The following is a 72,089-nucleotide window of genomic DNA, read 5'->3' on the forward strand; positions in this document are numbered from 1 at the left end:
GGCCTGGCTCTGTCTGCATGCAGTATACATACAATTAGGACATACTACTTCGTCATAACATTGCACCTTGAACTTTAACCCTCTTGCTCATATATCCCCTGTGCAGAGGATTGTTGGTTTTGCATACTGCAAAATGCGACCAGATGTGGTAGGACATCCTGGTATTTTTTGGCATACTGCATTTGCCAATTTGTATTGGAACATACTAAGTCATTTTCTGCCATATGAAATAGTAAGGTAGTAAAGAGATATTCGAACACACAGAACGTGTTAATAAGTGAACTTTAGAGGGGCTCTTTTCCAATGGAAGTAGCTAGCAGCATTAGCTCCAAAAGTCACTAAATCTGATGAGAAAGTCGCCAAGTCTGCAAAAAAGTCTGTCCCTTCAGGCCTCCAAAGCCACACCCCCAAAATGATCATTATGAAAGTGAACATTAGGGGTGGGGAAAAAATTGATACAGCATAGAATCGCGATATTTTGCGTGGCAATATTGTATCGATACACGGACCTTAAGTATCAATCTTTTATTATATAAACTATTAATCTTTTTATTGTCAGGAAGAATGCCAAATAACGCTCCAAATTTACGTAATATTTTGGCGAGGAAAAACTGGCATGGCCGTTTTCAAAGGGGTCCCTTGACATCTGACCTCAGGATATGTGAATGAAAACTCTGAGATGAACAGAGTGAAAACGGTGTCTTATTAGATGAATCAGATGTTGACAAACAGCATAATTTGCAGTTGAAAAAAGATAATAAATCGTAATATATCGCAATATATCTTATCTCAAAAGTCATAATCAAAATCGCAATAAGGTCATATTGTGACTTAGGTATCTTGATAATCTCATATCATGGGGCTTCTGGTGATTCACATCCCTAGTAAGCATATCATAATGAACATAAACAAGAAACGTGGCTATTGTTAGTATTCACAGCTGTCAAGCTAGCAGCTTGTGGAAGACTCCGGTGACGCGTATAAAGACTCCAGTGATGCGCATGAGTGTACGGGCAGAGTGCACGAAGGCAGGCAAGTAGATAATTAGGGAGGCAGCCCGTCCAATCATTTCATTCAGTCTTATTACAGTGCTGCGCCAGCCACAGGTACCGGATTTTTTTCTTTTTTTGTCAGAGCATTTGATTCATTGATTGTTGAGATGTAGAGAACAAATATAACAAAAAAAATGTTTTGAAGAAAATTACCAACCCTTGCTTTAAAAGTCTTCAATACTTTTGTTCTTATGGAAATGAAGTGTTTGTATTTGCAATCATTAATCCTGCATTTCAAGTAATTTATAAGCAGGTTTGTAAAACTGAAACTGGTCATTTTTGACGTTATTCAAGGACATCCTATCCAGGTGCATTCAGTGCTTTTATCTCTATACATTTGTGCTGTAAAGCAGAGTAGCTATAAGAGTTGTGTTCCAGAGAGCGCGGTGAAGTGTTTTCTCATTTGCACTCTCTCCTGGGGTTATTCTCCATAGAGTGCATGACGCCTGTAAATGTGTCATCTGAACAGCAGGAGATAACTGCTGTGCTTTCTTGGTTTTCAAGCCTCTGAAGCCTACCTTTGATTTTCCTCTGCTCTCAGCTTTGCATTGATACCATCTGGCAGGAATAGAGAGCCAGTGAGCTGGGGGGAGAGAGGAGGGGCGGGGAATCGTGGAGTACCTCCGCTGTCTGATTAATCATGCTAATCAGCGATGAGGGGTTAGAAGTCCATTAACCTGTTCGGAAACGCCGCAGTCTGCCACGTTTCTTTGGGGGGGGCGCAGACCAGGCGGAGCGCGAGCCACAGATGGGGGGAGAGCCAAAAAACTGGAGGCAGATTCAGGAGCGAAACGCCAGTGCTGATTACAGGATGAGGAGGGCTGACAAAATATGAATTCATCTCTCCTCCTATGCAGCCCTCCCACCATCCCAAGACTGTTAGGAAATCTGCCTCTGAGGGTCAGCTGTGTCTACAAAAACAGGGAAAACAAGGATAATCCCACGCTTGGCTGACATGTGGGCTAACATCACTAAAATAGCAGCTGAGGTGGTCGGTGTTTCTATTTAAATCATAATGAGCTGTGAGATTACAGAGGCAGCACACTATGATAGTGGTTTCTAGTTTTCCTCTTGTCAGACGCTTGATTCCTCGGTTATAGCCGGAGGCATCGAGCACAACAGCACCAATATTTCCAACATACAGGCATCGTAATTACTTCCAGTACATCTCTGCAAATGAAAATATTGATTTTTTCGTCCTTCCTGTCTTTTGTTTCTTTGTTGTGTCTCTATTGTTTTTTCTTACATCATTCAGAGGTTACAGTGGAGGTCAAGGGAATTTAACTAAAAGGCCGTCCTGTGCTGATGTTCTCATTCAAGCGTAATGAGGAAAAACTACTTTTGTGAAGTCTTGTGAAGGGAAATGTCACAGCTATAAAACTACTGTTGTTCTCTTGTTTCAATTTGATTCTCTTGAACAAGTGAGAGTGCTGTTTTTGTGACCACTACCATTTATCAAAGCTACAGCCTGAAAAGCACATGGAAGCAGCAACTTCTCTTTTTTCCTCCTTAACACAAAAGCAGCAGCGCTGAGTGTACAGTATACAGAGCACAGAGTTTGCCTTCAGACTGCCATGGATTTCTTTCAAACTCATGAGATGGAGTTTTTGTGTGGAGATTCAAAGAGAAAAACAAGACCGGCAGAAGGTAGCTAATGCAACTTCAAATCAGATATCTCTTGAGTCACTAAATGTGGATTAAACCAAAAAAATTGTCTCTTAAAGGAAAAATCCACTTTCAAACACAAAGCCAGTGGTCGGCTATCCTTAAAATATGAGAGAGCTCAATGTTTGTGAGCAATTCGTCCCGCGGCCAGATTACCACGGTTTCTCAAAACATTCAAGCAATAAAACTCATCCAGTGGAGATAATGCAGGGCACACGCTACGCAAGAATCGAGCCGATGTGGAGGGGGGCTTCGGACAATGGTCAGCAAAACCCAGATTTTCTGATGGTGCTAAAGATGATCTTTTCAGATACTCCTGTGGTGTGAGGTATTTTAAGAGTGTTTTTTACATCCCCTGATTGGCTCAGAAGTCCACCAATTACAAATCGTAAATATTAAAGTAGGGCTGTCAATCGCTTAAAATATTTAATCGCGATTAATCGCATGAGTGTCCATGATTAATCGCGTTTAATCGCAAATTAATCCCATTTTTTATCAGTTCTAAATGTACCTTAAAGGGAGATTTGTCAAGTAATTAATTCTCTTATTAACATGAATGTGGGCAAATATGCTGCTTTATGCAAATGTATGTATATATTTATTATTGGAAATCAATTAACAACACTAAATAATGATAAATATTGTCCAGAAACCCTCACAGGTACTGCATTAAGCATAAATAAAATAAGCTCAAATCATAACATGGCAAACCCAAGCCCAACAGGCAACAACAGCTCTTAGTGTGTCAGTGTGCTTATGTAAATTAATTTCTCCAAACTGCATGTGATTATAATAAAGTGGGCATGTCTGTATTGGATTCCTTAGGTTCTTGTTTCATACCATAATACTTCCTGCCCGTTATCTGCCTTGTTTGTTTACATTAAAGTCACGTTTGATTGCGAGCTATTTTGCGAGATTTGCTTTTTTTTTTTAGTCAGGACTCTTGTTGTTCATGAATGGAATCTGTTAGTGTGTGGTGTGTTGCTATTTTGGCTAAATCATTGCTCTCCACACACTATAGGAACAAACCTGTTAAATATAACATAACATGTCGTTATGTGTGGCGTCTCTCACATTTTCAAAATCTTTTAATATGTGATAAATCCTTTAGCGTGGGCCAGCCTTCACCTGGAGATTTCATCCAGTTCATCTCCTTGGCCTCATCAAGCGACTCTGCCCTTGGCTCTGTTGTTTCCACCTTTGGGAGAATTGATTTGTTTGTGTTCACAAATTCAAATCAGGGGAGAAGAAGGTTACATACAGTAAATGCGCTTGCCTCCGGACCAACCGTCTGTTGGGACACAAATTCTAGCATAAGCCAGTCTCTCTCTCTGTCTGTGTCTTTGCTCTGTTAGTGTCTGTGTGTGGGTGCAGCAGCATGCAGGCTGAAAATCTCTCTACAGATGAGGGATCTTTCAGGAGGGATGAGTAATTTTGAAAATAAACCACTACAGCTCAGTTACTGAGCCTGGAACAGACTTTACCCATAATGTCAACTGCAGTTCCAGTAGCCTACTTTGCATTTATCCCACTTTCAAATATACAGTATGCACCGATGATTATTCAGCTGGCGGCTCCAATTTAGTGACTTTATTCTAGACCCTTTAGTGCCAACGTCATGGTTACGTCATAGTGTTAGTTGGAGGCAAAACAAAGGAAAGACTGACATGAATCACCTCAGAGTAGTAGGCTCAAGCTACACAATATGTCATCTTGCTGTGATCGAGACTCTAGCGAGCTACATGTTTAGAGATGGAGAGAAAATGTTGCTAATAGAAAAGCTTTTAGAGAGACGGTGTGAAAATGTTGCTAGAAGTTTAGTCTTCTGCTAACCGTAGTCGTGAGCCTTTGGCTGCGGTTTGCAGAAGCTAAACTATTAACAACATTTTCTCTCCATCTTTAAAACGTTTCGCCAATATTGTAAGACTCTTTGTGATTTGTCCGTCTTCCTTTCTTTGGGTTGCTTTGCAGTCTAGGCAGCTGTTGCCAAGGCTGGAATAGCAACCTTTTCTGCAAGACAGTTATAGGCATCCAAAGATTTATGCGGCCTCAGTTTCTCTTTACTCTGCACGCTTGGTTTCTCTATCAGTAGTGTAAACGTCTGCCCATTGAGTCAGCGTGTAGGAGTCCACCAATCTGCTCCCGTTGGTTAATGTTAACTTTCTCAAGTAACACTCGCGGTCCCGGAGAGAGAGCGACTGTACATATTCAGAGATAGTCATATTTATTTTTTAATCATAGTTGAAAAAACAAGCCAACAAAACCTCTTAGCCAGCGTTAGCCAACATGTTCAGAGAATTATTCTGCCTCTACAAAAATACATCATCAAGTTTACAAACAGAAAAGGGGGTCTATACTGTATGTATGTTGATCGCGATTGTTGGCGTGCTGTATTTACTGTAAAGATAATCTAAGACAGTAAAAATATTCTGTCCATATTAGATGATTCTAGCCTCTTTCAGGACCGTCTCACCAACTGCATGGGAAACAGCCCTGGATGGTTCCACAGAAAACATACAAGACATACATTTGCCAAAACCAGTTCGTCTTCATCCTTTAAGCCAGTCCTTTAGTCCTTTAAGTCCTTCAGTCCTTTAAGCCTCTTGTAAAACCCAAAATATATAGTGTGAAAACACTTCAGATAAAGCATAAATCCCACTTTTGTGTCGCTTGTAGAAGTTTGTTGGGGCCGCTTATAGTTGCATACCCCTAACCACACCTTAACTATACTAGTTTATTTGCAATAACCACAATCTCTCCCTAACCTTAACCCTACAGTACTGTAGCTGCCATGCGCACATGTGGAAGAAAGCAAAAAATTATAACATTACAAAACTTTTGCATTGAACATGATCTTTGCAGAATCATCCCAGCATTTCTTTTCTGGTATACGGGTTGGCCCAATCAGTGCAGTGATTGTCTGAACAGAAGACATGCAGATTGCAGAAAGCATTCAAATTTGTGCAAATAAATCAAAACGAAAATTTACTTCAAGCTCAGTCTGAATGCACTAGAAAAACAGAGATGTCTAGCACCAATTGTGGTCATTTTGCCACATCAGCTGCAATGGAGACAGGTGTCCTATCACAGGATATCGGCGCCATACCATCAGAAGACCATAGACATTACGTGTTAAATGCTAAGTACCCTGTATGTTGAGGTATTTTGAATCGGTATCAAGTGTTTCTGGGTTGTTATAAGTGACATTATACACTAAATGTTGTGATCCAGATGGCTTGCTTCACCATAAACAAGGCTGTAGGCCTACTGCAATGATAACCCAAATAACTTGTGTTGTAATTTTAAGTAACAACAGTATATTGTTTAGGGTTACAGAAACACTTGTGGTTAATGGCCGAGTTAATTCATCCCTGTGGGGAAATGTGTCCTCTTGCATTTAACCCATCCTAACTATTAAAGAGCAATGTGCAGCCACAGTGCAGCACCAAGGGACCAACTCTATTTCTGAGGAAAGTACTTCGGTCAAGGGCAACTTTGGTAGTATTTCCAATACCTAATGTAGCTGTCTTTTAATTTGAAAAGAAACTGAATAGAGAGACATGAAAACTGAAGGTACACGGCTGCCGTTTAAAAGCAGGGCCTTTTTAGATCAGATTTAGTTATACATTTAGATTTCCTTCAGTTCTGAACCTAGTTTCACTGAATACCCAGATTTGACTGTGCTTTGGTTTCTATTTGTATTGAGCGTGCTTTGGTTTTGTAAATTCAGAGTTTTCCCATAGCTGTGCAAGTGAGATGCTATCACCAGGCTCTGTAAGCAAACTTTCCACTTCTGTTCTTTTGATGAGAAACAAAACATCTCCCAGCACAAACAGTATTTATATTGGTGCAGATGAAGAGAGGCTTCCCAGTGACTCATTTGTACATACTGCTATGAATAGAATACCCTGCCTGTGAACCTACCGCAGCACAGATTTGTGTCTCGATGAAACAAAAACCTCACGGCGCAAAAATATATATTAATTAAAGGGCATATGGATCCCTCTTCTGGTCAATGCTGCTGTGTAGACTAATCACTTAGCCCAGCAGAACAAGCTATTTAGAAATACCAAGGCTATTAAACAGAGTTCTTATCTTTCGTCTGCAGATCTGAGGAGTCCCAGATTACTGTATCTGCTCTGTCCAAACAGTGACCTCCCTTGAGGCTGTGCAGGATACTTTGATCTGAAACGGCTTTAATTTTAACAACAGGGTTTATTCTTTTTACCATTTCTCATTATTTTCAATGTTTTAAAAACCTTTTGATATTAAAAATTCTAAAAACATATTTTGAACAGCTCCTCAAATTGTTTACCCTTTCATAATGTCCCTTGTATTAATTCCCTAATCGTGGTCCACAAAGCACAAAGTACACATAACATACCACACAGAGGGAGTGCTTAAAGGCAGCCCAACAGCACTAACATAACAAAAAGCTGTCACAAACCCAACATGGTCAATATATCACTCAACGCACTCTGTTTCTGCTCCAACCCCGATAGGATGCAGGCCAGGAAATCTGGGCTCAGACGAAAGGGGCTGAACATTGGATCTGTTATTTATCACTATAACCGTAAAACATGGAGGCAGACCGGGGAGGAGAGGGAGGGAGTAGTCATGTTAGAAAGGAGCCCGTATCTCCATTGGAGTGATTGATGGGGATGAGGAATCGGTCCTGTCATGGTGCAATTACACCAGTCGGACAGGATGTGTTTGAAGGACATAGCAGGAGAGAGCAGACTAGGAGGATGAAGTGATTCATGCTGAAGGAAAGCACGGCGAAACAAATGATGTTACGGTCTTGACCTTGTAACGGTGACACAATATCATCTCTCTTGTTAATTTTAAACGATCCCCTGCCTGGGAGCGTTTTTCTTTTTTTTTTATGCTGCAGATTTGCTCATTAAAACCCGTCAGAATGGTCATGGCCTCATGTGTCACCGCTGGAAGGGGTTAAGTCTGTTAGCGTGGCCCTTTTTGCTCCTATTTGCTATTTCTTGTCTAAGTCATCAGCTGGTGTGTAGATCTAATTTACAGGAGGTGCAGATCTAATATCTGTGCATTAAAAGGTGGGGAGACCACTAGTCGTGCTACAGAGCAGCGTGTTTGGGCCAAACTAAAAAGTCAAAGTACACGTCAAATACATTTTTCCCAAAGATGGTTTCTATCATTTTAAGTAGTTCTTATCACGCTGATGTAAGTTCAAGTGTTCATTTTTCTGATAACTTTGGTTTTAAATAGTTATTTGATGCTATAAAAAGGGCATGAGACATCCTGATTGACAGCTGTGAGTCTCTCTCGCTGACAAGCTGCAGCCGCAATTGGTTCGGGCGGCTGACCACGATACCGCGGCTCCACCGCCCGATCACTACTGCACACACTCTGGCTCCAAAAGAAGATGGCAGTTCCCGTATCTGGGATGTTTTGGCTTCACTTCTGTACAGTAAAGGAGAAAGTGGAGACGAGTCGTCCATCTTTATATATAGTCTATGGCCCGTCCCTTCAGGCCTCCCTCCAAAGCCACTCCCCCAAATTATCATTATGAACATTAATGTATCATAAACATAAACAATGAACATGGCTATTGTTAAATGGTAAATGGACTTGGACTTATATAGCGCTTTTCTAGTCTTCTGACCACTCAAAGCGCTTTACACTACATGTCAGCATTCACACACACATTCATACACACATTCACACACTGATGGCAGAGGCTGCTAAGGTGCCAACTTTGCCCATCATGATTTAATCTTAATACTCATTCACACACTGATGTCTATGCCTTCGGGAACAATTTGGGTTTAAGTGTCTTGCTCAAGGACACATCGACATGTGACCAGGAGCAGCCGGGGATCGAACCACCGACCTTCCGATTGGTGGACAACCTGCTCTACCTTCTGAGCCACAGCCGCCCTATTGTTAGTACTCACAGCTGTGAAGCTAGCAGCTTGTGGAAGACTCCGATGACGCGAAATGTGTGCACAGGTACAGAGACCAGATTTTTTCCCTTTTTGATGTATTGCATTTGCATTTGATGTATTGATTGCTGTCGGGATGTAAGGAGAATTTCAACAAATATAGCACAAAACGTTTTGAAGAACACGACTACCAACACTAGCTTTAAATATAAGGCATGAAGGACGAAACCTACCAAAAAGAAAATCGCTTTGTCTGCATCTCCCCACAATCTCTTCTCATCTTGGAAAGCTTTTATAATCTGAGGCAATGCTAATGTTTACACTAGTTTTACCTCAGAGATGGAGAGCAGCAAATGTAGCTTTCATGAAAAGTAATGTAAAAAGCTTTCATAATGTGATTAGGTCATATTGAATCTCTTACTTTCATTACTGAGCCAGAAGTTTCTAACTTTCCCCAATACGTTATTGACTCACTGTTGATCTCATCAGCAGTGGCCAAGGGGACGGCTGACCCTGCTGACTGGAAAAGCCCACTCAGCAGTTCTGCATGGATAACAGGGTAGCATGTGACCTCCAGATGAGTTCAGCTCCCAAAGTTATTTGGGGAATTGGTGGAGGATTTACGATATCCTGCCTTGCCTTCAAATCTGCTCAATACCTGGCATTTTTTTTCCTTTCTTGTCCTCCAACTCTTTTTTTTTCATCCATGTGACACACATCCCCTATGAATCCCCTCTCCTCCAGCATCACTTCTCTGGTCTAAATAAGCAGCTCTGGTGTGTGGACTCAATCTAGTCACACTTATCTCTGTCAGCGGAAACATGACGGATGATAAATAAATGAATATTGATCTTAATAAAGATCCACACCCCTGCTTCAATTAGCTCTGAGAGTGTTGTGATATTTCACAGCACATTAACATCCGTCACTAGAGTCACTTCACTGACACTGTGGAGGATTATCTAAATTGGCCGACACGCGAGGGAAACATGAATTTGATCAAGCATTGACTTTATTATATAAGAGATCTATTGGTGTCTTTAGAGAAAACATCAGTAGTTCAGTATCAGACACACTGAGATGCTATGAGCCGCCTGATATGCAAAGCTTTAATCAAATTTAGAGAATCTGGATAAGAGTTGCTGAATCATTTTGTCTTATCTTGAGTGGCACAACCTTCAGTGACCTCTTGTCTGGGAAAGCTCTTTAAATGTGCATCAGTTAGAATATTAAGACAGACAGTGATCTTTCAGATAGCACCAGGGAGCACAGTCTCTTGGACAAATTTAACACTGAAATTTATCATTTCTTAAATTGTGAAAATATCAGTTTTGCACAGTTTCATGTTTAGAATCTGTTGCCATTATTGAAGAAAAGGGATATTTTGAATGATTGTCTTATGGTTGTCCAGTATAATTGTAATCTAACATTAGGAAATATTACTATTACTATGTGAGTAATGGTACAACAGACCTAATTCTAGTAAGTCACATTTTATTGTTTTGTTTTGTTTTAATGTAGGTTTGGTCAACAAAAACAATACAATTTAGTCCAACAAACACAAAAGATAACCTACTGAAAGTAATGTTAGTAATATATATACAGTATATATCAAGTCTCATAACAGCAGGGAGAGTAATTTGCATGAGTAACGCTCTTGACAGCTCCTTGAATAAGACACAGAATAGTGTGTTATTGAACATCTGTGCATATCAAGTAGTAGATTAGTGTAAATGATGATTTATAGCGAGACATCTTATGTAAATGAGGATTAATGTAAAAAATTCTATTCTATAAAAGTTAACTTAATAATATCGCATTAACGCAAATTCGTTTTAACGCCACTAATTTCTTTAGTGTATTCCGGCAACTTGTGGTTTGTAGGTTGTAGCGGGCTCAATTTTAAAGCTTGAGTGAAGATAATGGTATCTTATGAAAATAAAAAAACCTAAGGAGCCCACTGGTACCAACCATGTCATACTATCTTGTCTAGCTTGGCTAAATAACGTTCCAAACTTGGCCATTTTCAAAGGAGTCCCTTGACCTCTGACCTCAAGATATGTGAATGTAAATGGGTTCTATGGGTACCCACGAGTCTCCCCTTTACAGACATGCCCACTTTATGATAATCACATGCAGTTTGGGGCAAGTCATAGTCAAGTCGGCACACTGACAGCTGTTGTTGCCTGTTGGGCTGCAGTTTGTCATGTTATGATTTGAGCATATTTTTTAGGCTGAATGCAGTACCTGTGAGGGTTTCTGGACAATATTTATCATTGTTTTGTGTTGTTAATTGATTTCCAATAATAAATAAATGCATGCATTTGCATAAAGCAAGCATATTTGCCCACTCCCATGTTGATTAGAGTATTAAATACTTGAAAAATCTCCCTTTAAGGTACCTTTTGAACAGATAAATGACTTGAATAGCTTGCGATTAATCACGATTAACTATATTAATCGATTGACTGCCCTAAAAAATTTAAAAGTAAGAATGGAATGGATTTTTGTTTTTAACATACGAGCTAAAACCAAAAAAAGTCAGTTTGGAAATAATGTATTTGCTGTATGTTATCACTGTTGCCTAAAATCCAAGCCAGAACTACCTTGGATTGTGATTTCAGTCGAGCATGGAACGGACCAACATGATGCGTGTATTAATTTTTTCAAGACAGCAGTCTGCCGTTGAAGGACAGTTATTTCTCTGCTGTGTGGCTCAATAGATTTGGGCATTAATATGCAATGCTCTTTTAACTTTTCTTATTAACCTCTGAGCAAGACCAGTGTGTGGATGACACACAACAAAGAAAAGAAACCCCTCCACCACCCTTCAGTGAGAAAATTCAATAGCGAGCTTAGGAAATGAAAGGAGCGGTTTGATAAGAGAAATGACTGGGAATGATTATTTTTTTTCTATCCCTTATTGTGAGCCGTCTCTATGAAAGACCATGAGAGTCTGTCACGAATGATTCTGTTTTCATAGAGTGGTCTAATCCAGGCTCTCCATGCTGTCAGGTCCAATGCCTCTCATTGTGTTCCTTGCCTATCTTATTATCTACAGAATTACAAGTGGCCAGAACCACATCACCTCATTGTTACCACTATAATACATTTTGGCCGTGATCATAGCTTTTCAGAAGCATGACTATGAACTACTTTGAATGAGTTCACCACAAAGTCTGCAGAGGGCTGTAATGACATTTATAACCTTTCCTGTGTCCCCTACAGCTACAGCAGCCACTGATGATGTATTTCCCTTTGGGTTCCCAGTATTGAAGGGGCCTCGGCTAAGTTAGAAACTGTTGGTGTGTACACTTTTGAGTTATACCCTGACATTCTCCATTGAATGGACAGACATTACATTTGTTCTATAATTTTATGACTAGCATTGATTGTGATTAAATTACCTGAAATAGCTAGTATGCCATCAGTCTCGTCTCTCAGTTAAAGGTCCCGTATTGTAAAAAGTGAGATTTCCATGTCTTTTATAAAGCAGGTTTAAGTGTTATATAAATCCTGTGAAAGTATCAAAACGCTCAATCCACATGCAGGGAAATACACAGAGTCCAAGAAACGTCTGTAACTCTACGGATAATTTTTTTTGAGGTAAATCATCTCCCCAGTATGAACACTCTAATAGCCCTTACGTAAATCATGAGGTCCTAAAAGTTGTAAAACGCACTAATAGCTGAATCCAGAGTTATTTCCCTTCGTCCGTTCATGTGAATGAGACCCAGACCGTGACGACAGCGCAAGCCCTGACGACGGTGTGATGTTGGGACCCCGTGACCGAGTCATGTGACCGAGCGGAGGCTACTGCGCATGGATGCATGATGGATGTGGAAGATCGCCGGAAGGTCCGGGTACTTTTCCAGTCGTAAGTCGAGCCATTTTGGCATCATGCGCCACTGAGCAACTTTCATAGGAATGAACGGGGCCCCGCCTCCAACGCTGTATCCAGTTCTCTTTATACATCCCTGAGTGGAACACACAAAAAGGTGCTGTGTCTCAATTTGCGTACTTCAGTACTTACACTTGCTATTTTGAGTGCATAAGTGCGTTCACACTGAGAAGTATTGCAAAATATAGTGCACTCTAAGTACCCGGATGTTGAGTTTGGATAGCTGGACACTTCTCAGCGTCAACGGTCGGCATCTTTGCTACGTAGCGGAAGGGGAGGAGCCACCAACCTTTTTAAAACTCATGAAAATGGTAGGCGAGGAAGCTGCAAGGGTTGCGATTGAAACGGCAAACACCGAACTATACAAACATAGGTTATACATGTGGGGTTTTTTCACTAAGTGCCACTATACTGTAGTCGGAAAGAAGACATTATTGGGTTAATTTATCCCTCTGAATTGAATTACTGTCGATACAGCGTGATGTCCGTGGCTGACTATCACCAGTTGATCTACTGAGCTTCTGGTGAGTGCACAACAGCAGTGTGCAATTTGAGACAACACTACCTTGTCGAAATTCATGCACTACGCAAGTAAGTACATAGTGTGCACAGCGTACTATATGGAAGTAATAATGGAGGTATGCAAATTGAGACACGGCTACGGACTCACATGGACTCACATGCACATACGGCCGACAAAGCACAAAGAAGCTCTGATTACCACACACAATGAGGGAGAGCAAGGTAGACATACTCCTCATATCTAAACATAGCAAACAGTTGTTTACTGCTATACTTTATGTCATATAGCGCACCTTTAAGGACCGGCGTTGCTAGGAGACATCAAGTAAAGTCCATAGTGTGCTTGTTTGTGTATAATTAGCTATTTAAACTATCTGTTTCTTTATAATATTGAACTTGTGAAGGACACTTTGTGCTGTTGTGTTCCACCAGGAAAGTTGATTATCAAGCAATGCTAACTGGCTACCACTTGGAAACTTTTCATTTTGATTCATATAAATACAACCTGCTGAGTATCGGCAGCTCCCACTCGCTCAGTGTTGTGTTCGTCTCACATTATAGAAAAGAGGGGGGTCTAACTAACGTTGTAGTCGGGACTAAGAAATGCCTAATTACGTCAACTGTCAGTTCAACTTTAAATGAATAGCGAGAGGCCGTGTGTAATGATGCTCCTGACAGATGTGGAACACGAGGATTGATGCTTGTTTAATGTTGTAAAAGAGAAAAAGAAAACCCATCTCTGTCGATCATTATTTAGAAAAATCTCAAACACTATCTTTTTCACGTCTTATTGCTCACACGCCCGAGTTTGGAGTCGGTCTCGTCGCCATAACAACCTTGTTATTCAGCCTGATCAGCGCTGAGCGTTCACAATAGGCTCTGCATCAATGGCAGCCAAAACATCACTCTGCAATCAGCCCGATCGCAGCGCAAGCCTCTTATCAGGCTGCATGCACTGACAGGGCCTGAAGCGCAATCAGATCCACCTTATGAATGAACAAACGCAGACGCTGATTGTCACTTTTAATTTGATTGGGCAAACAGTGAATTAATGGGGGCTCGCTGGGAGTTAGACCAGTTTGGAACGGGGCGAGCATGAGAAAAGCTCATGCAAAGTGTATTATGAATGATGCCGTTGCCCCTTAAAGGCAGTCATTAGAGCACTTAATCAAAGAATATGGCTCCTTGGATACCCAGTAAGTCCTGCTGCGTTAGAGCAAAATTTGCTCCCTGGTGCACTTCATGGCAGAGCATGCATTTTTCACAGCATCAGACCTACTTAAAAGGACAATGTCCCCATTTTTTATCCACACGAGGTCATTTGTCATACATGGCTAATTCCTGGAATCTCTCTTCTGCAACAAATTATTTAAATTTAAAGTATTCATTATGCACTGATTTGAGTTGTATCACAGGCTTGTGTGAAAAATCATCATTCCATTTCCAACAAAATGCCACGGAGCTCTATTGTGTGTCTTACAGCGTCTGATAAAAAGAGGAGAGCATGTTGGTATGATTCCTTTCAAAGAAATAAAAAGGGATTTCAAATGGCCTTTTCATCAAAAGGACCAAACGCTCTGTTGTCCTTTAAACTTTCACAGCGCAGAACTCGGATTTTGTCGAGAGCTGCAGCACCTTTGAATTCAAAGGGATGTTGCGTAAACTATTTTCTCTCCTCAGGGTGGAAAACATCTCTTCTCTTTCGATATGTAAACTATCTCTGAGACACATCAGGATTATAGGTGAAGAGAAGTGGAATATATTTCGTCATAGTTGCGAAAACTTTTCAATTGTTCCTACCAATTAACGGCAATCACACAAGTTGTACTTTACACCTAGTTGTCAGGATGTGATACGTATACAGCTGTGAAATAATTCCCTTTAACTGTCAGCTGCGTCTGTAACAGGAAGTCAGTTCATTCTCCATATAAACTAAATGTATAATGATTCAACACATAATAAATATGCAGCACGGCTTGTATTTTAACTACAACTTCTTCCTTGGAGCTACATTTTTCCATAACTTGGTGTATTTTTACACCCATTTTCATTTATATGCACACATGCTATTTCAGTCTTTGACGACACCTTGATCCATCTTGATAATTGTTGAGGCTTCCTGCTTCCTGTTATGGTTGAATTCAGATTCTGTGAATCTTAATTAAAACTTCTTCCCTCTTATGAGAGGAGCTCCATGTTTAGCTGCATATTCATCATGCGGAGTATTGGGGTTGATTGATCGTATCAAAGGAACTTCCTGTGCACTCCTCTCCACAACTTCCTGATTGCTAATACAGCTTGGAGAGTCATGCAAATGCTGGAGCACAGATGAGTTTGTCTTTGTTGCCTAGCAGCTGCCTCTTCTGCTCTTAGAAGAGGAAGATTTGTGGTGAAGATACTGTATGTTTTTCTGGCCCTTTTAGCGTATTCCTGTTCACATTTCAGCCTTAGGAAATATTGCTGTATAATTGAAATGTCTATGGTGAAAATTAGTTAGTTAATTTGCTCCGGGCAGCATTTTCTGTTCATCCAAATGAAATTGACATGTCAAATATGAACATTTCTCCACTCATAAGAAGTTCTAAATTAAAAAACCAAGTGAAGAATTCAAATTGTCCCTTAAACAGCGTCGTCAAACCCCCCATTCACAGACCTTTTTTCCTCTACTGCCTCTTTATCCTTGCTTTTTTTGTATCCTTTGTTCACAGCTCAGTCATTCTGGTAAACAGTATTTTATGAGCAGTTCATTATCATTGTGAAACATGATTGTTACATGATTTCCCCCCCCCCAAAACAATTCCCATCATCCATCCAATGTAGCTTCGCTTCCTACACCTGCACGTGTGGGTGTTAACTTTGTGATTGACATCTCCAATTAGCTCCAAGCGCTGCGTTCGGCTCTTTTGCGAGGTAACAACCATCTGTTGGGTCGCCTTTCATAAACTGACAGTTTCAACACGAGACCAATAATCTCAAATTCATGGCAATTTTCGGTAATTATTCAAATATTTTTTTGTTCTTGCATCAAATGCTGTCCAGTCAGCCGGCACCACTATTTAGTGATACAGTGTCCTTAAATTGAACATATGTGTCTTCAATAAGGGTGTAAGAAAATATCGATACACTTGAGTATCACAATATGTTTTGTGATACTTTATTGACTCTCAAAAACACCATTGATTTTTAATTAATAGTTAAAAAATATATACAGCCTGTATATGCTATATATATATACACTCACCGGCCACTTTATTAGGTATAAGGTGTACCTAATAAAGTGGCCGGTGCTAGTACAGGGTGGTCTTCTGCTGCTGTAGCCCATCTGCTTCAAGGTTGGACGTGTTGTGCGTTCAGAGATGGTATTCTGCATACCTTGGTTGTAACGAGTGGTTATTTGAGTTACTGTTGCCTTTCTATCATCTCCAACCACTCTGCCCATTCTCCCCTGACCTCTGCCATCAACAAGGCATTTCCGTCCACACAACTGCCGCTCACTGGATATTTTCTCTTTTTCGGACCATTCTCTGTAAACCCTAGAGATGGTTGTGCGTGAAAATCCCAGTAGATCAGCAGTTTTTTAAATACTCAGACCAGCCCGTCTGGCACCAACAACCATGCCACGTTCAAAGTCACTTAAATCCCCTTTCTTCCCCATTCTGATGCTCGGTTTGAACTTCAGCAAGTCGTCTTCACCACGTCTAGATGCCTAAATGCATTGAGTTGCTGCCATGTGATTGGCTGATTAGCTATTTGTGTTAACAAGCAATTGAACAGGTGTGCCTAATAAAGTGGCCGGTGAGTGTATATAATAGGGTTGAAAATTGATTAAAAAATTGTATTATAATTAATCAGGATTGTCCAAACATTTTTTATCTGTTCAAAATGTACCTTAAAGGGAGATTTGTCTCTTATCAACATGGATTGGGCAAATATGCAATAGATCACAATATATAGAATTGTAATTCCGGTATCACGAAGCGTATCGTATTTCCAGATTCTTGCCAATACACAGACCTAGTCTGCAACATAGCCTATTTTTTCACAAGATGTTAAATCAAATCAAAAATCAAGTTTCTATTATGTTATGCCACCTCTGAAACTAGAACTCCTATTTCATGCAAAATCCTATATTTTAATATTTAAAAAAAACATGCCAGCTGATTATTATCAAGTCGAGCTGCAATTTGAATGCAGTGACACTATTTTGGGTGGAAACGGGGTGAATGAATCAGCAGGCTCCGGCCTGGCAGGACTCCAAAATGTTGGGATTAATTGCTGCAGTGTGGGTGATTCAGCACCTGCAGGTAACTCATCTACAGTTTTAGCACGCACCTGGATTATGCAAGTATTTGCCATCAGGTACAAAATACTGTGTTAGCCTGGTTTCATGTGTGCTACATTACTGGGAAATTTTACTGACTTGGTTTCTGCCATTTCAACTATTTTCTGAGGAGGATTTGAAGTAGTGGTGTAACAGAGAAAAGAGCTGGTGATCACAAGGTCGCCAGCTTAGATCCTTGCACTGCCTTTGAAAGATGTGAGTACGGCATTGTCTTCAACTTGCACAAAGCAGCGAAAATGTCCTCATTTGGCCTGTTTTTCTTTTTTTAGTGGAACATGGTGAAAATCTGAGCCACATGGTGACTGAAGTGTGATAATTTTATGGCCAGATGCACACACACTGTAACCAACAATTTGCCCACTGAAAAGCAGACACCCTCCAGGCAGGCTCTAATACAGGAGGCCACCTCCACAAACAGCATCATGACGCATTCTGATCTATTCAATATAAAGATGACTAAAGCCAGGCACAAATGTATGTATACTGTGAAAAATAAATCTATCTCATTTCCTCCTGCTCACTGGCATAATGGGCAAAATAGCATCAAGTTTCTGAGATATGTTCAGATGCCCAAATATAACAACTCCCTTGCTTCATGCACGTCTGGTGGTCCAAGCAAGCCGGCCGTGCAACCGACTCTCCACGGTAAGTACCAATCACCGAGATTGTTTTCACCAAAATTGCACTGCACTCTTTGATAGCTACTAACGCAACCCACTTCCGTGCCCCTCCTTCCACATAGTTCACAGGGCGACACCAAAACACCCAATGGGAGCGGGTAAGAAAATAACCTGGGTGCAGTGGATGAAAATGCCACTTAAGCTGCACAAAAGCCCAAACATCCTCTGTGCAATGTCATAAAAATAGAGCCCTCGGTGAGATGTTTTTGAAACATGCTCCCAGGATAAATAAAAGTCTGAGCTGGAGATGGTAAGTTGGAGAAAAAAAATAGGAAGGAAGGCACCTTTCTCACCCACAGGACCAGTGGAAATCACACACATTTGATGAGTTGTAGCAAATGTTTACCTCATGCAATCACATTTACTATATTCAAACAACCATTTTAAAGTACAGCTGAGATTCACTGCAGGAAAATGCATGTACAGTGCACATTGTATTTGAGAAATGCACTTCTGTGGTACTCGCATTATAGGTTGGAAAACAGAAACAGAGGGTCCTGCTCCCTTACTCTCCAATTCAATCTCGGCTTTGTCGTCACTATTTCCATCCTGTGTAATCCTTTCACCGGGTCACTCTCTGCAGGCCACTCAATCACTCCTTCACTCGCCGTGTTCTCCATGACAAATAGATGTGTTCCTGCCAAGCTCTTCTTAAACAAATGAATGTGTTTTCTGCAGCGTACCACCAGACCGGACCTGTTATTTTTTTTGCTGAACCAAGCAAACCAGCTCACGGTTTGTCACTTCAGAGATCTACTGTATATCTCACTTCTCTGGCGATGGGTATTTTTCAGGAAGACAGATTGACACATCAGTTGCTGATTCTCTGCTTGCTGCACTACAAATAAGCTGCTTCTATCTATACATAGTCTGCCCTTGTGCACTTGTTTTAGAAGATGAACCACACCTAATAGAAAAACACCTTTTTTGCATAACAAAAACACCATTATGTTATCGTCGCGTATACGCCAGAGGAGAACAGAAGAGGCTGCAGTGGTGTAAATCACAAACTGGTTATTCTATTGCTATACCCTTCAAAAAAATCAAGTCACCTCATACATGTTACAGGCTGTTCTCATACACCGTTCGTAGCTATAACTACGAAAAGTAATGCACTGTAATTCATACATATACCACTAAATCAATTCATATCTATTCCACGTAATCGTGAACTATAAAGCGCAACAAACGCCTTGTATTGAGGAGATTGGGGTGGATGCGTGGGTCAAAAAACACAGGACGTTCGCCCAGGAGACTGGTGTTCGTACCCCGCGTGAACCCTGAAGTCAACGCTGATTTATTTGTCACGTAACTTCCGGACTTAACCATGATATAATCTTAACTATTGCTGAATATAGCAAATAGAATAAAAACATTGTTTATTATATGTGAAAAAACCATGAAGGTGCAGTTTATAAGAACACCATTTCCTAATTACCTCTATATGAAATAGGTAGCTATGTGTAAAAAGTGTTTACCAGTATTATATTTTATACTATGTTTTTCCACTGCACCTGCATTATCAAACGTTTCTCCTCAAAAGCTGTGAAAAATTCCATAGTGGAAGCTATAAACTAGAATGCATCATTGCTTTTTCATGTATCAAATAGACCTTGAAATTGTATTTCCAGTGGGAGATGTTATTGATAATATAGGGCCTTTGATTGTGTTTATGTGGGAAAGGAGGAGACCGGTTTAATGTAGTAAAAACAATCTCCATCATTGTGTCCTCAAGCTGTTACTGAAAAGCCCATCTGTGTTGCAGCACTACAAACAGTAGGCGATTGGAGGGGGCACGAGGGAGGATGCCATCCCACTTGTTAGTAAAATGACCAAAATGCATCCCCCTTGTTAACCTGCCATCCCTCCTCTCAGTCCCCAAGTAGCAGAGAGAGTGTGGGGGGTTGTTCAGTCTGTCTGACTCATTGATCCTTTATCTGACTGAGGTTTGAGCAAGTTACAATCTATGGCCCTGACCATGACTCTCACATATCCATAGCCTAAGGGCGTGTGTCCATATGGCGTTTTTTTCTCTGGCAGAAGAGCGCTGGCAGAGCGCTAGGGAAAGCTTCATCAGAAAAGCGCTGACAACAATATCTTCAAAACATATCACCACTCTAACCGCTGTTGTATTTTAGACTAGCATCGCTCTTTTGTTTTTTCTTATTATATATTTGGGTTACTATCTATTTGTTTGACACTGATTTTTTCACCAGTGCTTTTCTGAAAAGTTCCAAGATTTTCAACTAGAAGTGCTCAGAGCAGCAGCACAGAAAAGTCGGAGCGCTCTGAAAAAGACGCAGGATGCAGCACTTTTTCTCCAGGCTCCCTACGCTCTCTCCTCATTGGGAATAATTGAAAAAAAAGACGCTGGCACTCAGAACAGAACGCTATATGGACACTCAGCCTGGCTGTGTTGTGTATTGATAAATCCATGGCGCTGTCCTTGGTGCTGATGTGCTGTGTTGATCTAGTAAGGTGTTTGCTGTTGTTCCTACTAGGGCTTAATGCACGTGTTGTTACGTGTGGTTTCCATTTAAGTAGAACAGTTAAGCTGGTTTACTAAATGGATTTCAACTCTAATGAACTATTAAATAGCGAGAGAAAAAATAAAATCCCTTTCATCTTTTGTGGCGAGAGCGCCGCGATGTTATAGTTCTCTAGCCTGTGACGTCACGAGGTCGGTTGGCTCGGCTGAAGTACACAGATACAACGGTAGAGACGGTGAAAGACGCCGACTGAGGAGACACGGGACAGAGGAAAACAAAAGGGACACCATTGTATTGTTCCTGGATGTAAAGATTTTTTAACAGTCCATTTCATAAACTGCCGCTGAAGAGATCCGTGATATTGACAGACCGCTGGCTATAGTGACACTGAAAGAGCCTTAGCGACATTATCTGCTTAATGTTACTTGTGTTCTCTTTCAACTAGTTAACTAAATTACTAACTATCTAACGCGGTTAAACTCCTAAGCCAAAATTCTCTGATTCCAGCTTCTTAAATGTGAATATTTTCTGGTTTCTTTACTCCTCTATGACAGTAAACTGAATATCTTTATGAAAACATGACATTTGAGGACGTCGTCTTGGGCTTTGGGAAACACTGATCGACATTTTTCACCATTTTCTGAAATTTTATAGACCAAAGAACTAATTGACTAAACAAGAAAATAATCAACAGATTAATCAACAAGGAAAATGATCGCTGGTTGCACCCCTAAAATTGATAACATGTTGGAGACTCCTTTTTTAATTCCTGGCAGTCAACACACAGCATCTGCATATAGCTGCCATCCTGCCACCTCTATAAATAAAAGACAAATAAAAACGAGGATCAAAGGCATCATTGTGTGAATGCCCTGATGTACCAGTGATTACAGAGGAGTTACAGGCACTCTTGTGATTGCATTTGTCATTGCAATTGTTGCCAGTTTTATGCATGCTTGCCAATTATCTTATTAGGTCAAAGTCTAATTATCCAATAATGTGATATGAGCAGAACTATGCCAACAACTACAAATGACAACTCATCAAAATAAAATGAAACCAAGCACTGGACACACATTTTACTATACAACAGGACACCTAAAGTATGTCTGTGCTAAATCACTAAAGTGTTTTCATTGTGACAAATATGTCAAGTTAATCTTTACTTTCTGTATTTTAGAGTGTCCACTCCAGGTGTCAAGTCTTAATAGAAACCTCTTGGCGTCAAAAACAGCATGGCAGGTGATAAATTGAGGTGTCAAAGAGCCCGGCATTACCAGGACTAGGTGAGTGTTGTGCTGATGCCTGGCAGCTTCAAGTAAAATAGCCATCGTTGAATAAATGACTTGATCTCTTTTTTTACTGGTGGTAATCTGTCTGGCTCTTGGCGTCTTCCACTCCATCCGATAATGAGGTGCCTCCAACCTCGCCCAGGGGCTTTTTTTGTTGCTGCTCTGCCAAATTTGCACTTCTGAACAACTTTTAATTATACTCTCTGGTATGAAAATGCACCAGTGGTTGTCTAACGGCATTGGCAGGGCGTGTGGCAGTTAACAATAATAGCCACTTGGTGTGGTCCACATTTATTCACTTATTTATGTTAAGGTATAATATTGTTTAAAAATGCACATTTTACATTTCTAAACAGGTTGATGATTGAGGTTTTTGCCGCTAATCTAGCTCTCATTTCCAAAGTATTGGCTGGGTATTAACTGAACATCAGTGGAGTCAATGATAAATAGCATATCAATAGATAAAGAATGACTGATGATAGTCATTAAAAAGGTTCATGACAAGGCGTTGTCATTAGGAGATTTCTCCTATTGATTTTAGAGAGGTCGCTGAATATTAATTGCGCCAAAGAAAAACTGATGATTAAATCATATACCGCCAAGCATAATAAAATTTGAATTACAAGTATGTCAGTGAGATTAAAATGCAGCGCAGCAACTGGTGGAGAACACCCAGTGTGAGGCTCAGAGTATATAGAAATTAATGATATGGATAACCTTTAATGTTCATGAAGACATTACGTGGTGAAATAGGTTTCATATGCCCTTAATTATGTTCCCCCGTAAGCCTACACCCGAAAATGATAGTCTCCTAGCCATCAGCTGCCTTCCAGTCACATGCGTTTTGCTGTTTAGAGAGCCCATATGGTGCGTTATAGATGTTTGAGCGTGAACACTGCCTTCATAAACCCATGGATCATAAAACTTAAGATTCCCCTTAAAATGTGGCTGTGATTTAATTAAGACGAAAAACCGCAGTCCGCTTCAGTACAAAGAACATTGCTGCTGACTCCAGTGGTTCCAGACAGTTTTACCGCGCTTGCACTACATTGCCGTTTGTTGTTAAAGTCTGTAATTGTGTTTAACATTCGGGGGGAATGGCAGGCTGAGTGGTTGCCGTTGAGGCTTACGGTAAAACTGTGTCTTCTGAAATAACGTAGCCGTCTGGGTGTCATTATGCTCTGAATAATGAAAACAAAAGGCAATATAGCTGTTTAAAGTTGATCGTTAATCAATGAGGGAGTGTTTACAGGAGCTTCAGGAGCTATACGGCACAACAAAGGTGCATAGTGATTATAGGTTTTTCAAAAAGATTGTTCTGTAAAGGAAGTACAATGTCTTTTTTATGACGTTATTTCATCAACAATGTGTGATTGAGACATGAAAACGGCTTGTAAAACCTGCACCGACGGGTGTTATTCTTCTCGTTCATTCATTTAAATCCTTTTGTTAAACATATGTGAAGTTTTATTTAAAGCCATAATGTATTCAGAGTTTCCTCCACAGCTGAATGGCTGGGAGGGGTCAGTCGGCCTAAAGCGGCTACTAGCCCATCCAAGACACTTTCATTATCCGGAAGAATTAATGGAGCGTTTTAATGTCGGAAGCTACGGAGCTAAATGTTGTTTCAGAGAATGAAACTTTCTGGAAAAAACTGTAGTCTCACAGAATTAAAATGATCAAATGTATTATGATTATTGAATATGTATATCTGTTTTATACACTGGCATTTCCAGTCTGCTTCTTCTTCTACCTGTATGGACACACACGCACGCACGCACGCACGCACGCACGCACGCACGCACGCACGCACACACACACACACACACACACACACACACACACACACACACACACACACACACACACACACACACACACACACACACACACACACACACACACACACACACACACACACACACACACACACACACACACACACACACACACACACACACGCACACGCACACTATCCTCTTATCAGACTCAGTATGCAGAACTATATCCAACAGTGGGAAGCATCCTCCCTCCTCAGAGATCAAACAGGATGCTTCCATTCCTCTATTCGTGCCTCCTGTCAGAAGGGCAGAGCCTGCCTCGACGCCTCTTTATCTTCCCCCGCAGCCACACAGACAAGGCGATGGGCTGTGTCTGTTGACAAATGCTTCACTTGTTACAGATAACAGAAACATGTAAACAGGAAACGGCCAGTGGGCCAGCCGTACAAATGTTTGAAAACTTAGATTCATTCACTGTGTGATCGGAGCGTAATCCAGTCAACAGGAAACCAAACATTTCACATAACATGGCCGTATTGCATTAGATTTACCAACACCAGTACAGACTTTAGAAATACTGGATGGGACTTTTTTACAATAAGTTACTAGAGCTGGGACTATTCACCCATCTCCGGATTCAATACTATCACGATACTTGGGTGCCGATTCGATATGTATTGCGATTTTTAAGTATTGCGATTTGATATTGCGATTTACAGCAATTTTGTTAAATTTTTTAACACTAAACCATGGGAAAAAGTTGAATCATACACTTCTAGGGCTTTTACTATGGATAATATCTAAATTAATACAGTGAGAATGTTTCTGGTGAATATAATCCAATCAATCTTATTTCTTTATATGTATTTTTCATATACAGTTCCCTTTGTTAACACCTTATTTTGAAAACCGGACGTAGTCACACGTGTATACTTCCGCTAACTTAACTCTCCCGTTAGATCCGTTCTCTTTATACATGCATGGTCAGCTTCATCAGGCCGTTTATGGGTGCTCTACAGTTGTAGCATCAGCCGATTTGACCACGGGAGATGAGAGTGATGGCTGGCTTGACCGCACGTTACTTCAATACAATAACGTTTCCTGTCCATGACAGAGTTAGCATGCAGCTCAGTCGTTTTCTACTTTTTAATTTTGGCTCGCTGCGGATTGTTTTGGTTGACGGATGCAGAACGGATATGACGTCGCGTTACTAAACAATAAAAGCTGTAACTTCTTTCTACCTCCTAATAGACTGAACTGAAGCAAATACCTGTATATTGATTTGATTACACCTTCGAAGTCGGTATAATCGATATTAACTTGTCCCCATGTGTCCGGGATTTCAGTCGTAGGAGTGAAATGTAAATAAGCTCTTTGCCTTTCCAACAGTAAATCCCCTCAGTAGCCTTTACATTTCAAACAGATATGGTGCTTTGTGTCTTGGTCACCAGGTAATACTGTGGCATGGCATTATAGAAAAAGGTGGCTGCAGTTAAATTGTCAGCCATTCATTGTTGCATGAGATGAGAGACAGTAGCACTGCTGCAGTAAAAAGCTTGTGAGCATATTGTGTTGTTTATGGGAGATTGTTTTTGTTGGTATATTGCAGGCGGAAGAATGACGGCAGCCGAGCACATTAACCTTCATTAGCGGCTTTACCAGGGCTGGTGGGTTTAAATGGAGTAATTACCGGTGGTGACATGGTGATGATTAATGGTAATGAATATTAGTAATGTGTGGCATCTGTCACATGTATTTTAAGATCTGAACAACCTTTCCTCTCCGACTCTGTGTTGGTATTTGACCGCCTAACGACGAGTACACCTGTTTGAATTTGCAACCTTGACGCCAAGAAATTACATTTATAGACTCCTAATCTGAAACAGATGATACGTTTTGAGAGAAACCTAAATGCCACCTGAATAAAATGTTTACGATAGTATAGTTTTCAGCCGTAGCTGGCAGCTTTTTCTACAAAAAAAACCATCTGTACACTACCTGCTCACCACCAAACAGCAGACAGACAAAGTTAGCAACTAACATAGTGGAGCATTTAGCAGTTAAAGAGACAAAAGCTGGTTTACTAAAGTGCTTTTGTTGCCTAAATCTAATCACATGCAAGACTGCAGAGGCCAATCCCGCCGTCTGGTGTCAAAGTCTCACAAGCCAGTCATACGGAAAATTTGAAACACACTCAACTTTTGGAGAAACGCAGCCCAACGCCATATTGCGGTGGCCAATCACCAGCGGGTCAGTGAGAGAGTACAGTTAACATCCCTGCCTCTTGCTGTCATGGGAGGGGGGCCGAAAACAGCTTCTGTACAAGAAAGTTTAAAAAACTACGAGGGTAAAAAAGAAAAACAAGCACTTAGCCCAACTGCCCAGGAGTTTGTGTAACAGCTGACAACATGGATGCAATTCTGTGGGGAATTTGTTGCGTATTTCCTTCAAGAAGCTCCAGCACAAGACACAGCCCCTCCGTCTCTTCTTGTCTAACTGCTGTGAAATGAATGAAGCTGCCTTCAAGTACGCCTGGAAATGTCAAGATCATAAAAACGCTCTGACGGAAAACAATAATTGTGAAATATAATGTCTACTTGTGCTACATTGGGGGGGTTAAACTTCCCAACATGACGCCAAGAGACACTCCCACACTGCTGCACAACCAATGGGGCTAATCGCAGCATTGCCTGACTTGAAGTGAATGTGGCCCTGCCCATCGTTCACCCTGAACGCCTCCCTACTACTACTATAGTAGTATATAAAGGTCATTTCTTGGAGAGAGTTGGAATCTGATGATTAGGGATGCACCGATACCGTTTCAGGATCGGATATCGGGCTGATACTGACTCAAATAGCTGGATCGGATATCTGTGACAATGGGGCCGATCTATTCATTTCAACTCTATGTTTATATACTATTTATATTATATACTGGAATTTACCCAGGAAATCCCAGATATCGCTATCGGTATCGGATGATGGATGACGGATGATGATTATACAGTAAGCCAATCATTATGTTTTTTTTTGGTTTTCTTTTTTGCCATCCTGCTGTCTCCGGAGATTTTTATCTTCCGCACCGGAACAGGAATGATGTAAATCTGAAACGCTGCCACCGCTGCAGAGAGAATGGCATTAATGCCACATCGTATTCAGATATGCAAGCAAAATGCTTGTGAATGTATTTTCCCTGTGATGCAATAGCGATGAAACATCACCAGTCGTGGCAGTGGTGGGTGGTTGACAGTTATGTCCACATTGACGTATGGTGCCATTAAGAACAAAAGCTCCACTCTGCCAGAGGAGGCATGACAACAGTATCGCCGCGGATCTGACGGGAGCACACATCTTTCCGGTGTCATCTCTGACCTCTATATCTCTTAGCTCAAGATAGATGCATTTTATGCCTGGCTTCAGGCTCTAATAGTCCATTGATTCATTCGCAATATGGCCCGCAGTCAGCCAGGTCTCTGATTATTTATTTTCCTCTCGAAAACACTCTCCCCCGCTCTCTCTCATCTGTCTTATTAAAATGTAATGGCAAACAAAACCCCAGTCTCCCTCTATCTGATGGAGAAGAGAAAAACAATTTTAAGGGATTCGTGACGGTTTATAACCCATGGCTCCACGTGGAGAAAACACTCAGGGGTCTAAGATGAGATAGACCTCCAAATCAATCACTACCGCCAGAGGATTCCTCACATTGATGCCGGTGCTGATTGACAGACCTCAAATCTTCTCAGTGATTGTCAAACAGAGCCAACCTTGACCACCTGCTTAGGCAGTCTAGCCTTTATATCCCACTGAGGTGAGGTTAGTGTGAAATCCAAGCTTGTCTACAATAAAAACGTGGTGGGGAAAGAAGAAGACTGGTTATTACAGCACACAAGATGTAATTTACCAAGCATTAATTGTGGTGTGGACAAACTTCTGTGACCATTTAAACCCACTTTTTAAATCCCTGTCGGAGTAAACATACCAGCAGCCTTTGAATCTGTCATATGGAATCATTTTCTACCAAGGTTATTTTGGCGTTTTCTTGGAATGTTACTTATATACTCGACTGGCATGTGATCTGAAATTCTTACACATAGATGGTTTTTCCAGACTCTACTTGTGCCGCTGGCAGTGAAGTTTGGCCTCTTTACATTCTAGGGGGAAGATATCTGACCACATTGTTTGGGGCACACCCTGGCAGTCCTGAAATGACAGATGGGCGAACCTGTGTGTCCTTAATGCCCATCTATCGGTGCAGGAGCTCACTGGAGGGAGGAAAAAGTATACTTAATTGAAACCTTTAATTGTGCAGACAGGAAAAGTTGGAATGGATGTGGCAGCATTGACGTGAAAGTCTACCCTTTATATAGAGTCAGGAGAGATGTAATGAGGACAGGAATCTGATCATTTAGCTTCACAGGCACTCGCTGCCGTAGAGGGAAAGCAAAGTAAATATCTGGAAGAATTCAGGCAGGAAAACGGGGTCATTGTCGATTATTACATTTCATTAAATCAAGTGTTTGTTGAGGGGTTTTCCCTTTTAAAAAAAAGTCTTTAGATTCTTAAATGCATGGGTGCTTTGCTAAACATTCCTACATCCCTTTTATAGACCTGTTACTTATTTAACACAGATTGAGCTACAATTAAATGGATATTGCTTGTTAAAGGGACTATTTGTAAGATTCAGAAATGCTGCTTAACAGCGACACCTGTGGCCTTGAAATCAACGAAAGTCAGCGTCGAGCTCGCGCTTGCTCGCTCTACATAGACATGAATGAGCATCGCTCAAAACAGTGAGGCGACAGACGTCAGCTAAAACCACAATATCACTCTATATTTCAGCTGCTTGGCAGTAATGTTAGCTGACCAGACGAAGGTCTCTCCATGAATCAATGCTGATCCTAGTGTTGGCTTTTCCTGCTCAGCGCAGGCTTCAGCAGCGGGGCTCCTCAACGAGTTACGATATCGCCTCCCGATCGCAGCCGAAGACACCGGCACCCGGTCGATAACGAGACGATAACGTAACTCGTTGAGGAGCCCCGTCACTGACCGTCAGGAGCTGCAGCATTTATTTCTGCACAAACGTCCACTGTACATTCACTAGATATTCTCAGAGCTAAACTAACTCTTCTGCAGTGAGGAGTGAGCGCGCGGTCACGTCTAGAGGTGGAGCGAGACAGCGAGGACGCGCGCGCTGTCTGAGTGAAGGAGAGCAGGCAGCGGAGACGAGGCTCCGGCCACACGCGAGCGCGCATATGCGAACACGCATGTGTGCCGATACATTTATACACTTAAAAAGTTACAAACAGTCCCTTTAAGAGTCTAAGTCATGCTAATGTTTAGTAGGTATAATTGTCATCATGTTTACCATCTTTATTGAATAAAATTAATAAAATTAGACAGTGTTATATGATCTTCAGTCTCTAAGTGTGAATTCATGATTCATAATTCGGTGTATTATTGTTACTAGTCCTCCCCTCTGCATTAACACCTGCTCCCACTTTTGTTTTCATATGTGTCAACATAAGTATATCGCAAATGCATTGTTTGTATTTGCACATCTACTATAATTAAGATTGGTTTCAGGATAATTTTATCTAAGCTCCATAACCCTAAATAAATACTGCCAGGCTATTTTTCTACAATACATAACCGTGTTGATGACATTGCTGCTTTGTAAATAACAGGTTCCCTAATTTATTACAACCAGCAGATTTGGAAAACAAATCTGCTGGTTCTGTAGGGGGGGGGTAATAATTCCAGTCTGCACACAAGCAAAATAATAAACAAAAATAGATCACAATTTCTACAAAGAAACATCTGATGTTTTGAAAAGCAGATGGTTGCTATTGGCAACGTCGCAATGGAAACTGCAGAAAAGCCTTTTGAGGGTGGTTTTACTTCTCTTCCAAGAGCGGTTAGGATTATTTTATAATTGTTAAGCAGTGACAGGAGAGGAAGGTTTTTGCATTAAATTACTTTTTTTGTCTTTTAATTTAATAGTGAAATGTTTAGATAAAATCTATAAAGTACATCCTATGAAATGCTTCACTTCCTTCATCTAACTGTCTACCTGTTTAGCATAATGTGCTGATAATCACTACTTAGTAATAACCCTGTCAAATGAACCTGACATAATGCTTTATCGGATGGCACTCTGCAGTGTCCGCGCAAAGGACAGGGTCAAAGTAATAAATGTATTCCAATAGGCCATGCATCCAGGGTTTTTGTGTGTGTGTTTTGTTGTCTACGACCCCTGTGAGAAGAAAGGTTAATTGCCGTCCCTGTGAACCAGTCAGAGATGGTTAAGTTGGCCAAACACGCCCACAGCAGAATCCACCCCCGAGGCTAGGTTGGAATTAGAAGAGAGATGAAAATACAACAATAAAAAGCTGGGGATGAGACGGGATAACATGTATGTAGCACATGAGTCGAATTACTCTTCATTTCAAAGCTGCCCACTTTTCTCCTTCCACACACATGCAGTAAGAAAAGGTCAACAAGTTGTAAGCTCACTGAGATAAACAGCCGTGAAATTATGTGACCATTTTATAGCCTACAGTTTAATATATGAGGGGAAGTTTCCGCTCGTGAGTTGAGGACGTATTTTATATTATTACAGTGTTTTACTATATTACTACATATTACACTATGTTGCTATATTTATATAGCGCTTTTCTAGTCTTCCGACCGTTCAAAGCGCTTTACACTACATGTCAATATTCACCCATTCACACACACATTCTTACACTGATGGATGGATCGAAATACTCACTCACACATCGATGGCACAGCCTTCAGGAGCAATTTGGGGTTGCCCAAGGACACTTCGACGTGCGAACTGGAGGAGCCGGGGATCGATACGCCGATCTTCCGATTAGTGCTCTGCCTCTGAGTAGGGCTGCACGATCATGCCTCGTCTCATCACCACAAAAAACGCTTGAACTTTCTAGCAAACAAACACAACATGTGCCATGCGCATCTTCCCCCTCCTACCTCTCATGAAATGTTATCTCCCTCATATTGCCGGCCTCGGCTCAGCAGAAAATTGCGCACAGCCTGTCGGACACCAGTGGCTTTGTTAGTCTGTTTACAAACAAACATAATATTGTGTTAATCATGTTGTCATATTGCTTATTACTAACGCAATACAAGTTGGATTTAGCACATTGACGCCGTCGGCGTTGTAAATTGTCAGAACGTGTCATAATGACACGTCCATGCCCTCCCTTTCCTGATGCCCCCAGCAGGAGACATCATTTGTTTGCGACTACCATAACATATCACTGTTGAAAATAAACCAGCTTATGATGTGATAACGATATAGTTAAGGTTTGGTTAGGTTTAGGCACATTAACAACTTCAGGTTAAGGTTAGGGATCACATCGTGATATGGGCTAAAACAGCTGCTTTGCTACGACCACTAGAGGGTTTTGTCACTTGAATGTACGTATGTCGTTTTGGGGCTCTTGCTGAAGCAACTGATGCTGTCGTTCTTTTTGGGAGGACACTGTGCAAGCTAGTACAGAAAAAAGCTCACAACAAAAAGGCAACAGCGCCATAGTTAATGAAGTTAGTAAAGTATGGGTTTTATGAGCAGAAATTATACAGTATACAGTATGTGCATATATACCATTCTCAGCCTACCACACAGTCTCCAGTTAGAGGCCCTACTGTTTATCACAGGAACAATAAACTGGCACCCAAAAGCTTTGGTAAGCTTATACATCTGAATGTTAGGTCAAGTCAACATAAGAAGAAAATACATGGACAAAAAAACAAAACAAAAAAAATCCTGAAATATGAAATCACCTGCAGCCTAAAGCTGAAAGCAGCTTTAGGTTTCTGTTATCAGTCTGGTTGCCAGTGGCAGGAATTACTGCTCTCCCTCTGAGGCATGCTGTCTCCAGGACAGTGTTATGGAACATAATAGACACAATACATCCATCACTGTAGACACCTACTCCATATACAAATGGTGCAGTAATGGTGCAATGGTGCAGCCACAGCAAGAGACACCTGTTGCTAAGGCCACTGTCCTGCCTTGCAGAGAGCGTACACAAAACCTTAGTATTTTATAAAACCACATTCACCTGGGCCTTACTGGGACACCATGTTCCCAGTAGATGCTGCACTGCCAGTGGCATTTTTCTCACCCAATCAATTTTCTAAAGTCTCAGGTGGCGAACAACAGGGGTTAATACTCCTCAGGCTTTTCTGAGTATGTGTTTACAAATTTAGAAAAGGAGGTTTTAACACTGTGGATAATTTATTGTGTACAGTAAAAGAAAAAGAGGGCAGTAAATTTAAAGGACAATATGGGAAGCCATTTATCATGGGTACACCTGACTGCTCTGCCAGACCTTCCATTAATGTGAGCCTGAAGCTCAGTACTGTCGAGGATTTTGTTGCATATTAAAATTGTTTAGGTTTTGGAGCCCCGTTGAGGGTTATAATTACTAAAGCATCATCTCCACAGGAGGCAAATGGGAAATAACTGAAGGTTAAATGCGTTTCCACATGTCTGTGCTTCAGCTAAAAAGTAGGGATCAAGACTAAAAATAACCCAAATATGGAGATTATTTAATATTAAGCCATTCAACAATCTCAAATCCTAATCACTTTCCAACCTGGCTGAGTGAATGCCAGTCACCGTAGGTAACAAAAGGCACTCCGGTCCTTTCATATGGAAATATCAGTGCCTTTCTCCACGGATCATTTCTCTCTGCACCTCTGTTTTACATTATCCACAAGCTAATTCCTGGTGCATGGGTTTAGGCAGTCCTTTCCACTGAAAGGACACCACTTACTGTAATGACATCATGTGCAAACATAATCTAAAACGCCGAGCACAGCACATCCCTAATATAAACAATCTGGATGGAATAAAACCTATTAAATTGTTATCAGCTGCAACAAAAGCCATGTTGTTCCCAGTGTTTACATTCATTAAAATGTTCCATATCAAGGAACTTACTGTCACACATCAAATTCATCCCCTGAAAAATCAAAGCTTTTGCTTACAGAACTAATTCGTTTGCGGTGGCGGATTATAACTTTGGATGGCTAAACTTTTCAGCAATGAATGCTAACAGCATACACGCATTAAAGCCTCTGGAACCTTGGCTTGAAATAGTAAAAAATAAATGTACAATATCAAAGTTGAGTGTCTCATTAAGCATCCACCAAAATCTGAGTGGAAATAAATGTTCGTAACTTTTAGAAAACCTGGTTCAAAAACAGCTCATTTGGCTGCTCAAACCATTTCTCAGGATTGTGGGGGTGTGATCAGACCACGCTTGATTGACAGCTCCCTTTCAGATCAAGAACCATTTTATTTTCCTTTCAATCACTAAAACATTTTGCTGCCATGGAATAAGCTACCAAATCTATCAAATGGTTAGCATTAGCTTTGCTATGCTACACTTTTGAACTACTTCTACCATCAACTGTGATTAATACAGATTTGGGTGATGTACTCCAATCTTTTAACACAGTAGCTTTCAAACCAAGTCCGGCTAATTTGACTTCAGTGCACTGTTTTTACCATCGGCGAGACGAATGGAAGTGTTGTGAAGTCAGCTTGGCGGGATGGACACATCAATCTCTCTTCTAAATATAATTGGGCAGACATGTATTATGTAATTAATGTCCTTCCTTAGCCACACCTCACTGCAGCCCAGTAACAGGGAAGGGAGAGAGACTTAGTCTTAAGAGTTACATAACTATGTAAAAGCCTATTTTCTACTAGTTTTTAGATGTTTTCTACATGCACATTAGATCCCAAATTATATAATTAAGAACCAATCATGGATTTGCCTTCCCATGGGCTTTAAACAATGTAGAAAATAGTGTTCCTTCATTTGAATTATCTAGATGTCCAGCTACAGTCATTCATGATGTCAGTGCTGTCGTAGTGACCCACATGACAGTTGGTAGATATGAAGTCACAGGCAAAGCTTACATTTGTGGAATTAAAGCTGAAATAGGCGAGATTGGAGCAACTATGATTAAAAAAAGTTATTTTTATAAAACGGTCGCTATATCGTGACAGTAGTAGGTAACCTGAAAAAAATCATGTGCCTCTGTGTCCTCCGGTGCTCTTAACGGCATCTGCAAGATTTTACAGACTGGAGGAAAACAAGCAGTAAGAGCTGAACTGAGGTCCGCTGTCCAGCTGCCGTCTATGAGAGCCGGCTGTCAATCAATCGCAAACTCCGACCAAACGGTCAAACTAGGCAGCGCTGATCAAAGATGAATCAATATTATGTTACGTTAATGCCTATCTCCCTCCTCAAATGTTTTCAGAATCATCTTGTAGTGCACGGTTTAGCTGTAAAATGAGAAAGTTTGTGACGCCGCCGCCATTGTGAAATCTGGTGAGGGAACGCCAAGTTCCGGTCACATGAATAGGGACGGTCTCTCAATGAAATGACCTGTGATTGGTCAAAGTCTCCCGTCACGGGCTAGATTTTCTAAAGCCTGAAAACAGAGCCATGAGGAGGAGCAGAAGTCTAGTTTTCTCTCAGAACACTTGAATTACAATATGCTGAATGGTTATTATAGAATTGTTGCCCAATGATGCCAAAAATATACTGCCTACTGCCCCTTTAAGTCAAGCTATTCTTATTTATATATACCAAAATCTGCTAAGATACAAGATAGGTGGACATTAGTACCTTCCTCAAATGTCTGCTCTGTCATAAGGCATCATGTCCCTTTTCATCGCTAATATGAAGTTTCTCAGGTAATACTAGAAAGTCAATACATGGCAGCAAACTGTAGTGAAAGTGCAGCTATGAGAGGAGCCAGTCTATCAGTTATCAATTCCTTTGTTTAAATTGTAAAATAGACTTACTTTAGTCATTTTGTGTTATTTTGTAAAACTCATGCAGCTGTAACAACATCAGGTGAACAGAGTGGCTCTGACCTGGACAGCATGTAGATCTCACTGGGAGGTAACTTTAAAATAACGAGTTTCTGCATTTTTCAAAGCACCATATTTCTTCTGCTATCCTTAACTGTACTTCATAAAAAACTCTGTGTGTCCTTACAGTACTAGTCCGTCTTCTCCTGCTTGCAGCAGCTGTTGCAAACCAACAATTCACACCCACATACTGTATTAATTACAAAAAAAAGTCAATTAATAAAGTTATTGCATTTAAATAACTTTTTAAAGCAACATGGAATAATGCTGACATATGATATAAAGTGAAATAAACAATATTGCGATACACTACATCATTACTGGGAAGAGATAAATGGGAGTCCTAGTTCAGCGGTGACACTATTTGTATCAACAAATGTTAATGAAATACATTCGTATTTGGTTGTGTAAATATGCTCCCAGCATTTTCAAAGAACCAGTGTGTGTGCAAACATGACAGACAGGCTCTGAGCACACAAACCAACTGTACGGAGCATATTACCTTATTATAATGACTATATAGCTAACACAGGCCTAATGTTTGTTATATTGCATGAGTATATACCAAAATAGTATGACTTCATGAATACTAATGCATGTGGAGGCTTAAGTGTTGGGAGATTTACAGCACAGGAGGAACATGCAATGGTGGAGATTTTACAAGTCTTTTTATGGACCGCCTATAACATCTAGATTGCCAGAATTACTGCAGAGATTTATCACATCCATTATGACATGTAGGGATGGAGACATTTTTTACCATATGATGAGAAATGGGTCAAAGGCACAAAAAGTGTTTCGGTAAATTCACCAAAATCACATTCAGTACATGAGAAATTCCCTGTGCACCGAAGAAGAATTCAGCATTCTTGGCAATAGCCCTGACGTGCACCACTGTTAAAACGAGTCCCTTTAGGTCCAACCATTGTCCTGCAAACACACTTTCATGGAGGATAATGTGTTTTAGTCAATGCACTTTGACAATGATGTAAAATGACAAAAAGACACATTCCTTCCTTTCACATTGGTCTCACTTGACAGTGAAGATTTACAGGCAGAGCAGCAACTTGATGGAAAGAAACTAGCAGTTTTCTATCCATATTATTAGTCTTTCTGGAGTTATGCGTTACCACTTTATATCCAAAAGAAAATGTATAATATATGTACAATATTTTCTGTGACTCATTTTAATTAGTTATGTCAATTCAGGTTTAGAAAAATACTTCTGAAAAAGTGTTATGCCTGCAGTGTGGCTTTAATGATGGTCGGTCGGTCTATGATTTTGCCTCAGACTTTAAGCCTAAATAATTCAACAACTATCACATGGATTGCCATGAAATGTTGGACAGAGATTCATGGTCCCCAGCGGATGAATCCAACTGACTTTGGTGAACCCCTGACTTTTCCTCTCGTGCCACCATGAGGTTGACATTTGTGGTTTTCACTGAAATGTCTCCACAACTATTGGATGGATTGAATTGGAATTTGGTACAGACGTTCATGTCCTAGGGGCCTATGATTTGAGGGGAAACCTGTAAACCTGTTTGTCATCCAAAAGACTAAGGAATTCGACAATCACAGCTAAATTTTGAGCACTTTATTTCACAATAGGATGGAATTATTTTGGGTTATAGCTGTATTGAAGCACTTTCATAAATAAAAAAAATGGTGCAATGTTGTGTTACAACAAATTCATTGATATCCATTTATTTATTTGGAATATCTTATTACGAATTGTTGGCATTTAATTAATCCACCACATCATTACACACTTTTTCTGATGACAAAATGTGCTTGAATCTTAAAACATAGTATTCAGTAAAATTAAAACGGAAAACACGGAATTTGGGAAAAAATAAAACAGAATCTAGAAAAAAATAAAAAACAGATTTGATAAGGCACTAATGTCCCCCTCAGGAATCGTGATAATTTTAGTGAACTGACTCTTCTACAAGCGCCATAATCAAGTCAAACTTTTTGTTTGTCCAATGCTTTGATTTTTGACCAAGTACCTGAATTAATAATGTGCCCATCAGCCTCAGTTGTACATTGTTAGCATGTTAAAAATGTTAGAACACGCTAAACTAAGAGGGGTGAACATGGTAAAACATTAAACCTGCTCAATGTCAGCATGTCAGCATATTGATGCCTAACTTCTAGCATGGCTGAGACTTGTTTAGTAGCGCTACATATCAAACCCAAATTGGGTTTTTAAAAACTGTTTTGCGGACCCCAAATTCCAGTTAACACTCTTCATAAAACATTTAAAACCTTTCAAACGCAAATGCTCTGTTTGTTTGTGCCATTTATCACTAAAGAGACTTCTTAAATATCTTAGTTGCTCCTCTCTCCGCGGCATAAAGTAGCAACTTATATGAGCTTTTGGCATCAGTGGGAAGTATATTCAGATTCTCCCTTTGGTATCCTGTCACCTGAGTGTTGTGAAAATATCACAAACTAACAATGAGAGAGGAACCGAAGTGATACCCAAAGAACATACGAGGCATTGCTTCACTACAACTTTGAATTATAGCCTCTCCCTACACTTCTATCAGCTCCTGTTTGACAACCACTTTGAAGTGGCACTTTTTTTAAAAGTCTCCGGTTTGCAGCACATACCAGTCGAGACTTAATTGCAAGCACCCGAAGGAAACCGCAACACATGTCTGAGTCGTTTTTTATGTGCGAGCTAGCATTTCCTGTGAACCAAATAGGATGAAAAAGAATGTGTCTGGTACATTGGTTTACTAATGAATCTTTAATGGGAATTATATTTGCTGTGAATAACTGTGCTGGGTGGTTTCCACACATTGGGAGTGAACAAAAGAAAAGGCTGTTCCAGACACATCACCGGGTCCCTCTCATCTAATGCACAGTGATTCATCACACTGAGTAATATATGATACTCACTCATTTACATATTTGATGCTAATGTGGTGTTTGTTTACGGTAATGAGCACTTGTAATTGGATTTTAATTCATTATACAAGAAATGGGCCATTGGTGGAAAAGACTTTTGCTATATTTATTTGAAGGCATCAATCTTAATGTCAGCGGATTTCTTGTGGTGAAAGGTGTCTCTTGTTTGCTGCGAGGCCCCGAACTAATCCGATTTCAGCAAATGCAATACCTCTTTAAAGAGCTGTTTAGGGTTGTCAGTGATTCAGTTCAATCAAATTAAATTGTTCTGCTCTCACTTTAAGTATCTCCCACTTTGTGTTGCAATTCATGCATCATTTGTATGTACAATGAATCCTCCCTGTGCCACACACAGCTTCCAGCGGCCGTTAGATGAATATCTCTCTCCCCTCCCCTCCACAGCACCGCTGGAGAGTTTCAGCAACATCAATGGAAGACGAACCAGAAGAGCCGCATTGTGCCATGTAAATTAAAATCATTGTCTGCAGCTCCTTTAGTCACAAAAGAAAATTGCATTTAGACGTACTGGAACAATCTAGACCGAGATAACCAAAATTAGTTGCCAGCGATGGTGAGAAGACCGGGTACAGTCTCAGATGAACAAGTGGATTCTCATTTGATTTCAATTATGTGATCCACATTTTTAATTGTTAACATCTCAGAATTAAAGCAAAAAAGTCTGACAGTGCAGCCGCTAACTTCACTCGTTCTACCTTCATTTAGTCAGAATGGAATTTTTAAAAGGAATAGTTTGACTTTTTGGAAGTACACTTATTCAACTTTTTGTCGAAAGTTGGATGAAAAGATCTACACCACGCTGGTTGGCTTAGCTCAGCATAAAGACTGAAATCAGGGAGAAACAGCTAGTGCGGCTCTAAATGGTAATGAAATCCACCTACAGGCACCTCTAAAGGCCCAGCCTCTGCCACTGTGACAGGTAGATTACAAAATCTACCAGTCACTCCATAGATTACCATTGGTTTTTTGGGTGGTGCCAATTTCCAACCCTGCCAGACACACCAAACTGACATCAAATAACTAGTGGCAAAGAAGGCCAATGATTGTGTTGCCTCACATCACCTTTGTCTTGGATACTTGATACTTGTGATTTTGAGGTCTGATTCATGACTTAAAAGCAGAACACAATACTCAGACAGCAACACTAGATCCTCTATTCTGGCGCCATCAAAGTCACCTCCCGATGCTTTTTCATCATCTTTCCTCATCCTTTTATTTCAGTTTCATTATGTGTAAGTATCAGAAACAAATCTCTTTTTTTCTGGCCTTAAAAGAAATCCCAGTGCAGGCTGAATTTTCTCCAGGTGACATATGTCAAGGCTAAAATATAGCTGTATAGCCTTCTCCTTTAAAACACCTCGAAAAATCTTGTTTTCGATGTGGGAATCAGCTTGTTTGGAAAATCTCTCGTGGTTCAGATTATATCTCCTGAAGGCTTGCACACAAAAAGAGGCGATGCTTTTACCCCCCTATTTTCCAGAGAACACAATGGTCTGAACTCCCATCCTCTTAACAAGAGTGAGCTGAGGCTCCGAGTGCAATATCAAACCGGCGGCTCGCGCTCGCAGCACACGTTGCCATGGCAATAATGGCAGAATCTATAGTCTTCCCTTTGCCATGTTGGTAACTCGGTTATTCTAGCGTGAGAGATAGATCTTGTCAGCGATACGGCCGAGCTGCAGAGACCACAATGAAACAGGGAATTAAATTCTAATGATAAATGTGTTCGTTCACTACGTTCAGCGTGATTGAAAGATACAGAGAGAGTGAGGAGGTGTAAATGGAGGGGGCTTAGAATAACAAATTTCAAACTCCATAAATCTCCTTCATTTCTTCTTCCACTGTCATTGCAAGCACAAAACCCACACATCTTTACCTCAAACATTTACGGTAGCGATTGAAAGTATTGAAAATTGTGTGAAAATATTGAAATGACCTTCTATATTGTGAACAAAATCATTCATCCTGTTAGAAGTCCTTGTGTTGTACTACACAATAGCTTTCTTTGAGCACAGACCATGAAAATAAACAGCACTGAGGGTACCATATGTTTACAATCTCTAGTTTTTAATCAAACCCAACTACCTTGTGACATGTTGTTATGAGTATACACAGTGTTTCCCATACTTTGATTTATCTGTGGCGGCCCGCCACAACACCAACATTGACCTCCACATATTGATTTTCTATTTGGTTATTCGTTCGTTGGGGAGGTAATCTCTTTTTCAATTTTTTTTTTATCCTCTCAGGATTACAAACATGCATAAAACACACCAAACCTTTTGGAAAATGCTTTAAATCAACAAATAACTACAAACAAAAATACTGTAAAATAACAGGATCCTTATGCATTTACCAGAAACCCTGATTGGACATCCACATAAAAGGTTTTGAATTGTTCCTTTAACAGTTAAACTGCATGTTCTCCTGGGCACCATGCTGTATGGGCTGCAGAGCCCCAGCTTAGCACCATACAATACGCTCGGAAAACAACGAACGCTCATAAATGTTGAATCAGTGAACGCCAAGATTCAATTTAAAATATTTCCAGCAGCATGGGAGCCCGACAGCCGTGTCTTTCTTTCTGTACATGGGTAGATACATGCTCTCTGAGGGAAATGTAATTCTGTGACCATTGTATGGTTGGTTTGAACTCTCGCAAGAAAGGTCAGCTTATTGTTCCACTTACTTAGCCTCAAGTCTTCGGAGAAGTAGTGGAGGAAGTATTTATATTCTTTACTTAAGTGAAAGTAGCAAAATCACTTAGTTCTGCATTGACAATGTTACCTAAGTACACAAGTATTATGAACAAAACATACTTGGAAGTATGGAAAGTGAAGTAGTCAATACAGAAAGCTTGACCGTATGAGTGAAACACTAGTATGTGCTATTAGATTGTTCCTGTTGATGCTGTTTACTGTATAGTTGGTTGAGATGACGCTGATCTGGAAACACTTTATTTTACAGGTCCCACAGTTTCAGATGGTTTCCTAGAAAGTGTTAAGTGTTAATCTGTCTGAAGGTTCCTGGAAAAAAACTATTTAGTGTGGTACTCATTATGAGGAAAATGGACACACTGTGAAAACGTTGCACTTCCAATAAATCAAGTCATTAAGATTTTAATTGTTCCTTCGTGGAAATGTGTCTGCAAATCAAGAGCTCTTTATAAACCGTAATTAAAAACACATTAACAGTCTCAGAACATTGTCTGTACTTTTCCTATAAGTTGTACTAAATTGTATATTTCCAGGAAATTCCTATAAAATCACTAGAAAATAACCTGTAAAACTACTTTGCATACTGTTGGTTAGTTTAATCTCTATTTATATTATATATATAACAACAGCAGTCGAATGAATGTAGTGGAGGGAAAAGTACATTATTTCTCTCTGTATAGTAGTGGAGTACTGTAGAAGTATGAAAAGGTACAAGTACGTCAAAGTTGTACTTGTGTACAGTAAGGAAGTCACTTTCCACCAATGAGATGCTTGTCCTTCATTACTTTCGTTCCGCAATTAATTAATTTAATTCCATGTATCATGTAAACAAAACTAAATCTAAAATAAGTAGCTTCAGTTGGTGTATTGTGTTTTTATGTGTTTTAATGTGTCCTGTCTGAATGTGATATGTTGTATTTTAATGTATCCTATTTAATAGCAGTTTTTTGCACATGCAATCCAAAGTCAAATTTCAATTAAATTTCACAGTGACATGCTCTAATAGGGATCACAGCCTATATATAATGCACATTTGAACATATGGACCATTTATGTAAAGGAAAAAGGAAATACGGTAACCGATTCCAAAATGTGCCGCCAATAAATCAGTTCACATGTCATATTCTTAATTAATAAAATCACCATTTCTAAGCCAACAACCGTCTCTGCACAGCTCTTGCCAATGATGAGGCCCATTAATCTCCTCTCTCCTTTACAAAAAAACCCTTCCGGATGATTCAAATATGAACTGACGGCGAATCTTACAGTCAATATTCAGACATTTAGCTGTCCAATCTGATATTAGCTGCACGTATATTATTGTGGCTAGCGGCCAGATTTGGCATTTCATATCCTTAAATTGAATTATTATAAATCAAGAAATGTCAGATAGGACTTAGCACTTATCATTAACGAAAGCTGCAAAAAAAATTCAGAGAAAAAATTCCATTAAAAGAGATGATAATAGTCCATAACTGATATTACGGATCAAAAACTATGAATAAATGATTGTGTTAATCTTTGGAGACTGCACTCTCACAAAGGCCAGTGAAGAGGCTTGAAGATCAAGCACACTTGATACTGGCCCCCTGCTGCATACTGTACCGCCTCTGTGAAGGAGGCAGTGAGGCGGTCTCGTGCTCCCCGGGTGCACTTAAATCATCCGCCACTGGATTGAGCCCTCATTGGAATTTTAAAACTGCAAGCTCCACAACCATAAACAAGGAATATGCTACTTTTAGAGGTGGCAGTGGAGACAAAGCATGAGCCATTACTCTGGGGTCCACCACTAACTGGCCCTGGCCCTGTTTCTCCTCAATTACGTTACAACCCTCACTCCCAGTTGGGAAGCAGCGCAGAGTATTTCACTCCATGCAGCTTTACAATACTCCACTTGCATACATTAGCACGGCTTCAAAAGTTTGTTGCCAGCATGTAGAATATAAACGCTTCACAGAAAGCTGCTGCACTTTTGATACAAGGTGGAACATTGTGATAGCGAAGAGGAGCGAACAAAGATACACAAACGTGACAATCTCCATACGCAGCTGCCACCTTGACTGCGTGGGATTAATGAGAAATAAATAAATAAAAGTCGGTGTTTCGCTTGCAGCCTCACCCCAAGGGACGTTATCAGTGCGACAGGCCTGGCTTCATGTCGCTCTGAAATGTCAGACACGCAGACACCGGTGCCGCGGTCCATTCTTAATGACTCGAGACACCAATCAGGCTTTGCTCAGTACCTGCCAACTTCATATACCTCCTCTGAAAACACATAATGGGCAGAGAGTGGATCATTGCTAGCAGAGGATAAAAGGAAAAGGGAGCACTAGTTTCGGAGCTGACATGAAATATCTAGGATGTTGCCACCATCTCGGAGATACTCTCAGAGCAAGGAGGTGCAGAAGCAAAGATAAGCTCTGTCACATGTTTATGGTCTGCCTCTTCTCTGACATGACATACTTTTACAGCCCAATCTGTGTGGTTTTTGAATGTATAAACAGGCAGCATGATGTAAGATTGCTAATGTGGGCAATGTGTGGCACACATGGGACAACGCGCCATCGCCTGTAATGAGAGCTGTCATACATTGAGTGAAACTACGGGATGAATCGTGGGTTTCCGAGAGCTTTAATCATCCCATTTTGTCAGGATTGAGGTGCATCCTGCATCTCTTCCTCCTGCCGGCTCCATGGCCTGCCTCTAATTCTGGACTATTGAAGGAAGTGCTCTTGGTTGCTATTTCCGACACACTGAGCCAAGACACCGTGGCAAGCCTCTCTGGTTGAGAAGCAGCTGGATGTCACCGTGTCGCCCGAAGAGGAGAAATGACCAAATTGGAGCCTTAAATCTTAAAGTGCTCAGATGACATGTTCTTCACTCGCCCACACATGATAATGCATGCTCCCACAGGATGTGCAGAGAGGTGAGAGTGGTTGGAAATGTACTGTGTCAAACAGGGAGGCAGGATGACCTAGTGATTACAGGCTCAATCAGTAAACCAAGATAAACGGCGCCCAGCCAGCAAAATTCAAGATTACAGATTGGTACCTGCACTGACTCCCAAATTGTTGACAGGTCTTTTAATACAGGGAGTAGTTATTAATGTTGTTAATCACACTTCCATAAATATGGGAGACTGACAAGAAGCAGATTAAAAGGAGAATGTTTAAAATTGGTGCAGAGGTCGAGACGTCCTGACTTTGAGTCCCTAGTTTGGGTCAAGCTCAGACAATGCTTGATACTTTAAACACCACGTTTGCTGTATAAAAACCGAAGCGCCATACTATTTCTTGGGTCGCCTCCTCGAGTCTCCATTGCTTAGAAACAAGACTCCAGAAGGTGACTCCACCCAGCCGATAAATGATGCATCAAAAATGTCAACCCTTTTTCTTTAATCCCCTCCTCTTTCAAACCCCTCAGTTTACCACGCAGGCTTTCTGTTAAAAAGTTAGACGCTCCATCCCCGGTCTAGATAACCCATCAGCAGGGGTTATTTACCCTCCTGGGTTAGAGAAGACATTACTGTATAGAACTGTTCTCATAGTCATGATGAGTAAATTGATCTTCATGTACAAAATCAATGTGCTCATTTTTTATGATGAGTAAAGGGACTCTATGTAAGACTCAGAAATTGCTTGTTAACAGCGAAACCTGTGGCCGTTAAGTCAACGAAAGTCAACGTCCTGTTGCATGGCTTGTGCTCGCTTTACATAGACGTGAACGAGCGTCGCTCAAAACAGTGAGGCAACACACGTCAGCTAAAACCACAATATCACTCTACATTTCACTTGCTTGGCAGTAATGTTAGCTGACCAGACGAAGGTCTCTCTGTGAATCAATGCTGATACTGTGTTGTCTTGCTTCAGACTCCCGTCTTCTGCAGTGTGTAGTGTGCGCGCAAGCACGTGAGAGGTGGAGCGAGTGAGAACGAGCGCGGTGTGTGAGTGAAGGCAGGCAGGCAGAGGAGCAGAGGAGCAGAGCAGCAGAGACTCCGGCCTTGGAGACCAAAGCTGCGGTTTCCCCTTCGATTTCTGGCCGCGGTCGGGGGGCTGGAGCAGGAAGAGTTGACATTGACGGGCTTCACTAGATATAACTTTGCGGTTTTGGTGCTTCCGTGTAGTTTGTGTTGGAACAGCGTAGCCACACGCGAGCGTGCATGGGACACCGACCCGATTTATACGTGTAAGGAGTTACAAACAGTACCTTTAAGGTATAGAACAGGCGTGTTTTCAGTTGTGATCAGCTTAAAATCAAATCCATCAATTACTATTTGTATGTAAATAATCTTTACATTTATGTGTTAATAAATTACAGAATAGCCCTTTTAAAAAAAACTACAAGAGACTCCTTTTTGGCTGAGATCCACCCTGCTGAAGTGCTCTTCAGCAAGGCCAGATCCAGGGCTACTGCTCTGTAGTTGACCCTGATCTCTGTTCTCCCTGGAGGACACAATGTCTGCCTTTCTCTGCAACAACAAGGAGTTGATCTGACAAGGCATATTCAGCTCAACTGACTCAGCTGTTTTTAATGTTTTAACTACTGCTTTACCTATCAGGACATTTATCCTTACTGATGTCTGGATGCTACATGTGTCAGATTGACATTCAGATATTCTTACATTTCCCTGTTATTATCCGAGACAACGCCACATCTTGTTTCAAGCTTACCGCTCAGGAGAAATATATATATATATATTTAGATAAAGCAAGCGATATCTGAAGCTTTGAACATTCGATATAAATAAGCAGGGTATTTTTGGAAGCCTTCTTCCTCACATCATCCTTTCAGGTGCCCTCAAACAGGAATTACTTGTGAAAGTCAAAGGTACACTTTGACAGAAGTACAAGGTGCAATGTTCAATGTGAAAGACAGCAAATGTTAGACGTTTGTTTATGAGGAAAGTAGTGGAACATCACTGCTCTTTTGCTGCAGTATTTCTGTGCCGGTACTGAGGGAGCACCGCGGTGCTGCTCGGATCAAATGAAGCCCCTTTTTATAACGTGCATTGTGAATGGCGTATTAGTGACACTTTGTGATCACACACACCTGAGATGCAAAAGACATGAGAGCCCTCGACGTCCTTGGCAACTTTTTCTCCCTCAAGTGTATTTTCTACATGAGGAGCCATTTCAAGTGTTTATCTCCTAACAAAACAAAGTTTGAATAGTGTTGGTTGTCTGGAATAAATGCATAATGCATAAGTCTGCCACAGCAGTTCTGCTGTTTTGTCTTTAGAAATGACATTCTCAGCTGCAGTACATCTTATCTGGTCATTAAAGCTATAATCTTGAGCAAGTATCACATTTTAAACCGTCACTATATTGTCTTTTAATTGGTATCAAAGGTAGGAGTGTAACGGTACTTGTAGTTGTATTGAACCATTCGGTACAGGACGTTCGGTTTGGTCCGCAACGTTCTTTCGATACGCCCTGTGATCCAAACAGTTGATTATGTCTACTACTCGCACACTCGCCAAACATTTAATTTACGACGACATCGCCCATCGTTTAGCGGAGCAAAACAAAAACAGACTGGGCGGCGAGTCCTTCTTTCCACAGCGATCAGGCAGCCTCCCACTGCAGATTCAGACCGTAACTAATAATAGTGTTAATCACTTTATAAGCCACCACACTCGATCGTAAGTGTTTAGAGCAGACATTACAAACATTTCTGTTATTCATTTTTGTTATTTATTTATCTTTTATTGACAATATGCCAGTATTTGAGTGCTTTAGCTTTTAAACTAATAATAATGGCCAGTGAGCCACTGTTTCTCCATTTTCTTTGTTTTCCTTATTGTACGGAAAATATACCGAATCGTGACCCCAAAACCGAGGTACATAGGAAGCTTGGCGGAGCAATGTTGTTAATGTTGAATATGAATAATGAATAATATAGAGGGATTATTCCTTATTTCATGGGCAATTTTGGGAGTAATACATTATTATTACTTTTTTTTTTTCTTAAACGAAGCATGTGAATAGTGATTTTAGAGGTCGAGTACCATGGCAACGGTTGAAGCTTCAAAGCATTTAGGTCAGCCTGAGTAATTAGTGGTCTTTGTAACATTATTTAAACGTTTAATAATGAACTGCTTGTTTGCATACCATCAATTAGAGGCTGAGAATAGGAGAAACGCATGACTTCTCTCTGTTACCGTGGTCTTCTCACTAATCACTGATCAACCCGGATCAAAGAACAACACAGACATTTTGTTGGAATTACCAGTGAACCTGCAGCACCGGGACGGGAGAGAGAAATATGGAAGTCTTCTCTCTCCTCATGCAGCTGCAAACTGCACTTTCTGTAGATAACGTTTTCCTTCTGGGAAATATGTAAATGTGTGCATTTACACAAAAAAGACGCAACCAGAGATCTCACATTTCATCTGCCTGAGGTGCGTGTATCAAATTCTGCCTCCGTGCTGTAGGTCTATCGGCAGATGAACACTTGGGAAAACCTTCCCTCTCGCAGTATGCGAGCCTGGAAATAGCTGACATTTCACGCGCTATGTTTGTTGTGAATGTGACACTCTGCAGTAAACTCGGGAAGGTAAATACTTTCCGAGCGCAGAAAGAAATATCTGTAAAAAGCTATTGTTTTTCGTTTCCAGCTCGCTCCAAACTCGCTTGTTATTATTTCCATTGCTGCCTGAACGCTGTCGTCATCATGTCCTCAGGCACAGAAACCACGAATCAGCCTCTAATATACACTACAGTTGACCAGCTGGCCGCAAGATTGTTAAACTCACTTTTTTGGCCAAACAAGGCTGTGCTTCACTGTAATCCGCCTGGCCCCTGTGTGTGCTCCTTGGCCTGAAAACTGGGTATGTTATCATTTCTCCTCAGACCGCTGACTAGCTCTGGCGTCCAATTGGAGCGGGATCCCTGGGCCCTACAGTGCTCCAAGTAATGCCACTAATGAGCATGAGGAGGCTTGGTAGCAGGGATCAATGTTCTCAGCTGCGAGTCAGAGAACCAGCTGCCCCGGCCTGACCGGGAGGCTGCTACCCTGCATGCACCACGGCCCTGCTGACACAAGCACTGCTGAGACTGTCTGGGTGACTCGGGGCCTTCGGGTGGAGATGTTTCTATAATCACCTGTTATCTCTCTCAGACCAGCACCTGAGCCTCTGATACTGTGAACCAGTGTACAAGCACTGCAGCGGATTTCATATACTGCCTCCTTCACTCTGCTGTCATTATAGCCAGAATATATTCTGGCACATGTTTGCTACTTTATGATACAATTACTAACCTAGGGATGTCAGGATACCAGAAATGTAGTAGTCGATCGATACCAATCCCCGTGAAATTCCATGATTCTCGATACCAATTCAATACCACGGTAGAAAACAAAAGTCAAACAATAAACCCCATTTACTTCAACATACACTCCTTTATTGGCGTTTGCATACTGGTTTTTGTTAGGAAGTACGCTGGGTAATATATCGAGATTATATTGGTGATATGAGACTAGATATCGTTTTAGATTTTGGATATTGTAATATGGCATTAGTGCTGCCTTTTCCTGGTTTTTAAGGCTGCATTAGAGTAAAGTGATGTAATTTTCTGAACTTATCAGACTGTTATAGCTGTTTTATTATTTGCCTTTACTCACTTAGTCATTTTATCCACATTGCTGATGATTATTTATCAAAAATATCATTGCGTAAATATGTTGTAAAAGCACCAATAGTCAACCCTACAATATTTTGGCAATGTTGATAGAGGGATGTGGTAAAAACTTTAGATTTTCTCCATATCGCCCAGCACTATTATGAAGTAAAACAAGTCATAATTCCCTCTCTAATATCTATTTTATATTGCTGTGAAGACATTGCCTTCAAACAACTGTATTTATTCAAGTTTCTCGACAATTTACAAGATTACATTTGAACACATCATAACGTTAGAATTTACCTTTGTAAATGATGCCTGAACGCATCATAATGTAAATCAAAGATACCTCCCGTGTTGAGATCGGCAGGACGAGAGCTATTTAACGTTTTTTACGGATGTTATTAATGATGAGGATTTGACTGTGATCTTCTCACTGCAACATATATCCAACACACCTTTGTGCTATTATGGCTGTGTATTAAGCCATCAGTGCTCTGCTCATTCTTTTGCTGCTCACCTGAAAGCTACGCTGTCACTTGCAGCTACTGCTGCTGTTGTTCATAAAGCATTGTAAAAGCCTCACCTCCAGCAGCATCCACCTATAAGCTCTGGGTCTACCTTCCCCTAGAGGGGCGTTATTAACGTCACTCCCCACTCCCTGCTGTCCTGACCTCAGTGGGGAGTGAGCCTAGACTCCAAATATAAACACTGTACCTTACTGTGCATTCAGACAGAACACAAGGCCAATTTTAGATGTGGCAAAATGAAGCAAAAGAAACCCCGTGTCAAACAGTCCAAATATATATATCTACAGCTGAAATATGGTTTATTCTTACATCCTAATTGAGTTATTGTGTCCTCTCTGACATGCTGCAATGAAAAAAGCATGCTAAGCAACATTAGCTTAACATCCCAGCATCCAGATTCACCTCAGGGTTGTTTGCAACTGATGTCTTCAAAAATCAATAATGCATTAAATATGAAAACTTCATCAGTTCATTTTTCTGACATTTTGACACCCAATCCAATAGCCTTTATATGAAAGAAAAAACATGTAGAATTAATGACCTTGGAAGACATACGGTTGATACAGTTTTCCTCATAGTTGCATCATTTTGCCGTCCAGACTATTTCTCCACGAAACAAATATCTGACTGTGAACACAGTTTGAAACCGTAAACAAACAGTTTGTCACAACGCTATGTAAAAACAGCCACTTGCATCAGGGCCAATTTCAGAATGGATCAAGGATCTTTAAGTGCCTCTCAGAAACAGATTGTGATTCCACTGCGTAACGCTGCTGAGTCATCGAGCAGTTCAAGCGGCTCACATAAGTGGGCGGATGTACGCTCCATGAGTGGAAAGAACAAGAGAGTGGAGCTTGAAACAGTGTGTGGAGCCGTAATTGCACAGGTCACCTTTGTGCACAACATTTGTTTAATTGCGTAACATGGCGTGCTTTAACATTTCATGACTGCGTTGGTCAGATTTGTTACTCAAAGCACGAAGATCATAAGGGGAATTACAAGAGTATAATGGATCTAAATACAATGAATCTGCTCTATTTAAAAGTGCCAGAGTAGCTGTTCTACGGCCACAAACATGCTAATGAAAATATGATAGTTTATGTTTATATCGGAAATACTCAGATGTATCATTAGCTATCATAACTTAGATTTAATACACAAAACAACGTATGTATATGTATCACATACAGGGATGGAAAGAGTACTAAAATATTGTAACTAAAGAAATTTTACTCAAGTAAAAGTAAAAGTATTGTGTAAAAAAAGAAAAAGTAGGTCAGTTTAAATGTGCAGTTATATGATAGAAGTAGTAAATTAAGTGCATTAACATGTTAAAGTGCATCAACATGTCATGGTATATACTAGTGGAAGAACATGACGCCATCCCTAGGTGTGAACCACGCCACCAAGTCCTCCAAAGCAACGATAAATTCCTTTCTATAGATGAACATTTGCAATCTGTGTATACAATCGCTCATCAATTATAGATAAACAACCATCTTCCTCAGCGTAGGCTAACAAGAATCAACCAGAAACTAGGACAAAACTCAGACAATTAAACAATTACCAACAATAAACAAAAGCGCTATGGGTGTCCATAGCTCTTTTGTGTTTAACGCTGCAACAAGCATTATCAGGCCTCATAAATTAATTAATCTGCCACTTTAACAGCAGTTTAAAACATCACCGAGGGAGACAACGCAGAGATGAATAAAGAATATAAAACCATGCAGAAGCTACACCCACAAACGCACTCAGGCACACACAAAGCATTTAGTATTTTAGCTAGACCCAGTATGCACCTGTTGTTCATGCAACATCGTGGGCGTGTTTGATTTGGATCACTTAGCGTGCTCGCGGGGTGGAAATTGAATAAGGTAGATGCAACCTTTCTTCTTTTTTTTTTTTTACCTTTGCTGAGATACAGAAATGCTAACCTTAACCATACTTCATAATGATGTTAGCCTTTCATTTTATAGTACTGTTATGCATTTAAGTTGTTCACAAACTGCTAACCCCGGCCCAAATGCGACCGCAACCCTCGCAACCCCCCCGACACTCTGCTAATGAACGAACAAAGCAAGATTATTCATCAACATTTTTCCCATGAATTGCAAAATAACTGTGATGTTAATTCAGAGTAATTAAGGGAAATAATTAGTCACAAAAAAACAGAACAATAACAAATAGTGCACTACATAAATGAACCAGCTCGTATCTACATAGGCTGAAAATGTCACAACTATTTGTTTCCCCTAAGCCAGCTGTCCTAGATTTATATCTAGCGGCAGTTTACAGGGATGATAAATATAAATGGGGGGTTTACACATCAGTTCACATGAAACAATATGTATTTAGAAAGTGTCCTCCATCGTGGTAAACAGCCATGTTAGTTGACATTTCCCATCCATTGATTCCATCATTGGTTCAACCTTTCGTGGTGCCTTGGTCTGACCTACACGGGCTCCACAGGGAGGCACAACGCCACGGAGCCTCGCACAAAGCACCCTGATATCGATCAGCGCTCGCCTAAAAATAAAGCCAGGAATGACAGAGAGGCGAGCAAAAAGCCCTCGTCTGCTAATCAATGGTGACCTAGAATTTTATGTCCTGAATCGATACATCATGCTTTTCTCCCATGGTCTAATGATCTTTTGGACGCGTCTGTCTCTGACACTCTTGAGGAGTGTGGGGACAAAATGTCAGGTGGGAAATTAGTGTCATTTTCGCTTGTAGCTTTGCAATATTTGGGGGTAAATTGCTGTAAATTGGATGTGTGATGTCACACTATCACACACGTGGGGGTCCCACGCGGCGGGTTTTCGCCTGTCTGCGCACATCAAACATTTTCTAACTACACAGTAGGGTTGTAACGGTTTCAAGGTATACCGAATACCGTGGTATTAAAGTTGACAGTTATCATACTGTGTACATTTGTTATCTAATAAAACTGACATAAGTGAGTGTGTGTGAGTTAAAACACTGTCCCGCACCTACAGTATATGTTAATTGTTAATAATCATAGGACATTATTTTATAAATTATTTTTCATTTAGTAGTTAATTACATGCTATAGTGCTGCTAACATGTAAACTAACATGCTTTACTTACATAACATGTTCTAGTTAAATACAATTGTTTGTCAGGTTTCTGTCCTCGTTCCTTTAAGGGTCATTGTAACTGATAATACTACTACTATTAAAAATAATAGTGTAATACCATATACCGTGATATTTACTCAGATGGTTATCATACCATACAAATCTCATACCGTTACATCCCTAATACGTAAATGGGCGGAGAAAATGGAGAACTTTGAGGAGCTATTGTTGGCAGAATAGAGGAATATCGTTTTGCCGCGAGGAGAAACCCGCACGAAGTCCTTGCCACGACTCGGCGTCAGCTCATGTCCGTGTGACCGTCCGTACAGAAAGCACAACCGAGGCTTTAGACTCCTTTTTTTAACAAGTTTTCAAACAGATGTGACCTTTCAAGGCAAAGTAAAAATTTAAAAGGCACTGTGTTGGATTTACAGTGTTGAGATGTTAAGTGCCTACTCGTCATTCTTTCTTTATCTGCTCTTCAATAAATCCATTTTTACATTCCCACTCACTTTCCATTATTCCCAGTTTCTCCCCATCTTCCTCGCTCTCTTTCTCTCTCCCTGCATCTCGCAGCAGGAGCCCGGCTCGCTCAAGGCTATGCGCTATCTCCCCAGACTTCTCTCTGGTGAATATTTTATCTCACCTTTCAAGTATCATTTTCATACCGAAAGAGGGCCCGTGTCCCACAGTGGCTTTACTCACGCTCTACAGTGAAGCGTCTCTGTTAGAGACAGGGCGACAGTCTGTTTGCACATTTCAGGAGAGCTTTTGATCAGAGAATGCAGATGAGGATTATGAATTTTTATCAACAGGGGGCTCATGAAAAAGGCATGAAGCCAAACTGTGGTCATCTGGCATAGAGCCACAGATGACAAGCTTAAATTTAAATGCTGTTCATATTTACTGTGGCCTTTGTGGCCCTACAGATAGACTACTACGGGAAAACTCATTATTTCTTCCTCTGTTTCCATCTCCCTCCCTTCTCGTTTCGCTCTGCGTCATTGCCCAGAGTGACAGTGATTTAAGCTGTCAGACATTTCAAGGCCCAAAATTCTCGACTTAGTGACTCACATTTAGGATCAGCAGATCCCACTTGTTTGCATTTGACCAATTTATATCCTCAGGCTGCGTTTCCTGAATGCATGATGGTAATAGCCCAATCCTCTTTTTTTTGCAGATAGCAAAAGGGTGAAATGGAAAAAGAGAGATTGAGGAATATGCTAACGTCAGTGATTATGGAATAATGGATAAAGGGGAAGGAAGGGGACAAAATCTCAAGAGCAATCTATAGCGTATTCATAGAGTTATATTTAAATCAATATATGTGTTTATTCGCAAATGTTTTATTCATTGGGCACATTCACTACGGAAGAGAGAATAAGCAATAACTTGCATTTGCAATGCTTCAGCCGGTGCATTAATTCAGCTTGACACTCTCCTGTGCATGTGTGTGTTTGTGTGAGTGCATGTTCATGTTCATCCCACCATGAATGCACGCTGGGATTGACGTGCATCAGTATTGTGAGAGAGTGAACGCCACATACTTCTATCCTCTGATCAATCATAAGTGCTCGTCGAGATCACACGAGGCTTCCAGGAACTTCAGCATATATTAGGATTACCCATCAAACTTTAAATTACAGCTCACCGGCATGACCTCTAAAGGGGAAGAGACGGAGAGCAGAAGAGACAAGAAGAGAGGAAGAGAGAGAGGAAGAGTCAGAAACCGAGACGGCGGCAGTGACGCTGACAGAAGCGGTGACATAAATAAGATTTGGGTAAAAAAAAAAAAAAAGAAGAGCTGAGCCATAAATCATTTGGTTTTCCACCACTCCAAGAACTGATAAATCACCCATTCAGCGTTCAGCTGTGGCTAGCCAAGGCACCAGATCTGGGTTGGGATTCAGCGGAGACTAAATCTGGGTTAGCGAGTGATTTAAAAATGCTGAAACTACAGGAAATGGGCCTTTGATAGAATCAAATGTTCAGCACTTACTGTAGGGAAACTGGGATACACATACTGTCTTGCTATAAACTGAGAAGTCTAACTGATATTAGCAGCTTTAGACTTATTTTCTCATTAACTCCTGTGTTTTGTTGACATATATATCCCACAGACCTCACCACTGTATGTGTAAAAGTAATAACAATTACCACATTTCCTCCCTTTTTTCCCTCTTTTTTTTACCTTTTTAACCCAATACATACAAAAGTTTTAAACTGATAACCCTTCCCTTTGCCAAAAAACTTATAGAGCATCTTTAATACACCAAATAAGGAAATATTTCCTTTTTTATGTAATATGGACAAGAAATAGTATAATTACTTGGTGTTTTCCAAAAAGTAATTAAATGTTAAACAGTTATACAGTTAAAGAAACTGTACTCCAATAACAGAAATCTAAATAGGCCTGGACTTATTTGGGATTTAGGAGTATAAAAAAGTACATATAACACTGATCACATACATAGAGCATTGTATTAAACCAGTAATTGTCAAACAATTTGGAAAAGTAATGATAGTTTGAAGATGATGAAACAATGTTATGTGTGTTTATTTAGCTATTGGGGTTTCCAGTACACAAACACAACATTAACGCTAAAATAACATGAAAATGCTTTCGATATAATGACTACACATAAATATATAAGCTAAGAAACCCAACTTTACATAACCAAAATACTGTTTCATTGGTAAAGTTCAGATCCCTTACTTGTGAAAAAGTAGCAATAAATACCAATGACAAGTAGCGATACCAACACAAGGAAATTTCAAAAATGGTGGGGTGTTGTGTCAAATACTGTTTACCCATCAATGTATATGTCCCCCCAATCCAGCGGTCAGCAACCTTTACTATCAAAAGAGCCATTTTAGTAAAAAAAAAAAAAAGAAATTCTGTCTGGAGCCGCAAAACATTTAAGCATCGTGATGAAGATAACACAGTTTATAGTATAAACTAGTATGCATTAGACTTATAGTATATAAGTCTAATGCAGTGAGGGCCAAAGTGCAAATGTATAACGGAGTATTAGGGCCACATTGAGGGGAAAAATCATCTGAGATTTACAGAATAAAGTCATAATTTTACGAGAAAAAAAGACAATAACATGTAAAATTACTACTTTATAATATTATGACTTTATTCTCATAATATTACGACTTTTTTTCTCGTTTCTCACTGGAGAGGAGCTCAAGAGCCTCATGTTGCTCCAGAGCTGCAGGTTGCAGACCCCTGCTTTAACCCTGGAGGAGGTTAAGCTATCATTTTAACAGGAGGAACATTATTTAACTGGTGAACAGACTTCGACATGCCAGAGGCAACAACTCCACAGGTGTTGAACACAGGTGATATTCAGACTGGGCACATACCTGTCATCCTCCTTACTGCTCAACTCCCCCTCTGCATGTGCTGTTAATCTCAGTAGCTCAGGTAGCTTTGAGGTACCAAGTTTACCACGTTGTTGTCCGGCTGCGTTCACTGTCAACACTACGTCACCGACAGCCAATCAGATTGCAGCTGTGCAGCTGAGCATGCTCACTGTTGTTTTCCCTCATTAGGGGCACTTTGCATTGTTTGAAGCTGCAAATAAAACACAGTTTTATAAGTATTATACCCAGTCCTTTATGACCACTGATCTTAAAGAAGATAATGACAAATAATAGTATGTTTTTTTTTTTTTTATACTTTATTTTTTCCCTTTTATCAAGGCTGTTTTCATATATGCAATCCACTGTTTGTAATTACAACAGTCTATAAACCAACTTTTAAGTAGATGAGCTTACAGACAAACCCATCAAGTACACTATAGAGAAAACAACCTCAATATTCAAAACCAAAACAAAACCAAGAAAAGAAATAATAATAATAATGACAAAAAGAAAGAGTAGAGTTAAAAAAAACAACAACAAAGCAAACAAAAAAAAACACACATAACAAAAAAAACAAAGGAGTGCAAATATATAGTTATATCATTTACATGGGCACACACATGCATCCTCCTTAATGTCAGGTCACCTCCAAGCATATGTATATGCGCGCTCGCGTGTGGCTACGCTGTTTTGACGAGACTCCAAAACAAACTACACGGACGCACCAAAACCTCTTGGTTATATCTAGTGAAGCCCGTCTTGCAAAACAGTGTTGGTGGCGGTCGGAGGATATTCTGCCTGTCTGCCTTCACTCACACAACGCGCTCATTCTCGCTCCACCTCACGTGCATGCACGCTCACTCCACACTGCAGAAGACTTCGTAGCTCTGACAATATCTAGTGAATGTACAGTGGACGTTTGTGCAGAAATAAATGCTGCAGCTCCGTGTCTTGTGAAGTGACGGGGCTCCGCAGCGAGAAACGTTATCGTCTCTGACCGGGTGCCGGTGTCTCCCTGTGGCCGCGGTCGGAGACGATAACGTTTCTCTTCCTGCTTCAGCCCCGGAGGCTGAGGCAGGAAAAAACAACTCTAGGATCAGCAGTGATTCATGGAGAGACCTTCGTCTGGTCAGCTAACATTACTGCCAAGCAGTTTTGTATACTGTTGAGTAATTTAACCTATTATAATGTAGCTGATCATGTGTTGTTGTATTCAGCAACTATATATTGCCAAATATTCAAACTGTCCATACAGTGTACAGTAGTCGTCCTGTCATGCATCCATCATGTTTACAGTAGTTGTGTCTCATGTGAATGGCGGTTTTCAGTCTGATCCTATCATGCAGTACATGATAACTGCTGAGGCAGTGAAAACCATCAGCAGCGGCTCCACACGAACACATAAAGATTACAGCTGATATCTGCTAAAACCTGCTGCTTGGCTTGACACAAATCCAATCTCTGGGCAGTTCTGTAACTGTGAGCGTACACTGAAGTCATCAAGGCACCCGGCGGGGCGGCCAGCCCACGCCTGATGTTCCCTGGACGCGGTGTGTGGAACCAGGCTGGACCGGTGATGACAGATGGGCACTGAGATACCAGCGACCTGCGTGGCAGACACTTTCCCCCACGGACAGTGTGTGGTGACAGCAATGAGCCACCTATAAAGCACGGGGGAGGGGACGGGGGAGGAGAAGAGGGTGGGACGTGAGGAAAGAATGATGGGTAGGCGACACAGTGCTAGGCAACAGGCTTATGAATCACCCAGGGGTATCAGTCACATAAGTCACAGACACAAGCTCTGGATGAGACACTGCCAGAGGAGAGGTGTATCATGACATTCAAATTGGTGCCATTTGCAATTTTGACCCTGTTTAACCATATTTTCATTCTTATCAAGTATGACTCAATGTTGACAAATGTTTCACTGTAGAGCGACTTCTGTCAGGGATTGCAAGAGTCAGAGGTGGAAAGAAGGTCTTAAAATCTTTTACTCAAGGCCATACAGTAGGTGACCGAGCTGCAAAGCACCCGCAGGGAAATCAGACTGTGGGGTGACATTACTGGAAAAATATATAGATGGACACAATGTCAAAGAGTTTGGGGAGGTTGCACTAAGTATTTTTATTTATTTTAATTCATTGTTGCTATATATACTGCGTATATACTGTATATACTGTATATACAGTATATGAACAATATGAACAACTCATGATCCTTACCGTAAACTTTGTTTATATTTTTGGCATTGTGGATGTTTTGGGTTTTGTGGATAAATGAGTATAGCTAATGGATATTTGCACTCTTTATATTTGCACTCTTTAAGAAGGTCCGAGTTTCGAACCCCGGTCTGGGCAGGGCCTCTCCGCGTGGAGTTTACGTGTTCTCGTGGGTTTCATCTGGGGGCTCCGGTTTCCTCCTACAACCAACACAAGTATCCCTCCCAGGCGGGGGGCTGCATCAGGAGGGGCGTCCGGCATAAAACCTTTGCCATATCAAATGTGCGGACCGCATATCCGCTGTGGCGACCCCTAATTGGAGCAGCCGAAAGGCGAACATATATTTGCACTCTTTACTAATTAGTACTGCAACTGCTGCACAACAATTTAACAACAATATAAGTTCTATCTTATCTTATCTAGTACATGATATACACTGTACCAAAACCATGTTTACCATAGTTAGACACCGTGTACATAACCCCAAAAAACATGCATTTTACTGTACACCACTTTTGTCATTTTACAGTCTAAATTATGTAGTACTTTAGTAGTGTAATTGTTTATGAAATATGCATTTGTCTTTATTGTTAAACACATGTTTCCCTTTTTCTTTGTATCATACATTGTATCTTGTCTTCTATCTTTGTAGTCCACACATGCCATAGGACTACAATACCCATGAGTGTGATCTTGTATCAGGGACAGCTTTGCATTGAGGCTAATAACTGGAATGCAAACACACCTAAGTGTTCTTGCATTATGTTTGTGGCAAAAAAAAAGTAAATATATGAATAAAAGAAAATACTCATGTTTAGTCCCAGTTCCTCTGTACTTCCATGAATTTATTTTGTTACATTTCAACCTCTTTACAACAGAAAAGCTTCCAAAGCTGCTTATTTTCTAACGAGTCGCTGCATGTTCCTGGTAATAATCTGTGAATGAAGATGATTTAAAAGACATAATTGCTCTGTGAACACTTTCCCTGTACAGTATCTGCCTACACGCCACTATTGTGCCAAATAAATATAGAAAGTTGTCAGCTTGAATGTAAAATTATTCGTTATTCATTGCCAGCTGAGCATGGACATCCTTTGGGTGCTTTTTGGAGGTTTAATAAAAGTGTCCGCTGGCTCCGAAGAAATACGCTTTAAGATGAATGAGGAAGAAAAGGGGAAGTGCAGAGCATCCCGACTCTGCTATTGCAGCTTTTCACATTCCAAAGTGTCAGCATATTCACAGCGTTAACTCTATCAGTGTGTTTTATTGCTACAAAAGCTAGAACAGACCTGCGATAGCTTATCATTACACCCCCTGAATGATTTCACAGCTCATAGATTCATTTGGTCCAGTGAATAATGCCACGGTGTGTGCAGCGGTGCCAGTAAAATTCCTGCTGAGGCACACAATTCAATATTAGCGGATACAGAAGTCACACTATAGCAAATCTCCCGTATGAGTGTGTTTGTGTGCCACCGAGAGAGATTGAGAGTGTAACATCCTGCTATGATCACAGAAGTGTCATGGCACGACCGTTGCCAATGAGTCATTATTCACATAACAAGCTAACATGGAGGCCTTCTGTGCCTTGCATTTCAGCGAGAGAGCAGGCGTACATCAGCGGTTAGAGAGCGCTTGTTAGCCAAGACAACACTTCATTATCACTGGCTGAGACCACAGCCCAGACACTCTCGTATCTGACGCCGGGGAAGCAGTCATCGTGTTTATGTCACAGGCATACTGATGTCTGAATTTCTGAATTCAGAGCAGCAGACATATTGGAGGGGGACTTCAGTTTGACGAAAAGCCGGGCAGTTTACCAGGGCTGCTGCTTCAAGTCTTTCCATCATCAACGCTTCTTCGGTTTTTGACAAGGCGACGTCTGAAAACCACACAAAAGCTTCACTCGCTGTTCGTCTTTGTCATGTGAGTTATGAGTAGCAGTTTCTCAGCTCAGGAAGCTGTGCACAGACAATTTTCAAATCACTCAGAACACTCAGCAGCTCTGTTCAAAATGTGTACAAAGCCAACAGTTCTCACGAGAAAGGGGTCACTCAGAGATGAACCTACAAATATTCATCTCCTGACTTTGCATGTTCTCTTAGCATTATAGCATCTTTCAGCTAATTGTTTTGGTTTTCCAGCTCACAACTTCACTGTTTTGATACTCAACCAGACTGCATATAAGAAGTGGACGTAGTCACCGTAACTTCACCCATTGGTTTGTTGACTGCCGTTTTGAGTTCGGCATTTTGCCAATCTTGCCATCTTTGTTTTTGGCGGCCGTGTCTAGAAGGTAACCCGCAAAATGCTAAATCTGAGATCTGCAAAAACTTGCAAAAACTCTTGCAAGACTCCTTGCTCAACGACTTATCCTAACCTTACCTATTCAAAATCAATGCATAACCTTAACTACTGTATCTCAACTCGGGGTTCCCTTCTAGACTTGACCATTTTTGGCCTTTGCCATCTTGTTTTTTTGCAACCAGAAATGATACAAGCTGGTGGAGTTAAGTACAACCGAACGTTGAACCAGACATTTTGAACTTTCATGAACTGAAAACACACTGTGAAAAGGTTAAAGATGTAAGGTGAAAACACGAACAACTTCAAGACCGGACAACGCCGTGTTAGCGACCTGTCAATCACAAGGTAGCCACGCCCTAAAGCATCCCCTGCTTTATGGTCTATTCGACTCTAAATGGGGATCATAATTTACTAAATGAACATCATGCTGTATTGAAGAAGACTTGAAACTAGAGATTGAGACCATAAACTCATGTTTACAATATTTACTGAGGTAATAAATCAAGTGAGAAGTAGAGTCATTTTCTCATAGACTTCTATACAATCAGACTTCTTTTTGCAACCAGAGGAGTCGCCCCTTGCTGGCTGTTAGAAAGAATGAAAGTTTAAGGCACTTCAGCATTGGCTTCACTTTCCAGACCCGGAGGTTGCCGCCTGGTGTCAACGCCATCATAGCATCGTTTTTGGCTGCAGCAGGCAGGATGTGTAAATAAGCAGCTGGTTTTCTATATAATCTTTAAAAAAATGTGATAATGTGCCCGTTTTGTATCTGAAAACTGAATAAAAGCTGTACTTTGTGTGGTTACTTCAACTCCTTACACTGCTTACACGTCAACTTATTTTCACATATTCTTATTATGCCTCTCATCCCTCTGTATTCTTCCTTTCTTTCACATGAATTAACACCGTTCCCACAGCTCATTCTGCGTCAGTTGCTCCTTTATTTGCAGCTTTTCAAGCAAAAACCATTATCCCCAGCAATCACACTACATCTTCTTCAGAAAAGAGTCTACCGTAGTTCGTATTCTGTATAAATGTTGAGTCATTATTTATAGGCTACAGGCTTTACAATTCAGTAAGTGCATTTATAAAACATGCCATGATTAAGTGAAGAATATCTGGTTGGTGTGTGCGTACTTTTAGCTAGTAATGAGGATGAATCATCTGAATCTGACTACAGGGCGTCAGGTATTTATTGATGAACTTCAGAAATAACAATGTAGAAGTAATACGTTATAGATAAAAGGGGATGTAGACAAACTTGTAATGTTGTAATTATGCACAGATTATTACTGATAAAGTCATAACAAGTTCAGCTTTTTATGCTCTTCATACCGAGTTATACTAAATGTTTAAAAGATAACTCGCCGTAAGCAGTGGTGGAATGTAACTAAATACATTTACTCAAGTATACTGTACTTAACGGTAAGTACAAATATTCCTTTACATTTCAGAGGAAAATGTTGTACTTTTTGCTCCACTACATTTATTTGACAGTTTTAGTTACTTTTTTCTGACTTTTAACAAGCCAATCAATCAATCAATTAGTGGAGAAAATAATCAGCAGATTAATCCATAATGAAAATAATCATTAGTCGCTGTCCTGTATTTAATAGCCCCAATGGTAAAATTCAGTTTTTATATTAACACATATATATATATATATAAATTAACACATATATATATATATAACATCAGATAATATCTGTATCTGTATACAAAGGCAACGTTTGGTTTAATGATTATCTCATATTGTTTTATTTTACTTATTGTATTTGTACTTATATGTAGCTCCTTTGCTCAATGTTGTATAGCGTTTAAACTATTTTAAATTGTTTTTATTATTGTTTGTCTGCTATTTATAACTTTGTTTTGAAAAGTGCTATATAAATAAAGTTTTTTATTATTATTGTTATTATTATTGTTATTGTTATTGTTATTATTCTTATTATTCTTATTATTATTATTATTATTATTATTGTTATTATTATTATTATTATTATTATTATTATTGTTGTTGTTATTATTATATTTAATAGTATACCTGTCACGGGGGACATTTTTTTGCAATGAAAAAAACCCATATATTTATTTATTTTATACATTTAACACTTTGTACATACAACACAGAACATTCCCCCAAATTGAACATATGGCATTGTTTAAAATAATAATACTAATAAAAAAATCACTTGAAAGTAAATAGCTAAACATGAAGTTAAAAATGATATTTGTTTACAATGAAAATCTAATGAAGTAAATAAGTAAAATAAAATAATAATAAAAAAAAAAAAATATATATATATATATATATATAATAAGTTAAATTAAGAATATGGTCAGAAATGCACTGAGTACTCTTACTTCTAATATTCTTAAGTACATTTGCCTGATAATACTTACATACTTTTACTTAAGTAACATTTTCAATGCAAGTCTTTACTTGTAGTATTTCTACAGTATGGTATGGATACTTCTACTTAAGTAAAGGATCAGAATACTTCCTCCACATTGGCTGTAAGAGTCCTGTAGTGCTGACAAAGGATGGAAATGGTGATTCTATTGAACAATGCTGAAGCGTAGTTGAACTCGGGTCATCCAGTTAAAGGTTATCACTGTTCAGTCTGCCTAAAGTACCCGCTGTCGTGAGGTTAAAACAAACAATGGGTTATTCAAATGTCTTTAGAAATGGGATCAGAACGATCCTCTCTAGATTCAGACGGTCATTTTAATAACTGTTTATTCACATGTAAAAATACGATGTCTCTCCTGCATGCTAATGGGCAAAGAAGAGCAACTTTTCAGATTCATTCTGATATCAGACGCCCGTTTACAGAAGCAAAAGAGAGAGAGAGAGATGGGGGGATGAATTATAATGCTGGTTTGTATGGGTGCACATGTTTCTATCTGCATCATGAGTGGGTTTGGGGTAATTTAAATACAATTCTTGATAAGCCGTTTTGAAGTTAAAGAAGACAAGGTTGTTTCTGCCCGGGTAACAGGAAGTATTAAAACATTGCAGCAGCATAAAGTGGACGTGTCATCCACTATAAACCACCGAGAAGTCTCAGTTGCTCAGGTTGGTCGTACCCATGTGAATAAGGAAGTTAAGGTGCTTTCTGATACCTGCTCACACCATGAAAATGGACTATTTTGTTTGTGCCACATTCATTTTGGGAAGTCATAAATCGTAGTTACAGGTTTCTCTCTTCCATTTTCCCTCCACACTGACTGGAGTCAAGCCATAAAACACAGCAGATATGTGTTTATACATATACAGAGATATATTTAAGAACAGCAAACCCTGGTTAAAAATTAAATTAGGTAATTGATCATTCGCTAAACACCAGCCCCCAAACAGCGATTATCCAATTACAGCTTAGCAACCGTTGCCAGGCACAGCCATCCAGTGTTGGAGGAGGTATTCTTATCATTTACTGAAGTGAAAGTACTCATACCACACTGTATAAATACTTTGTTACCCTAGTAAAAGTCATGCATTGAAAATGTTACTTAAATAAAAGTATGTAAGTATAATCAGGAAACTGTACTTAAAGTTCTCAATGCAGAAAAAAAGTCAAAATTATATTATTACAAAGCCCAAAGTCTACACCAAGGGAGATATTCTCCCCCACAGAAACACTGCTCCTCAACTGCCTGAAACGCCTTGCTTGGAATCCCGCCTTTTCTTCCGTAACGTGGTGATGTCACCAAGTAACACATTTGCATAATACCTGCCAAGCGGCTAGTTTGGCACAACCTCAAACAAAGTTAGTTAGAGCGGAGCTGGACCAGAGTTCGAGCTTTTGTTTGGTTGACCAATTACAACAGAGTGGGCCAGCTGACCAATCAGAGCAGACTGGGCTTTTTGGGGGGCGGGGCTCAAACAGAGCGTTTCAGACAGAGGGTGAAAAATGGTGCAGCAACACAGCTAGTATGACAAAAATAAAGCGTTTTTTGAACATTAAAGCATGTAAGCATGTTCTAGTAGAAGCCTAGTCTAGTATGCACCTGAAAATAATAAGCATAATAAGTCCTCATTAATTATATGAGAAGTTAAACTTCTACGCTAATGATCAGCATGTTGTTATATCAAAGTAAGATGCATAGTATTGAATGTAGCCAGCTGATTTTCATCAGCAGTAGCCAACACATATAGGAATAAACTAAACAGTATAAATAGCCCCTGTGTCCTTTAGCTGCATGTGATGGAGAGGGGTGAGAATATCAAGGCAAAGCAATGTGTAATTTACAAAGAAAGATAAATGGATAAAGCAGTGGAGCAGGAGCATCAGCATTCATCATTTTGGTAAGACTGTCATCTTAATTGTATTACGCTTTATTCCACATAACACAGAGATGTGCAGCTAAGCAGCGCCACGCTCTGCATCTTGTTTTGTGTCTCTTTGTCTCAGAGATGAATAAAAATATCAGCAGATTCAGAGAAGCTGTTACAGATGTTAAAGCGATGCTTTGTTGCTCTGTAAGGGAGTTAACATTTGAAAACTAGATTACTGCTATTAAAGGAGCAATAGGCGTTTATTTAAAGTAACAACATCTGATTCTGAAGTTTATAAAATAACTCCCAGGCAGATCAGATTTTGGGCAGAAACCCTTGATAAGAAACTGTTCCTATCTTTGATGACTACTGATACCACACGTATACTTGTTTTTAAAGGCGGGAACAGTTTCTCTTCCCGCTGTCAGGACGAGCTGATTGATACAAACTGGTGCAGCAAAGGACTTTCAGCCCGCTTCTTTGCTCCTGACAAATGTATCCTTTAAGTGTTTGTGGCAGGCTGTGATCCTGCAGGACCCTTCATGTTTCGTATGAGCGTTGAATTTTTTTCATTAACTCCAGGTGCGCCGTCCCGTCTCCGCCATCCGTTGGCCCGAGCTGCACACAGCTCACTAACTCCGAGCGCCACTTCCACTTTCCGCTCTGTTTAAACCAAGTCCAGATAGGCGGAAACGCATGACAGACAATCTGTGCCCTAGTTGCAGCTGCACCACGCGGGCACGCACATCACACAGACAGAGACACAGAGAAGTGAAGCCACAGAAGACAACCCACTTTGGGAAAAAAAACAGGGCTGAGGGCCAGTTCTGAATCTGCCTCTGGCTGTCCTTGACGAACCTCCGGGCCAGATCCTCCTGGGTGGTCTAAGCAGCGTGGAGCTCTGAGAAGATTTATCTGGATGGTTGACAACTTGTGCACCACTCATCCCGGCTGCTCGCGTCCCCACAGAGAGCACATGTCACTGCCTTAAAAGCAATGCTGCTTGACAATGACATTGTGGGGTTGTTTTTATCTGGTATTCACTTTATTTTGGAGCAGTTCTGAGGAAGTTTTGAGGAAGTTCACTTTGACTATTTTTCATTTGTTTGTCAGTGTGATAATAGTTAGAGATATTCCTATTGAAACTTTGTAGGTTACTGTTTGTTTATTTGGAACATTAGCTGTGCTATCACATCTAAAAATATACATAATGGCAATACAAACACCACATACGCACCACTCACAGTTACATAATGACAATGCAACACCCAATAGAGTGCTGCAGGAATGAGTTAACATTTTAGCACTTCTGGTTCCGTCGTCTGGAAGTCAACGGGTTTTTTGAATGGGTTTTTAGTTAGATGCCTGAAATAAGATCTGTTGTTAACACAAGCTGAAGAGATTTTAATGTTTTGTTCTACGATATAAAATACGTAAGTAAATATGCCACTCTTGAATTTTGAAGCTTTTATATGTCTTAAAAATGGCGGTTGCTAACAAGTGGCTAAATTAAACTATGATACGTCATCACGCCGACTTTACAGCCTCGTTGTGTTTATACTCGCGTTCATGCGTGCGTGGTGTAGTTCATTTATAGCCTAACGTTAGCTTTTTACTTCTGGCGATTGCATTCACACTTCAAAAATCATAAGCAGTGTTCATCTGTGAAGATTATCTTGCTGAAAAAATCTTATTGGCTTTAGGGTAATTGATATACAAAGGGTAATTTTAAGGTTGAAGTATTCAGAATGACATGATATCCATATAATATACACACAATATAACAACATTACACTGTAAAACATCATGCAGGAATTAGTGGAATAACAAAAACGTAAGGCCAAACACAGTATTTGTTTAACTTTATCACTATAAAATATCCCATTACAGTAGCACATGTCTTGAATTAGTCATGTGTATCAATACTAAAAGTAGACTTTTTGTACAAATTATATAAGGCTTTGTCAGTATGATAATTCTAATGAAAACAAGTGTAGTAATTAAGACAAAAATATCTTTTTAACTTAATAAGAATTCATCACTCCAGGATACCACTACTATGGGAACAAAGGTATAGCAGGATGAAAAGCTACCTAATTAGTACTTCCAGAGCATAATTAACATCACTAACAACTAAATGTAGTTAATTTGTCAGGACAACTTCTGTAGAAGAAGCATGTTGAGGATAAACTAGATTCCCTGTGAACTTTTGACTGAATTTGTGTCTTTTCTTCTAGTGGCAGCCAGATGTTGAAAACAGGAAAATGTCATTTAGCTGTCTCACTGAATGTCTTAGTGTTTTTATTAAAATTTAAAAAATCCTTTTTTAGATTCATCTCTTTTATTCTTGAGTGTCACCAACAACAGGTTGCATTTTGAATGTGTTTTTCCACACCCACAGTGAACACATATTAAAGACACTTTTCAGTGGCGCCTAATGCAATGACGATAATTCAGTGCAACAACCAGGAAAAAGCCTGTTTACAACCTAGAAGGTTTCTATCTTGTATATTAGCAGAAAGCCCAGAGGAGTGTGTTAGACTCGGTTCCTACAAACACAAACAGGCCTCCAGCCTCATTAAAGCCTCTTTTTAAATGTGTTCCTGAGCCGTCTATCAACAAGAATGTATTTTTAAGAGATTATTTTGCACCTCTGGGTCATTTTAAACCAAATAACCGCTCACAATTATGTTTTCCTAATTATGATTATTTCATGATTACATTACAGAGCTCCCCGGACGTCGCAAAACACAACACGGCCTCCAGGCTATCGGGGTAGCGAGGTGACAGTGTCACTGAAAGCAATTAAAAAGCTATCAGAGGCAGCTGAAAAGAAAACATTTCCTATTAGATTGCAAAGTTAACCAGTGGCCTGAGCCAAATGTGGCCACAGGAGCACTAAGACGTTATTACTCTCTGCAGGCGCTCTGCTGTTATTCCTCTGTGGTGCTGGATGCTAAAGTGGGCTCAGTATAATGACCACTAAGAGCACTTTGCACCGCTGCTCCAGAGAATGGCACATCAGGAGCGCTTGTCTCTACTCCACTTGTCATTGTTCACATGAACGTTCAAAAAGGCGTCTGGTAAATTTTGAATGCATTATTTTGCTCCAGTGTAGGATGCAGGGACGGGGGCGGGACCGTCCCTCCCCGGAGGCTGTTTGATCAACCTACAATTAAGTCCCTTCAAAATAAAGTCTTCAAGAATCTGACACAAGTGCAGCCACTATATTCTTTCTTTCAACCTTATTCAGTGGAACAATAAGATTCATTAATGTTAAAGGAATTGTTCGACATTTTGGGAAATACGCTGATTAAACTTCCTTGCCAAGAACTAGCTGAGAAGATTAATGACATTCTCATATCTGTCTATTAGATATGAAACTACAGCCAGGAGGCAGTGAACGTGGCTCTGTTTGAAGGTTGAAACATCTGCCTACCAGCACCTCTAAAGCTCACTGATTAACACGTTATATTTCATCTGTTTAATCTGTACAGAGACTTCAGTGAAAAGACAACAAGTTGTGGTTTTATGCTGCTCCCGGCTGAGGAATAGTTCACCACATGAGCCTCTCCAAAACCACAACCTCTGGACAGAGACAGGCTAACTGTTTCTCCCTGTTTCCACTAGAGTGACCAGATCACAACAAACCAAATGTGGGACAAAGAGTATGTTTGTGTGGGACAATGTGGGACACGTTACCAAGGCTGAGAGGTAATCTCTAATTTTGATATAATGTCCATCTAACTTAAAGAAATTAACATTTCTATTCTGTCTTTTAGCTCGTAACATCTCTGTTTTGCCCTCCGTTTGATTCAGGAGCACACAACTCTAGAGGTTAGCCTACAGGTTACCGTGTTGCTTCACATCGTATTCCACCCCACGAGTAAAATTGAAAAAATAACAACAAAAATTTCACAAAAAACTCTCTGAGAATCGCCTTCCACCAGCTTCACCAAGTTCTAAGTAGTTTCCCAGTCTTTATTGTAGCAGCGTTTCCTTTTCTTTGTGGTAGCTTCCATCATATTCTGCCTAAATCTGCAGAAAGTACTGTAGGTTGTGCGTTGACATCGAACACAGCCCTGTGATGATTTTTTGTAACAAGAGGTGACACGAGAGGTTGGAGCTAAGTACAACCGTACGACATTTTTAGGCGACCAAAAAGATTATAATTAACTTTAATGAACTGAAAACACACTGTGAAAAGGTTAAAGTTGTAAGATGAAAACACAGACAACTACCAGACCGGACAACGTCGTGGTAGCGACCTGTCAATCACAAGGTAGCCACGCCCTAAAGCATCCTCTGCTTTATGGTCTATTTGACTCTAAATGGGACCATAATTTACTAAATGAACATCATGCTGTATTGAAGAAGACTTGAAACTAGTGATTGAGACCATAAACTCATGTTTACAATGTTTACTGAGGTAATAAATCAAGTGAGAAGTAGGCTCATTTTCTCATAGACTTCTATACAATCTGACTTCTTCTTGCAACCAGAGGAGTCGCCCCCTGCTGGCTGTTAGAAAGAATGCAAGTTTAAAGCACTTCAACTTTGGCTTCACTTTTCAAACACAGATGTATCCCACTGATGCAGAGACTGCTATTGATCTTCACATCTAACTGTCTGCAAGAAAACTAATGTGCATATCTCCCGAAATACCAAACTGTTTCTTTATTTCTCTTTTATTAATTCTCTGTGTACACAGGATTATATACTGTAGGTAGAGATATTTCCTGTTATGATTATAAGTATATCCCACGTTGGATTGAATCTGTGTGATTTGTTTGGATTTCTTCTTTTCTTGTTCTGTGAATATTACGTCAAATGCGTTACATGTATGTTTAGCACAGAACAAATCAAGTACAAACAAGATAAGAGGACTGACGCTTAAACACTACAGTTGAAAAGATAAAAAGGATAAAATCAGACACCAAACGGGCTATGAATAATTTAATACACCAGTGTGGGTCCAAACTCTAATTAAACCTAAAACGTCAAATATACCCTTTTAGCAACATGTATATATTAATTAGAGAAGTCCATTAATAATTTAAGAGCACAACAACTCCACAACAAGCCAATCTTGTTTGTGTTTCTGTATTGTGGAAGTGATGTAAACACTGCTTTTCTATAAGGGGTTTATGATATATATATAATATTCAGTATATAAACACAGCCCTCGTCTCTGAGCTCTGAAAGGATTACTGTGTGAAAGCTGTTAACTTAAATAAATCCCACTTCCTTCCCAGAATACAGCTCCTCATGCCCCAGTAGTATTTCCTGAGATATCCAGTTTTTAGGGGTTAAAGGGATTCAGAGCGGGTTCCCACAAGCTCTCCCTATTTCTACAATGTGTTGCCGTGGCAGCAAAAGGTCCTCACATCAACACCGTTAGTTTGTGTGTGTGTACAGTATAAGTGTTGTTACTGTACCATCATTAAGACCCAGCTGGCTACAGTCACTATAAGGGGGTTTGGGAGTATAAGCTCTGCACCCAGCAGGCCAGTCACGTAACGTCCCTGAACATCTGTGTGAAGGGACTAAGATCAGATTAAACACAGGCTATGAAGGCTGTCACACACACATACTGAAAACATCCGTGTGTTGATGAACCTGTTGTCTTCCTTGAATGAGAAAGCAGATTTTTTTTTAAGCTCTCTGGGTAATAATCAGGCTGGAGGATGGAAACAGCCCGTGGCGAGTGGGTGGGAGTGACGGCGTCAGCAGCAGCTGAGCTCGGGCACATGTCACCTCCTCCAGGAACGTCTCCGTCTCAGGTACTGTAAGTCACCCCGACCCCCCTGAGGGGACAGGTCCCTTCAGTAAACGCTCACGACCCGGGCAACATCATTAGGCAGCTGCTGTGTGGCAGCAGCTCCTTCGCAGAGTGATAAGCAGAAACACTCCAGCGGGAAATGCTTACAGTGCACTTAGAGGTGACAGAGATAATGTGGGCCGTGCACTTGTTATTCTCTGCAGAGCTGCGCATCATTTGTACGCTTCAGCTATAAATAAAGATTTGTCACAGACCGAGATATGGAGTCTGGAGCTGCAGTCGTCTTGAATTTTATGATTCCTAATTGACCGTTTACTAAAAAACCTCTCACTCAAACGGTGATTGTCCAATCAGAGCTTAGCAACCGGGGACAGGATCACCACTATATCAATACCATTACCTTTATTATGGCTGTCAATCGATTCAAATGTTGAATCATGATTAATCGCATGATTGTCCATAGTTAATCGCGATTAATCACAAATGAATCGCACATTTTTTATTTATTCAAAGTACCTTAAAGGGAGATTAAGTATTTAATGCTCTTATCAACATGGGAGTGGACAAATATACTTTCTTTATGCAAATGTATGTATATATTTATTATTAGAAATCAATAAACAACACAAAACAATGACAAATATTGTCCAGAAACCCTCAAAGGTACTGCATGGAAATGTCTGTAAAGGGGAGACTCGTGGGTACCCATAGAACCCATTTTCATTCACATATCTTGAGGTCAGAGGTCAAGGGACCCCTTTGAAAATGGCCTTGCCAGTTTTTCCTCGCCAAAATGTAGCATAGGTTTGGAGCATTATTTAGCCTCCTTCTCAACAAGCTAGTATGACATGGTTGGTACCAATGATTCTTTAGGTTTTGCAGTTTCACATGGTACCAGTATTTTCACTCTAGCTTTAAAACTGAGCCCGCTACAACCTAAAAATCACAAGTTGCGTTAATGCGTTAAAGAAATTAGTTGTTGCATTAAAGCGTTATTCTCGCATTAACTTTGACAGCCCTAAATATTATTGTTAAAAAGCAATTTATCAACTATCATGTAAGGGAGAGAAATACGCCTCGAGTTATTAGGCAAATGCATTATTAATAAGCTACTTCTGAATATGTTTTAATTACCACTAAATAATTTGCCCAACACCGGGCATTCCTTTTAAATATTCTCCGTTAATTACTTAATCACATGCATGTTTAAACACGAGACAGTTTGGATGGTAAATACTGATAAATGGTTAAAAAATGACAGAATTCGGAGCATTAAATCTGCCCTCTTATCACTGTAGACTATCATGTGAGCCATGAGAGAATGTAAAGCATGACAGCGTGCAGTACGGGGGGGTGGGGTGAACGGTAAATAGATGTTATCTGCAGATGGGATTGTGGTGAAATCATATTTGTGGTGAGCCTTATTAATAATGTATAGTCACAGGGGAGCACTAATGGAGAGTTCAGGTTTACATAACACTGCATCAAAACAGACATTATGATTAGAATTGGGATAAAAAACTGTAGGTGGGCCTATCTATAGAGTTCTGCATGAATGACGTATTTTTGTAGGCCAACTAGGAAGTTAGCATCACCCCGGTTCCTTCGACAAAAAGACAATGAGATTTTTCCATTAGGTTTTGGATTATTGCAGAAAATAAACTCTGTGGCAAACAAACGTTTATGATACTTACATGTTTTGTTCAGCAAGATAATCTCCACAAATGAACGTCACTTTTATGATTTTTGAAGTATGAATCCAATCTCCAGAAGTAAAAAGCTAACATCAGGCTTTAAACAAACTACACCACGGTCGCATGAGCACGAGTATACACAACGAGACTGTAAAGGCGGACGAGTCAGCGTGATGACGTTTAGTAGTTTCATTTAGTTGCTTGTTAGCAACCTCCTTTTTTAAGACACGTAAAAGCTTCAAAATTTACGAGTGGGATATTTACTGACGTATTTCATGTCGTAGAACAAAACATTAAAATCTCTTCAGCTTGTGTTAACCACAGACCTTATTTCAGGCATCTAACTAAAGACCCATTGACTTCCAGACGAGGGAACCGGAAGTGCTAAAATGCGAACTCATTTCCAAGTTTTAGGACTGCGGCACTCTATTATTTATATTTTTCTTATTGAATTTATCAATTATCAATATTTAAAGGTGCAGTGTGTCGGATCTCGTGGCATTTAGCGGTGAGGTTGCAGATTGCAACCGACTGAAACTTCTCCCTTGTGCCAAACGCGTAGGAGAACTACGGTGGCCGATGTTCTGGGCTACTGTAGAAACATGGTGGCTGGCTACGTGAAGAGGACCCACTCCGTAGGTAGATATTATTATTAAACAGCTCATCCTAATGAAAACACTATTCTTATTTTCAGGTGATTATACACTAAAGAAAACACACTTAATTCTATTTCTGCCTAACGTATCCTCATACAACAGTTCGTATGATATCTTACGAAAAAAGGATCCCTCATTTTTTGTTCGTTTTCCTACCAATGTCCAGTAACACGTGTCACTTTCCGCTTGTTATATGCATACAGTCTTTTCAAAATAAACTGCTGTCTTCACAGAAAACAACTTGGTTAGGTTTAGGCAATAAAACTACTTAGTTAGGTTTCGGAAAAAATCGTGGTTTTGGGTC

Source organism: Sebastes umbrosus, chromosome 21, assembly GCF_015220745.1.
Source record: "Sebastes umbrosus isolate fSebUmb1 chromosome 21, fSebUmb1.pri, whole genome shotgun sequence".
Classification (NCBI taxonomy): domain Eukaryota; kingdom Metazoa; phylum Chordata; class Actinopteri; order Perciformes; family Sebastidae; genus Sebastes; species Sebastes umbrosus.